Consider the following 72,089-nt stretch of genomic DNA (forward strand, 5'->3'; position numbering starts at 1 on the left):
TTTTCTTTTCTTCCAATTGCTGCCCTAGGAGCTCTGGGCCCATCTCTTCACTTTGGCCTCTATCAGGTTGGGACCACAAGGTGGCCTCCACTCCACTTGTGCTGCTGGTGGGATGTGGTCCACTGGCAGCCCAAAGCCTCTTCTCTAATTAGGCCATCAACGACTGGACGGGGTCCACCAGGTGGACTGTGGCCTCATTACCTCAGCTCTTTCTTTCACTTCTCACCTCCTTAGTTCACCACTCAGCTCTTCCTTCTCTCCCTCATTATCTTTCCTCTTTCCCCCACTTTTTACCCCCTTCTCTCCCTCCAGAGTCTCTTCCCTCCCTATCTCCCTCCCCTTCTCACACTACCTCTGTTCTTTCCCTATTTCTGTCCCTCTAGAGATTCTTCTCCTTCTTACCCCTTACTATCTGATTATTCCTCTTTCTCACCTTATTTCCTCATTACTTCAGCTTTTTCCTCCTTTTCCCCTCTCCCTCCCTCCATTCCTTGCTCTTTCCTCCCATTTCTATGCTTTCATCACTTTCTTTCCCTTACCTATGCTGTTCTCCCACCTTCTCACCCAGTCACTCCCAGGCTCTTCCTGGGAGTGACTGGGTGAGAAGGTGACGCTCAATTTTTCTAGCATCGGTTCTCGAACCCGCTGACAGCTATGGGTTTGGAAAATGGACTCTGGCATAATTGAGTGTTCGTCTTCCGACCCGTGGATCACAGGCAGATTTTTAATTTTTTTTTTACATTTTTACATTTTTACTTTTTTTTTACTTTTGGGGCCTCCGACTTAATATCGCTATGATATTAAGTCGGAGGGTGTACAGAAAAGCAGTTTTTTCTGCTTTTCTGTACACTTCCCCGATGCCGGCCGAAATTAATGCCCGCCTTTGGTAGGCATTAATTTCTGAAAGTAAAATGTGCGGCTTGGCTGCACATTTTACTTTCTGTATCGCGCGGGAATAACTAATAGGGCCATCAACCTGCATTTGCATGTTGTGGGCACTATTAGTTTCGGGGGGTTGGCCGTGCGCTTTCGACGCGCTATTACCCCTTACTATATAAGGGGTAAAGCTAGCGCATCAAAAACGCGCGTCCAAACCCGGACTAACAGTGCACTCCGCCGGAGTGCATTGTACTGTATCGGCCTGACAGTGTATTAGTATCAGGCTTTTCCTTCATCCCGCACAAGCCGGCAGCAGGAACAGCATTTGAGCGACAGCATCTCCTACTGTTGCAGAGTCAGTCTCGCAGTTGGAACTGTGAAATCTCACTGCTCCTCTTGCGAGAATGCCCCCGCAGCAGCAGGAGATGACGTCACTCAAATGCTGGCACTGCTCCTGCTGCCAGCTAGCACAGAGGATGTGTCCCCCCCCCCCCCCCTACATCTTATCAGGCGGACTTTTGGTAAGCAGCCTATGCATCCCACAGCTTTTTTTTTTTTTTTTACTTTGGCTGCCCATGTGGTGGAGTCCTCTGGGTGGCCCTGTAGCCTCCGCTCAATTTGGCCACTGGTGGACCCAGGCTGCCACCTCCTCGGAGCCGCCGCTCTGTGCAAGTGCACGGCTTGCACAGATCATTGCGCCGGCCCTGGAGGTGGCATGGGACAAGACATCTCACAAGATCCCTTGCCTTTTTTCACTACTTTGGGAGGGGGTGGGGGAGGCATTTTGGGGCCTCTCAAGCCCTTTAAATGATAGCAGCCCTGGGTCTTGCAGCAGCCATACACGTGGTCCACAATTGGGGTACCTAAGCCATGGTATTCTTCCTGATTATATTATATCTCTAGGAAACATAATGCAGGATTCACTAAAGAAAAATATCTTGGCTTAATAAATTGATCCCTTAGGCCTGGATTTTCTAAGGTCATAGACCTTAGAGAAACCAGTGATAACGGGGGGAGCAAAGCGGGGGGCGGGCCTGCGAAAGCTAGCAGCGATCGCACCTCCGCGTCTGTCCCGATGACGTCCCAACTCCTCCTCTTCCGGGGCCGACTCCACCGCGATCTAGCTATCGCATGCGAAAAGTCCTTTTTCGCGTGCAATACACTACGAAAATGACCCCTTTAGTCGGGTAGTTTTGGTTATTTAAAACTACCCTTGTAATTGCATGTTTAATGCTTTAAGACTTGTTTGGTGCATGATTAGTTTAGTGTACAATTAAAGTCAAAACTGTCTACTCAAATACCAGTTGATTGACTATATCACACCTGATTTATGGTACCATTTATGAAGTTCATTTTCTGGTGTATTTGGGCTCTCATGATATTCTTGTATATAATTTGTTGTGACATCTGTTTAGCAAAACTGTAATCACAAAGGAAAAACAAATACAAGCTGTACATTCTCAACTGACACAAAATGTTTTCAAAGCATTTTAATGTGAAAATAATGACATCTAATCAAATATGGCATAAATTTCAAAGTTCTAATTATTTTGATTCTTTCATCTATCTCTGTGTATGCCACAATTTATTAACATGATATGCTGTTATGTTCTTTCTAGATAAAGTCTCTCAGTGACTACTGCACATGCACGATGGTGGCACAGCTTAACAAACATCATGAATCATTCATTAATCAAAATGTGTATTCATACAAACATTAAAAACAAATCATGAGTGTAATAGTAGTGCATATACCATGAGAATGCCATTTCATCCTCAGGAACAAACTTAGGCCTGGATTTATCAAAATGCACTAAATATTGCCTGTGATAGGAAAAGGGGTGTGTTTTATGGTAATAGGCAGTTTATGCTAATACCTATGCAAAGTGTGATAACTTTTTCATGATAAGTCCCAGAATTGTTGTATATCCTACATACAACCACTAGGGACCATTTTTATGCTCCTGGAGAGGCAGCCTGGGGGGGGGGGGGGAGGGAGAGAGAGAGAGAGAAGAGAGAAGCCATGGTACCCTCACACTAGATAGGTATTTATATCTCTATGGGAGGCCCACCTAGGAACTCGAGGTGAGGTTTAAGTATTAGTATAGGGGTTAGAGGCCACGTTGATATTCAAAGTGAGATGTATGAACAGAACAGTGCTCTCTTGTGAAGATTTGATGACCTTCAGAGTGAGGAAACTCACCCAAAGATAAGATTTCTGCAATGTTCTCTCAACCTAGCTTGATGGACTCTCTACCTGGGTAACATCAAGCTAGGTTGAGAGAACATTGCACAAATCTCATGCGAAGGTCATCAAATCTTCACAAGAGAGTAGTTCGTACGTCTCACTTTGAATGTCAAAGTGGCCCTTAACCCTTACACTAATACCTAAACCTCACCTCGAGTTACTAGGTGGGCCTCCCATAGAGATATAAATATCTATCTAGTGGGAGGGCACTATGGCTAGTCTCTCTCTCTCTCTCTGTAATACAGCTTCACAAAACTGTGAGCTTGACCCAATATCCTCTCTTTTTTGTCATCGCAAAAGGCATTTTTTGCATGCGAAAATGCCATATAGCACTTTGATAAATGACCCCCTTAGCTTTTGTAGGTTTCAAGCACCCATTGTACTTGAAAAGCTATTAATGGAGCTTGATTTAAGAGGTCAAAATGTCATTGAACAATTCCACATATTCAAAAGATGCGAAGTGTTGGGTGAGAAATGTAATTATAATGGCTATGCATTCTTATCTTTTTCATTTAATTTACTTACAATGATTCATAGGTTCTTTGCAGGCCTTGTTACCTTTATTAGTCCCACAAAAGAATTGTCCAAAGATGTCATTTTATATGAGCTTTTGAAGATCACATCTGTCCCTACTTTGGATTCTGAAGAAAGGAACTATATGGGCTTCTCAGATCATGCACAACATCATCTAAGTAATTTTGTTCCCAGAAAAGGAAAAACTTGTTCAGATTCTAGTTTTTTTCCTGGGGCAATATAGGTACAAGAACATTACCTAACAATGATACAAACTGAAACCTTATAAAGGGTTACATATCACAGTAACATAATGACATGATGAATAACTGGAGATAATGACCAAAATGGTCCATCTAGTCTGCCCATTTGATTTTTCTGCACTTGGAAAAATGTGCATATGAATTCCCACATGCAACTCAAATTCCCTTTTCCCACAACTTTTCCTCAGGGCTGGCTCTAGAGCAAATGTCACCCCCCACCTGATGGCCCCCCCCTACACATAAAGTAGTCTAGTGGCCCCCTCCTCCCTCCTCCCACCTCCCCAGATCCCCTCACCACTAGACTATCAGGGAGTCTTCTTTTAGGTAAGAGGGAATTTGGTAGGCAAGAGGGGTCTGCCACAACCATGCCAGGATTCTCTTTGACCGCGTCAGGATGGGATCTCCCACAGCCATGCTGGGACTCTCTTAACCCACCGCGGGTTGGCCATCGTAGGATTTTCCGCAGCCATACCTGGACTTTCTTATTCTGACACGGCCATGCCTGACTCTCTTATTCTGCCACAGGAATACTGGGACTCTCTTCATCTGTGGCAGGATGGGTAATGCTGGCAGTGCCCAGTGTACCCCCAGCTCATCTTCCAAATGCATGCTCTGCATTTCCTACCACTCCATATCCTTCCAAGCACACCCAAAATTTAATTACCATCTCTGCTAGTGGGTCCATTTCAAGTTAAAACCTGACCTGAGTTTGGGTTTATCCATGATCTCTCCATGCAGATCCCACAGCCTTCCTAGAGACTCAATTCAATTATACCACTGCTGTTTAGGACCGTAACCGCCATACCATGCAAGTTACTTGAATGTGTCCTAGGAAGCACAAGGCATTGCCAATTCTGCTTTTTGGGCTGTAAATGCTGCTCTCTACTAGTTACTCCCAGTGCCTTCTTGGTGGCACAATGTTGTTGTGGGCTGTACCCACCTCTTCATGCTGGTTACCCAATGTGCTTCATTCCCAATGTCTTGCCACTAGGAATCCTATGCCTATACCCATGATTTTAAAAATTCTGTTACCATTTTACTCTCAACAACTTCCTCCAGTAGGGCATTGCAAACATCCACCACCCTTTCTGTGAAAAAATATTTTCTGATGTTGCTCCTGAGCCTATTCCTTTGGAGCTTCATTTCATGGCCCCTAGTTCTACAACTTCTTTTCCACTGAACATAGTTTGCTTCTCGTGCATGAAAACCTTTCAGATATTTAAATGTCTGTATCAGGGAGTGAGCGAAGGAGAAGGGAGGAGGTTTTCGCCCTCCCTGTGTGCCAGGAACCGGTAACTCCGAGAAAGAACTGAGCGGCAAGAGAGGCTTGAGTCGCAGCTGTGTGACATCAGCCAACGACGCCCCTACTGACTATAAAATCTGCAAACGGGCGCTGTTATCCAGGGAGTGAGCGAAGGAGAAGGGAGGAGGTTTTCGCCCTCCCTGTGTGCCAGGAATCGGTAACTCTGAGAAAAAACTGAGCGGCAAGAGAGACTTGAGTCGCAGCTGTGTGACATCAGCCAACGACGCCCCTACTGACTATAAAGTCTGGGGACGGGCGGCGCCCCGCCGTCACCAGCACGTCACCTAAGCTGCGCGCTGAAGGGGCGTGCAGCTTGGGTCAGCTTAGGCCAGATAAGGCCGGAAACTGGCTGGAAATTATCTTCTAAATTTATTCAATGGGCATGAAATGGAAGGCGAAAATCACCACCTCTTCCCCCGTGTAGCAACAACTCACTGGGCCAATGGACCAACACGTTGTAAGAGTGTTGGAAACGCCGAAAGAGGACAGTTTGGGAAGTATGTCTTTAATCTCCCTTAGTCCTGGTGAAGGACCAACGTCCCACCACAGCTGACAGTATTAACATCTACTGAAACAACTTGTGAACTGGTAGGAGCAGCTCAAGGGGGCATAGGTTTAATTCAACAAACCATGCCTCATTGGACTGAAAATTTGAATTTACCCTGTATAAGTGAAGTACAATTAAAGCCCCCAGTTGACTTAGAATGTAGCATTAGCCCAGTGGGAATGCTCTCCCACCAGATCTTCGGCGCGAACAATGCCCGATTACCTTCAAAAAAGACTCAAAACCTGGCTATTTGAGCAAGCTTTCCCTTAATTCATTCGTTCCTTCCACATCCACCCTTCAGAAGATTAGGTCCGTATACAGGTACCCTGTGTACAAGACACTGTCAGTTTCTCAGGTTCCCTAGACATGTCTCTTTTCACCTTTTAGGTACCCTTAGGTACAGTCAATATTTTTAGCTCTTTATCCTCCGGCGGAAGAGCCCATCTTCTATTGCCCAGTTGATCCCAGTTAATGTATCCCTTGTTGTGATGTAATGCATTCTTACTTGCCAGTTCACGTTTTAATGTAAACCGAAGTGATGTGTAATTTTTTACATGAATATCGGTATATAAAAATGCTAAATAAATAAATAAATACCGGACAATGTTACATTGGCTGATCATGGTAGAATGATATCAAAACTTGACAATAATATAATTAGAATGAATGAATCATTGTTGACTGCTATTAATGTTAATAGAAGTTTAATTGATGAGCAAGTGAAGAAAGTGGCTAAACATGAGAAAGATATGTTGGCTTTAACTAATAAGATGCAATTAATTCAAAACTCGGAGAATGTGTTTATACGTGATAGTATAACGATGCATAAGGAAATTGAACATATAGAAAACTTGTTAAGATCTAGGAATATGGAGGCAAGGAGATTATTACCTTTATTTGTGCAAACAGCTTTATTTCCTTAACATGCTTGAATTGCCTCTGCCTTAATTCCGTGATATTAATTCAAGACTGAACTTCTGGGGGTAGGCAGGAGCCTGCCCCAACGGCATTCACTTGCAACCAATCAGAGTGGACTTTGACATCTGGGAGGGGTCGGAGGAGATCTTTAAATCGGCCCTCCTACGGCGTTTCAATTTGAGGCAAGGCGATTATTATCGTTATTTGTGGCGAACAGCTTTATTTCCTTAACTTGCTTGAATTGCCTCTGCCTTAATTCCGTGATATTAATTCAAGACTGAACTTTCGGGGGTAGGCAGGAGCCTGCCCCAACGGTGTTCACTTGCTACCAATCAGAGTGGACTTTGACATCTGGGAGGGGTCAGAGGAGATCTTTAAATCGGCCCTCCTACGGCGCGCAGTCGCCGAGGCGCGCTGCCGAAGCTGCGCGCCAAAGGGGCGTGTGACTCTGACTAGCTCCGACTGGGTCCAACTGGGTTCAACTGGGTTTTTCAGTAACTACTGGATTATTTAAATCATATATTGGTTTATTTTTCTGCTTTACTTCGTTCAGGTAGGAAATATTAGCTATACAGTCTTTATTCCCTGAAACACTCCTTAATCCTCCATTAGGGAAGCATTATAGATAATTAGAAGGGACAATTCAGTCACCTCTGTTCATAGCTCTCTTGTTTCATATTGTTTTAACGCGAATGCCTCATACCAAGCGGAAGGCAAAATTAAGGCCTTCCGCAAGCACTCCGACATTAGAGCAGGGACAGAGAAAAGTGGCGGATTGGTTGAGTTCCCCACAAATAACTCCTGTAGAGGGGGCCGTTATAGGGACCGAAATGGAGCTAAATCTGTCCCTATTGGCCGATAATATCTCTTTAAGTCCAGGAGCTCCAGATATTCCAATTCCTCCTGGCAAGGAAGGGGGTTTACCCCTTAACCTACCAGAAAGCCCCCAAGATATATCTCATAAACTAGAAGGAATCAGTGAAGCTATACAAGGGAAGGCTAAAGTTTTAGAAGAAAACCTTCTGCCTCCAATTACTATTATACAAGAAGCTGAAGTGAGCGGATCTGATGTATTTTTAAGTATACCTAAGGAAAATCATAAACAGATAGAAGGGAAAAATATTCAAGAAATAATAGTAAAACCTACATCTATAACAATGGATAATTTGTGTAATGTTCTGACAAAATTAGACCTATCTATTAAAAATTTAACTATAGCAGTAAATGAAACGAATAAAACTGTTAAGAGTAATTCAGAAACTTTGCTTAATTTGCAAAAACAGACTAATTCTTTAGATCAATGCCTACCTCAGGTGGAGAAGATACAAGTCCAACAAATTAAGGCAGAAGTTGAAATACAAAGGAAGATTGAGAATATTGAGAACTATTCACGGGTTTTAAATTTGAGAATTATCAATTTTCCTTTTATTAGTAAGATTTCCCCAATAGAATTGTTTAGGATGTATGTGATAAAAATCTTGAATATACCAGAACAAAGTATGCCGACAATTGTTAGGGCATTTTACATTAATAATACAGTTAAAATCAAGAGATAGTCTGAATATGAAAAGGATAATAAGACAGTAGAAAAAAATTATGGAGAGAATGCTGAATTGTCAATAGATTTGTCAGACTTATTGGAAAAATCACAAGATGAGTTAGATGTTGGGAAAACAGGTACAATGCTAGTAACATTCGCATTTATTTCAGACAGTGATACAGTTTTAAAATACTTCTTTCGAAATAGGTTAAAAACCTTTTATGGGAATAAAATATGGATCTACCCCGATTTAGTTAAAGTTACACAAACTAAGAGGAAACAGTTTCTTGAGGTTAGAGCTAAAGTAATTGAGAGGGGTGGTCAATTTATTCTTCGTTACCCATGTAAATGTGTAATCAAACTGAATGGACAAAATTATCAATTCACTGAACCAGAACATCTTAGAGCACTTCTGGGAGACTGATGGAATACGAGAGAAATAAAAAAGAAGGGGGAAAGAATGATACCTACTTTTTCCTTATATCATATTTAATGAAACAATGCTCAAAGTTTAAGATGCTTCTCTAAGTTTGCTTTATGGTAACAGATGGATGTATAAAGAATACATTTTTACTCTTAATCTCTGTTCCTTTTAATATTTCTTGGATAATGCATCTATCTTGAAAAGTCTTAGACATTGTAATTTTTGTATTACAAGCTAAAATTATAAATAAAGAATTAAAAAAAAAAAAGATCTAGGAATATGAGAATTATAAATTTTCCTATGACCTGGCTGTTATCTCCTTGGGAGATGTTTAAAAAATTCTTAAATGTCTGTATCATGTCTTATTTATTTATTTATTTATTTATTTATTTAAAATTTTTATATACCGACATTCATCCAGGATATCATATCGGTTCACATTGTAACGCAAAAACAAACGCACGGCATGGCGCTTTACATTGAACAGTAAAAACATGATAACAAGGCATTAACGAGAGGGGGAACAATAACATGGGAAGTTTTGCAATAAAATTATAAACAAAGTTTGCAATTATATACATATGTACAAAAGAAAGAAAACTATGAGGTTAATTTTAATCAGGCTAGGAGATAAGATGGGGAAGAGAAGGGAGGAGAGCGAGGAAAGAGGGGGGGGCAGAGAGAAAGAAAAGAAGGTGGCGGAGAAAAGGGGAGGGGAGAGAGGGGCGGTAGAATGGGAAACAGGGGAGGAATGGGGAGAGAGGGGACAGTGGTGAGGTATAGTGAAAAATTAAGTGTATGCTTTTGCAAAGAGCCAGGTCTTGAGCTTCCGCTTGAAGGATTTGAGGCATTCTTCTTGCCGTAGTTCAACAGGCATTTTGTTCCAGAGGGTCGGCCCGGCTATCGATAGTGCACGGGCTCTTGTGGAAGTGAGTTTATAGAGTTTAGGAGAGGGGATAGGCATGGTTGCGAGATGTGCTAGTCTGGTGGGCTTATTAGACTGGTGAAAACGGAAGGATTCATTGAACCAGTTCATTTCGGGATTGTATAGGGCTTTGTGGATGAGAGAGAGAGCCTTATATTGTATGCGGGAGGCTAATGGAAGCCAATGTAGGTCTTTTAGAACAGGTGTAATATGGTCATGTCTATGTAAATTGGTCAAGATCCGGGCTGTGGTGTTTTGTAAGATTTGAATGGGATGGATGGCATTGTTAGGTAGGCCGAGGAGTAGGGAATTGCAGTAGTCGGTTTTGGCGAAGATTGTGGTTTGGAGAACTGTACGGAAATCGGGGGGATGTAATAAGGGTTTGAGTTTTTTTAGTGTGTGGAGTTTAAAGAAGCCGTCTTTTAGAATGTTATTTATGAATTTCTTTAGTGTGACGTGACCATCAAGAATGATACCCAAATCACGGACTTGTTGAGCAAATTAGAACTGTTGAGCAAATTGGAACTTCTAGATGAATATACAGAATGTAGGTGGTTAAGTCTAGCTTTTGGTGCAGGATTTTGGTTGGCCTCTAGCTTATCTCTAGACTTTCTTAGATATGGTATCCAGAACTGATCATAGAATTCTAGGTAAGAAATCACTAATGACATCAGCTCTGACCATATTCTGTGATCTCTCCACTGAACTGGGGCCTTCAGACCCGATAAGGTAGGTTCTCTTTTCTTCTGTATAACTCAGGTGTAATGGTCAGTTGACCGTGGCACCCACACTGTGGCCAACTGGTTCTTATTCACCCCACATATCACCAATGCCTTCAGCCTCAGCTAGCTGCCATCACACAGCTTCCCCCTAGGCGTGCATATGTATTTACACCATACTTTACATGGCTTCATGGCAGGACATTTCCTGAAGCACCATGGGAGATGTCACAGTGACAAAGACATTTAAACACCAGCTGATTTTCAAGCTGATGCCTCAGCAACAGGTCCTCTTGCTACTGCAGTGCTCATTGCTTCCAATCCTGCTTCTGCTTTGCCTTGCCTTTTTCCAGCCCTTGCCTTGTTTCAACTTCTGCTTTGTTCCAGCCTTTACCTTGTTCCATTCCTGCCTTGTTCTGGTCCTTGACTTTATCTTGCCTTGCTCCAATCCTTACCTGTACCTTGCTGCATTCCAGACCTTCCCTGGTCCTGCCTTGATTTCCTCCTTGACCTTGTCTTGCCTTGGTCCTGGTCCTGCTCCTCTTCTCCTTACTGTCTGTGCTCTTGACCTGTTCGCTAATTGCCTGATCTCTAGCCTGATGGCCAACACTGTCCAATTGCCACCTGTCCTGACCTTTGCTTGGCTACCATCTCTGCCTGCTATATCTATTCACCTCAGCCCTTGCTTGGCTATTGACACAGTCTGACTACTGCCCACCCTGATTTTGAACCAGTCTTTCTGCTGTGGACCTCTGCCTAAGTCCTGCCAGCTTCGAAACCCAAGGGTTCATCTTTTGGAGGACAAGGCTGCTGTCCTAGCTGTTAGCGTCTCTACCTGCTGTTGGCCTATATCCAGTCCATCCCTATGTTCTGGATAGTATCAACTATACCACAGCCCAAGGATTCACATTTCATGACACCAGGGAGCCAGTAGCTGAGGGAATGTTGGCTTCTTAGAAGGAAGGGGAAGAAACAATTCATGCCTAGGACATCAGATGGCAGTGTACTGGATGGCTTGCTGTTGCATGATAGGATAAATGGTGGGAAAGTGGCAGGTCATACCCATCCCATAACATGAGACATAGAGCTGTCTGATCAAACACCATTCCATCTTCGTTCCAGGTACCTAGCTCTGTTAAGAACCCCACCCCTTGAGCTGAGGAGGGATAGAGGAATGGTAGAGATTTACAGACTCAGTCAAATCCAGTTGGAGAAAGGGGGTGCTGAAGAGTCCTGGTGCTGTACACACCAGCAGCCAGGTTGGGAAGGAGAACTTCCCTTTTTCACCACCACCAAGGGCTGGTTGATTAGAGACAGGTCAGACTTGTACCCCTCCATGTATGGACCTCCTGTGCTATAGTCAGTGGTTTCCTGCCACCATGCACATGAGGTGTCCCAGACAAGAATGTAGTCCTACTAGTTGCCTCCCCTCCCCCCCCCCCCCCCAATGTGTTGGGGGTTTATTCTCCATATAGAACTACATTGATCCATTATATTGGCTGATTTAACCTCTTGCAACAAATAAGGTACTCATATGCAGCTGTGCATATGGTATGATTGTGTCTAAAAGGTATAGGACCATGCAATGGTAATATTCTGATTAAACTCATTGGGCAACATCTTCTCTTTCTAATCAGAACAGTACTCTTTGCTCTTTCTATCATAAGGTAGATAACCACAGCTCTACCCTGGTGCCTGTGACCTATCTCTTGTCAGAATTCGATAGATGTTCCCTATTTCCTTCTGTGACCCACAGCACCTGTGGTCCCCCATCCAGATATTAGCCAGGCCTTATGCTGCTTATCATTTGAAAGATAGTTTAGGTTCTCTCAGACTAATGCTCCTTCTAAGTTTACATTGCTGTTGAAGGTTAGCGCAAATAGATAGATACATAGATACAAAAAGACTTCATTAGGATTAGCTTGCATATACCTTGGGTTGATAAAATTGTGACAGAGAAAAAAAACAACAAGATTTGACTTTGAACCAGTTCATATGAATTGCATTTTATTGCCTTTAAATGTTGTTTGTAAACATCACTGTCATTACCATTTAAGCACGTAACCACTTACTTTAATTGCAAGTGGAATTTAAAGTGCTTCTCTCATGTTTTGGAAACATTTTTGCATATTGTTTTTCACAGAGTTTATTTAAATAACAAAATGTGCAAGTATGAAAAATGAGTCTTCTCTCATGGCATACTGACTCCAGTGTGCTTAGTATTACATATCAAATGTCCTACTTCAATGCCATTTTATTCATGACACCCGGAGATGAGCAATACAAGATGCTTTCTTTAAAGTTTATGCTAACCCAATCACAAGCATCATGTAGTCAATACTGTATTTGGTTGAGGAGGGCAAAAAGTCAGTTTTTTTCTTTCTTTTAATCTGGGGGTTCCACACCATTGTGATTCACCAGTACAATAAAATAAATTGCAAACGAGAGAGATTTAAATCTGCTTTAGGTGGTGTAAATAATGAATTGCAATGCTCATCTATGCCATCTGATAACTTAACACATTTAAAACTGACTCCCTTTTGATAGATGTATCCAAAACGTTTTCAAATCCAGGACGAAAGCCATATTTGGAAGAACTCCCTAAAGCTGTAATATTTGTTTCTTGGAAGATAGTTGAAAAATACTCATGTTCTATACAGTAATATACAAACATTGCTATAAAAGACCCCCACCTCTAACTGCAAATGTTAGTTTTCATAAATATTTTGTATAATAATTTTAATTTTTTAATCCTCTAAATAATGTTCGAAAACAAAAAATATAAAAAGACTGCTAAAATGTAAACAGCGAATGATATAAAAAAAAAACCAAAACAGGTAAGTTAAGCTATTTCCCTTTTACATTGCCATCACTGTTTTAACCTTGCTTGGGTACAAAGTGGTGTTTGACTTGGCACTTGACTGGTGAAAGGCACCAAGTTGGCTTAGCAGACAGATATAGCCTTGTGTGTATTTAGCTATAATTAGCCATCATGGAAATGAAGAGGCATGTGGCAGTTTTTCAGGGTCCATGTGGCATTCTATATCCCAAATGATCAAGGCATGCTGTAATAAATGGGCAAAAAATATGATAAATATGACAGAGTTGAATTCAAATGTGCTACAGTATAAACTGTTACAAATACTACAAATGTGCCTGAAGGCCTTTGAAGCATATTGTAAGTATATGTAATATATAGTGTATATCAAATTCTTAGCGATCATATTTTATGAAGTGTATACTGAAATACATTAGCAAATGAACACTAGGGAATTATTGAGATTTAAGCTATCAGTTGACTTATTGCTTACCAAAATCTGATGAATGGAATCTTAAAGACAGAGAATCTGAAAGGAAGAAATATTATAAACCTTATTAAAAGTGGCACATGAGCAACATTTTTGTTGAAAACTTTGATAAAGCAGAAACTATTTCACTTGCTTTCCATGCTTCAACAGCAGTTTTATTACTTTTCATTTCTAGTTTCAGCAATACCATTTTAAAAGTTCTTTTTAGTTGATAAAAGGAGAGCCTACAACCAGAGCATGCAACATAAAAATAAAGCATGGTTATGCATATCACAGTATATTTGAAAATATAAGATATGAGCAATATTTCACAAGATGATGCATTCCGCTCCCTTATACATTACTCCTCTCCTCAAACTATGCAGGAATTGCTCCCAAGCATCTGAAGTAATATTATTTGATAATCTGTACTGAACAATAAACCCCCCAACTTCCTTGTACCTCTCCCTTCCTACCTGACAGAAACCAGGGACTCTGATTTGTGAAATGCCTAAAACACAACATTGTGCATTTTTTTTTACTTTTTGCCTCCCCTCCCCAAGTTGTACACTTTTCTGCCTCTTCTCTCCCCCCCCACCCCATGCCTTCTTCTCTTTTGCTGCTGCCAGCGATGCAGAGGGGTGAGGCAGTAGGCGTGGGTGGTATTCGATCTGTTGGGAGGGGAGGAAATTGGGGGTTGATTTTGTTCTGTTGGAGTTCAAATTTTGAGGCAATCTCGTCCCCCTTCCCTCCACAAATCTAGGGGTTGACCCACTGTCTCTGCATAACTCGCGAGAGGTAAAATTGTAAGTGTGGAGACCAACGATGAAGGAATGTCTGAATTGCCTCCTGCTCCTCCCCTGCCCTCGCCCCATTAAGACAATGATTAGACAGTGTCTAATCAATAAACCATTTGGAGCTTCAATACTCTTGGCAGATAGTTATGTTTTTGTTTACGATATCGGATATATCACAAATTTTGAACAATCCATGGGATGCACATAATAAATATACTCATAATTCAGGCATCTAAAGACACTTCTTTCAAACATATTTGTAACTATTAACCCGAAGAATAAAGAAATCTTTCAGGGCAGTACATCATCATCATCATCATCGTTTATTTATCTCACCATTTTCCAGCAAAAGGATTCAAAGAGTGATACAATAGTGCTTGGGTTTACAGTACAATAGTTACAGGGTATAGCAATAATAATATTACAAAAACAGGACTGGGTGTATCTGAGTATAGGGTACTTTAGTAAATTATAAAGCAAATCTGAATGCAATAGTGGCAGGGCTTCCCAAACCTGTCCTGGGGATCCCGCTGCCAGTCGGGTTTTCAGGATATCCACAATGAATATGCATGAGATAATTTTGCATAGAACAAGTCTCCAATGTATGCAAATGTATCTCATGCACATTCATTGTGTGTATCCTGAAAACCCGACTGGCTGTGGGGTCCCCAGGACAGGGTTGGGAAGCCCTGGGCTAAGGCTAAGTGTGAGGTACATTGAAACTATTGCTGTGTTAGTTCTGCTCGTGAAGTTCAGTTCAGGGTTTCAGTAGTGCAGTGGTATTCACTCCCAGCTTTCAAGGGCCACAAATATTTCAGGCTTTCAGGATATTCCTAATGAATATGCATTTGCATAAGCGTTCTGATGCTTTGAGGAAAGTTAACTACACCCCCTGAGTTGTAGCTATCTTTCTTTAAAATAATGTAGCTTGCAATTTTTCAGGCATTGTATTATTTTATTTATATGAAAGTGCCTAATAATGAGCTGTTTCGCATGCATTTGCATGTGAAGCAGTTCATTCGCATGCTACCATTAATGGGGGGAGGGGTAAACTAGCACAGTGTTTAAAATACCACACATTATTACATTTACCACAGCTTTTTCAATGGCCTCCTAAGGTGCTTATTTTTGATGATTAGGTATATTTGGCAGGTACTGAAAATAGGGGGTTGTCAGTGATTTTACTGTGTGAACTAAATTTTTGGTACATTTTAAGTACAATTTTGGTACATTTTTGGTACAATTTAATAAGGTATAAATCAAATTATCTTCAATTTTTTAGATGCCTTTAATATTTAAAAGATAAAATTGCAAAATACTACTTCATAATGCTGTGTTACAGGGTGGGTGTATGTGATTAGAGGGGGTGGTAAGGTGTGTGTGTGTCTGGTAGTACTGGCAATGGGGGAGGGAGTGGGTTTGTGTGGCTGGGGTGGGGGGGGGGGTGGCTAGTGTGTGTATGTGAGGGTGGCTGTAAGGCTGAGAGGCATGGTTGGGGATGTGTGATTGTTGGGGCATCTCTCACCCCATTGCACCATCCTTCCTTCTTCCCCATTGTTTCTTCATCCTACCACTTACCCTCCTCATTGCATTAATTCTCCCCCTCCTCTTCACTGCACCACCCCTCCTTATTCCTATTTAACTCCTCCCCTCCCTCTTTCCTATTACACTATTCCTCCTGCTTCTCCTCATCTCTCTCCCTTTCCCTTCTTCACTCTCTTCGTGGGCTGGTAAGACTTAGGCTCCCCTCCAGCCCACACCAATGATATCATTCGGTTGCTGCTCGCGTGCCTCTTCTTGACTTGCAGTAGCTGGATGACATAATTGGAGCTCCACATAGTAGGCCTATTTTTGTTGTTATACAGTTAGGACTTAAAAAGCCCAGTTTCCCCATTGGGGGTGTTTTATTGGGCTGTTTAGGATCTAAATGAAAATAGAAAGCCATAATAATAATAATTTATCATTCCAATATCAATGAGAAGCTAGACATGTGGAGGTCAATATTCAGTCACAGTCCGGATAGCAAAGTTAGCTAGATAAACGTATCCAGTTAACTTTGGAGGTTTACTCAATTGTGCAGCTGTAATATTGAATATAGCCAGCTAACTATAGCCGTCTGATTTTAGGGAATTAGTCTTTGGGATGACCAGACTTAGCCAGCTAAGTCATCCAGCTTGCTCTTGATATCGGAGTTAGCCTGTTAACTTAGCTGGGTAACTCATCTCCTCCCAGTTCCGTCCTTGGAACACCCCTAACTTAGGACCTGATTCACTAAGGGGTTTTGCCATAGACTCAAAATGGGAGAAAAGCCTTCATGAATCTGGCCTTTAGCGGGATAAGTGCCCAAATATTTATTTAGCCAGCTAATTTCTGAGTTAGCCTGCTAAATGCTTTTGAGTACGGACCTCAGGTTTTTCTCTTTGCGAATGGGAGAACATTATTGGTAAAGAAAGCTGAGGGCGTTTGAAAACATGTGGACCACTGGCTCAGTACTTGGCATTTGCTAGACACTTGGTTTCAATTTCCATTTCAGCATGTGCTGTCTAATCTGATCAGAATTGGGCATGCTAGATAAAACAGATCCTGGGAAAAGGAGGAATTACAGTATATGTAATTCATGAGGCATCATCCAATGCCTGCATGAATAGCAATCCAGCAGCTCCCCTAATGGGAAGAGTGGAAATAATGTTCTGACATAAGACAGTGAATATTCAGTAGAGTAACTTTGGATAATTCTTCTGTTTGTCCCATTCTTGTCTTGATTTCTGAACCAGCGGCTCTACTGGTCCTCCTGATTCTGCTCTTCTCCTCTGTCTTTTGCAATTTGCATTCCTTTCTGTTGTTCTCATGTCACCCAACTGCTCTCATCTCTGCGTGGCTCTTGGTAAAGCACAGCACTATTTTCAAGCAACATTTCCTTACCTACAAATGCATCCAATGCTCTGTCCCTCACTATCACGCTTCTTAGTTTCTTTTTGTGTTCCATCGAGCCACCTTCTTTCTGTTTCAAACTCTCCTCTGCTCTCCAAGTACTAAATGTGCAATTGTTCATTCGCTTGAAATGACAAAAGAAAAAACAACAACGCCATTTAATTTCTAAAAGGAAACAAAACAAACTGATTCCCCCCATCTGAGAATTTGGGGTTTTTTTTTTTCATTTTGCTTTGTTTTTTAAAAGAGCTTATTCTATTTGTAAACAGCACACACTGAAACATTTTAACTAATGCTATTTAACAACAAACCAAAACAAAATTAAAACAAAAGCCCAAAGGGAAACAAAACAGAATGAATATAAACAAGAACCCAAACAAAAGTAAAACTTTCAGCATGAACAACCCTCTTAAAGGGGCTTCCTCTCAATCTCATATCTTCCCTCTTCTTGTACATTTTCTTTGGAACAGCCTCCCACTTGATATGCAATTAGTTCTCTCCCTAGTTATTGTTAGCAGGATGCTAAACATGCACTAACATAGGTAAGCAAGACTATTCGGTTCCTCTGCACTTACTACTCCCCTCACAATCACATAATAAACAGCAGGACAAGCATTTTGGCTAAACAAGGCTGCAGCTTTATTGTGTCAGACATGTCCTGAGCCATAACAACAAGGAACTCCTGTTCCCCACTACCCCATCGCCTGGGTAGCCCCACTGCCATGTCCCAACAGGGTTCCACTGTCACCCCCCCCCCCCCCCCAGGGCTTCAGGCATCTTCCAGTGGATCACTGCCATGATTTGGAGCCCTCCCCATGCCTCAAACCAACCAAAAATGCCCTTTTGGTGGAATGACTGCCAATGGCTATTCTCAGCCATCTAGCTGCCATGCAGCCCCCAGCCCTCCCGTGAAATCTCCCAGCCCAAGAATGAACAGGATTAAATTCCACATTACACAACAATCGCCAACAGAAAAATTGTGCTAAGTATCCCCCAACCCCGCTGCAACAGAATCACAATATTGAACCTTCTGCAAACAACATACCATGGAAATGAAAAGAGAGGGAAGGAGGGTTGTTTTGTGTCTGGCAAACAGATAAAAAGAGGAGTAGGCCTAATGACCACTTCCTTTTATACCATGGTAACTCCTCCCCTATTATCCCAACTCCCTGAGACTTCTAGCCAGGTCACCAACCACCAACCACCTATGGCTGTGAGCCAATCCCCAGAGAGCCAATGGACAATTTCTCCCATCTCCGCTAAACCTCCTCCCACCTAGTCCTGGGTTATGGTGAGTGAAGGAGGGGCCCAAGCTTGGCACCATATTAACTACAGCAGCTGAGACTGGGCTTACCAGCTTCTTACTTGCTTTCACTGGCCACCACAAGTGACTAATCCCTCACTATTTATCTTTTCATTAAGGGCCATTGACGGTATCTATGAGGAAAATGCATTGTTTATCTTGCCCTGTTTTATTATGTACCACTGTTATTTTGTTTGTTCCCTTTTCTGATTGGCAAGGTGTCATATAAATAATGTGGGGTAGATGTTTAAAACCAAAATGGCTAAGTAACTTACGGGCCGATACAGTAAGGACGCGTAAGAAACAGTGCGGCAGTGCCGGGCACACCCTCGTTTGCCGCATGCACATCTTGGTTCACATACCGCTCGATTCAGTATTCAAATTAGACGCAAATCCAAGTGGCGTCCAAAGCACGTCAATGAAGCGGTAGGCGCTCGCAATCCATTTTACTGTATAGAGCAGTATGCAGCGCCTATCAGTATCCAGGGTGCGCTGGTACCTGTCCTTTGAAATGTCATTACAAATGTCATTTGAAATATCATTCCACCAGGTAAGTGGATGGTTCTTTTCTACAGACCCTGCTGCCTTGAGCGCCTGGCCGGATGTCCAAGCCATGACCTTGGACGTCTGGCTGGGCACTCAAGGCAGTGGTGCCTCTGATCATGGATGCCTGGATACAGGCTGGAAAGTCCATGAACGGACACCGCGACCTTGGACGTCCGAGGTCGCGGCTTCCATTCATGGACCTTCCCACCTGTAGGCACCGTTGCCTTGAGCGCCCGGCCGGACATCCAAGCCGTGACCTTGGACGTTCAGCTGGGTGCTCAAGGCAGCGGTGCCTCTGAACATGGATGCCGTGACCTTGGACGTCCGAGGTCACGGTTTGGACGTCCTCCAGGTGCTCAAGGCAGCGGGAAGGTCCATGAATGGACACCGCGACCTCGGATGTCCGAGGTCGTGGCATCCATTCATGGACCTTCCCGCTGCCTTGAGCACCCGGCTGGACATCCAAGCCGGACATATGAGGTCACGGCTTGGACATCCAGACGGGCGCTCAAGGCTCTAGAATGGAAGTAACAGCTGTTTTTCAGTGTCAGTCTTAGTCCTCTTCACCCCATTTATCACCTCAGTCAGCTGAGTCACGTCATGGCTGGCGAAAGAGATCGATGTTATTCCACTCTCCACCGCTCCATTTGCAGCCGTGGAGAAGGGATTGCTGCGCCTCCAACTCTGATTCTATGCCTGCAGTGCCAGGGCAAGTGGGCCCAGATCGGGCCTTCCCAGCTGACCTGGCCCGCCCGGCACTAGAGTGAAAGGAACATGTTTTAAATGACTTTTGTGCAGAGAAGGTTGAAGGATGGAGATCCAGAAGGGGCGAAGATACAGCTCAAGGCAGCGGGAAGGTCCATGAACGCCTGGCCGGATGTCTGAGGTCGCAGCTTGGACATCCAGCCAGGTGCTCAAGGCAGCAGGAAGCTGACTGAACACCATACTACGCCAGGGTCAGGGTAGGCGGTAAATATGCAGATTAAAGATGCGGCAAATAAACTGGTTAAAAAGGCGATAATCTGGGCGCACGTTACTGTATCGGAGGGAATAGCTAAATTGCTCATTAACATATCATATACATGCAGCGGGCGGAGATGGATACGCGTCCATTTCGGCAAGCGGTAAAGATGCGTAAAACCGGATACTGAATCGCGGGTTCGCCTTACGCGCCCAAATTGTGCATCCAAAGCGGGTTAGAAACAGGGTAACTGCGGCCGCGCTTTACTGTATTGGCCTGTTAGACAGTTAACAGTTATCTAGCTAAGTTACAAGGATATTCAGTGGCATGGCTATGTCACCGAATATCTGCGCCAAAATGCTGCTTAGCCGGATAAGTGTTATTCTGCTAAATTTAGACATGCTCAATAGCAAGTCTAGATTTAGCTGGTTAACTTATCCAGCTAAGTATCAATATCGCTACTTAGCTGGATAAATTATCTGGCTAAGTAATGCTGCCTTGAGCCATCCCTTGCCTGCCCACTTTTTCTGTGGCTAAAACAAAGCTGGATAAGTGACTTCTCTGGCTATCTAGAGACTTCTGAGTTTACCTGTATATTCAGCAACCTCTAGATAGACAGATAAGTACTACTTATCCAGCTATCTGCCATTTGAATATTGGGCCCCCCTGACGAGGAGGGTCATCTAGCAACTCTAGGTGAGGTTTTGGTGGTGGTCTAGGGTTTTGGGGTCAGTTTTACATGCACAATCAGACAAACGAACAGTACAGTACACGTCAATGAAGATTTGATGTGATTTGGAATAAGGAAAGGTACACAAAGATGAGTTCTACAATGCATGCTCTCCCTAGCTTGATGTGGCCCCAAAACCCTAGACCACCACCAAAACCTCACCTTGAGTTACTAGATGACCCTCCTACAGTTGACTTATATGAGAACCTTAAGAGATTCTTTCTCTCTCTCTCTCATTTGCAATAAAAATTACCCTAACCTTGCCCCTTTTCCTTATCTCAGGCATTATTCATGCAAAATTTATAGCATTTTGATGAAGCTAGGGGATATTTTGAAAGCAGCAGAAGAAATTATGACATAGTATCCTAGAGTAGATAAAAAATACATATTATCATCTTTTTAACAGTTATAAATAATATATTTTTTCATATATATGTGACCTTTAGAAGATTTCCTTAACAAGAGTTGATTATTCCCCACCTGCTTGTAAACATAGTCCAGTGACATTTTTTCTTCTATTCTACACATTTCTAAATTTCTTATATCAAGAGATCAATCCACCCCACGGGTGAGCAGCTGCTTGCTATTATGCACCTTTGTTTTTTCAGCTTTGCATGGGATTGAGCTGTCTAATGTCTTTCAAGTAAACCCTTTTAATATAATTAGAGCATAATAAAGAAACAAATAAGTGAAACAATTCAGGCTGAAAAATCTTTTTCAGATGGCAATAGGATACTTTAGACATGCAAACATTTATGAATGAGCAAATGGTAATGTGCTTACTGGACTTTATTTTGTATTGATTTGTAACCTTAAATTGTGGGCACCCTGTGGTTTATGTTTAATAATATCCTCTAGCTTTACATTAGAGCCATTATGGGGCTGTTATGTGCAGACTAATCTGCTGGAAAAGCAGCAGAAACTCTAGATTTGTAGTTTTCATTGATATTAGATTTCTACTCACAAACGTTTTCTGCTTAGATTAAGGATTTCCTTTGCTTTGTGCAATATATGTGGCAAATACAACATTGAAAAGCACGCCTGATATCAACAAACAAACAAAAAAGGATTAGGCAAATGGCCAAGATGATAGTCTAAATGAAAAAATAGTTGAGTATGTATTTGTTTTTGGAAAGGAAAAATAAATTGTTTTATTTTGAAAGAGTTTTAGCCTACTCAGAAAATGGAAAGGCTGAATTTTTAATTATAGCAATTAAAAAATTTACAAACATATGGCCGAATGTACTACAGGGCTTTTCCATTTTGTTTTGATGCAAAAAAAGCTTGGTACATAGGCCCCTTAATGAGAAATGTTAGGAGATTCTCATTTACCAATTTTATAGAGTTTTATATTTTTAAATATTTACTTTCATGATAGCCATCAATGCTTACTGCATTATCAACTGATTAGATTCATCAATAGAGAAAACGAGTTCTGATGAGCGTGGTCTTTTATGTACTCTTCATCCTGACCTCTTTAGCCTTTCCCAGTTATTTACGCTTTCAAAAAATACAAAAATTAGGGGACACTGCATGAAGTTAGTAAGTAGCATATTTAAAACAAATTGGAGAAAATTGGTTTCACGTAATACACAATTAAGCTCTGGAATTTATTGCCAAAGGATGTGGTAAAGGCAGCTACTGTAGATAGGTTTAAAAAAGGTTTATACATGTTCTTGGAGAAGACGTTTATAAACTGTTATTAACCAGATATGCTTGGGAAAAGCCACTTCTTGTCCCTGGGCATTAGCAACTTGGGATCTATCTACTGTTTGGGATCCTGCCAGGTGCTTGTGACCTGGATTGGCTACTGTTGGAAACAGAATGCTGGGCTTTATGACTCAATATGGCAATTCTCATATGTTCTTATAAATAAGATGGCAAAGACATGAGTGGAAGAAAAGATAGCTAAAGAGGCAAGTGAGATGAAAAGATTTTTTTTCAGGTGAAAAGGAGAAATAATGTGAAGAGGGACAAAGAAAAAGCAAAAAGGCTAAACAAATATTTCCATTCATTATTCACCATGAAAGGGACTGAAGAAAGACTGATGGTTTTTGGCAAAGCTACATAATATGGTAGTGGGATAGATGCACACCATTTATGGAAGAGAATATTTGTTTAGAACTAGAAAAATTGAAAGTGGACAAAGCATGCCAGACAGGACACTGTATATTCTAGGATATTAAGAAACCTTAGAAAGATTCTGGTAGGTCCACTGAGAAACTTGTTCAATGATCTTTCAGGATAACAGTTGATTTGCAGGACTGGAGAAGTGTTTCTCTTAATGTAAAGTGGATTTAGTCCCTTCTGGTAAATAGTGGTAATAGGAAGGAGGTTGGAAATTATATATTGGATAATCTGACTTTAGACTTGGATTTCAGTCAAACCTTTAATACTGCCCTGCATTGGAGACTCATAAATAAACTAAACTGTGTAAGGGTGGGACTTAAGGTGGTGGACTGGATTAGAAATTGGTTGAGGGATAGACAATAGAGGCTGGTGAACTTTTCAATGCTTCTTTAGAGTCACGAGTAATTCCAAAGGACTGGAGAAGGGTGGATGTGGTTCCTGTTCATAAAAGAGAAAGTAAGGAGAAGACTGGGAATCTCTGAGCAAACTAATGTAATCGCTGCTAAAACAGAGGATAGTGCAGTTTCTGGAATCCAGTGGATTGCAAGATCCAAGGCAGCATGTTTTTTTACCAGAGGTAGATCTTGTCAGATATATCTGATCAATTCCTTTAATTGGGTAACCAAAGGGTTGGAACAAGGTAGAGAGCAGGAGAAAGGAGGGAAGAGGATCTTAATGTCCAAAATTCTGCCACAAGATTAAATGAACTGAGACCATTTTACTCCCCATTAATGGGGCTACCCATGGAATACCATGCTGAATTTAAATTAGTTGTTATTATTCATAAACCATTGCATGCTGATAATACTTGAATGTACTATGACTGCCTGGTGTAATCTGTGCTGGCCTATATCTATTAGGAAACTGCAGAATATAAGTCGGTCTAAATAAATAAATAGATGCTGCTGATGACTTTTTTAAATTTACGCAAGCTTTCATTGATTTTAATTCTTAACCTCAGATCATGACTGTGGTTCTGTTTGCTGACACTGGATTTCTATGTCTTAGGGGGTCATTTATCAAATTGCGTTAAAGGGGTTTTTGCATGCATTAAGTGCCTTTAACGCATGCGAAAACCCCTTTAACATATACGATAGCACCATAAATCATGGTGCTATGCAAATCTGAAAAAGATGAGGAGTGGACTCATAGTTTTGTGAGGCTCTATTGCATGGCTTTAACTACACCTTTTTCATTAGTGTTAGGCTGTGTGATAGGGCTTTATTGTGATGTTTTTGTCCATACCAGTTTTAGTAGTTTTGAAGCAGCCTAGCTATGAGAGAGAGAGAGAGAGAGACAGAATAGCCATAATGCCCTCACACTAGATAGGTATTTATATCTCTATGGGACGCCCACCTACTAACGTGAGGTGAAGTTTAGGTATTAGTGTAGGGGTTAGGAGCCACTTTGATATTCAAAGTGAGACGAACGAACAGCACAGTGCTCTCTTGTGAAGATATGAGGACCTTCGGAGTGAGGAAACTCACCCAAAGATGAGATTTGTGCAATGTTCTCTCAACCTAGCTTGATGGACTCTCTACTTGGGTAACATCAAGCTAGGTGAGAGAACATTGCACAAATCTCATCTTTGGCTGAGTTTCCTCACTCCGAAGGTCTTCAAATCTTCACAAGAGAGCACTGTGCTGTTCGTACATCTCACTTTGAATGTCAAAGTGGCCCCTAAGCCCTACACTAATACCTAAACCTCACCTTAATTCTCTCTCTCTCTCTCTCTCTCGCACAGGCCCTGATGGCTAGGCTGGGTCTCCAGGAGCTTCAAAACTACTAAAAATGGTCCACCCAGTGGTTGTATGCAGGAAATGCAACAATTCTGAAATGTATTGCAAAATGTGAAAACGTTAGCATTTTGCATAGGTATTAGTGCACACCCCTTTTCCTATCGCATGCGATATTTTACGCATTTTGATAAATCCAGGCTTTATATTGTTAATGGTTACTTAAGATGATATCAAGATCTTTATCAGGCTCATGATAGATGTGACTTTTTTTTTTTTTTTTACAAATATCAGGTCATGTTTTTAACACTCTACTGATTTTACTGTTAAGTTTTTTTTACTGTTAAGTTTTTTTTCCCCATAGACACAGAATGGGGAAAAGGCCTTAGTAAATCAAACCCTAAATTAGTTGGCAGATGGGCAGACTAGATAGACTATACGGTCTTTTTCTTCTGTCATGTTTCTATGGGATAAGGTAACTTTTTGAGGGAGAGGAGCTTATGGGGAAGCTCTGGGAGAGCTAATTTTTTTTTTAATTTTCTTTTTTTCTGAAATTTACAATTAACATAAGTATCTTGTTACAGAATTTACAGAAGTATGAAGGAATTACAACATAGGATATAGGCGTATTAATTTACAAAGAAAAAATTATTTCTCCCAAACCCCTGATCATTAAAAGGAATTAAGGGGAGTCAAGAAAGAAGTCAGCAATCAATTATACATGAAAATTAAATTAAGGAAAATAAGAGGAAGCTGAATGCCTGTTAATAAACATGTGGATAAAGGTGAACCAATAGATGTAGTGTATTTGGATTTTCAGAAAGCGTTTGACAAAGTTCCTCATGAGAGGCTTCTAAGAAAACTAAAAAGTCAGGGGATAGGAGGCAATGTCGTTTTGTGGATTACAAACTGGTTAAAAGACAGGAAACAGAGAGTAGGATTAAATGGTCAATTTTCTCAGTGGAAAAGGGTAAACAGTAGGGATGTGAATCGTTTTAGGACGATTAAAATTATCGTCCGATAATTTTAATATCGTCTTAAACCGTTATGGAACACAATACAATAGAGATTCTAACGATTTATCGTTATAAATCGTTAGAATCGTGAGCCGGCACACTAAAACCCCCTAAAACCCACCCCCGACCCTTTAAATTAAATCCCCCACCCTCCCGAACCCCCCCCCAAATAACTTAAATAACCTGCGGGTCCAGCGGCGGTCCAGAACGGCAGCGGTCCGGAACGGGCTCCTGCTACTGAATCTTGTTGTCTTCAGCCGACGCCATTTTCCAAAATGGCGCCGAAAAATGGCGGCGGCCATAGACGAACACGATTGGACGGCAGGAGGTCCTTCCGGACCCCCGCTGGACTTTTGGCAAGTCTTGTGGGGGTCAGGAGGCCCCCCCCAAGCTGGCCAAAAGTTCCTGGAGGTCCAGCGGGGGTCAGGGAGCGATTTCCCGCCGCGAATCGTTTTCGTACGGAAAATGGCGCCGGCAGGAGATCGACTGCAGGAGGTCATTCAGCGAGGGTTCCGGCGCCTCGCTGAATGACCTCCTGCAGTCGATCTCCTGCCGGCGCCATTTTCCGTACGAAAACGATTCGCGGCGGGAAATCGCTCCCTGACCCCCGCTGGACCTCCAGGAACTTTTGGCCAGCTTGGGGGGGGCCTCCTGACCCCCACAAGACTTGCCAAAAGTCCAGCGGGGGTCCGGAAGGACCTCCTGCCGTCCAATCGTGTTCGTCTATGGCCGCCGCCATTTTTCGGCGCCATTTTGGAAAATGGCGCCGGCTGAAGACAACAAGATTCAGTAGCAGGAGCCCGTTCCGGACCGCTGCCGTTCCGGACCGCCGCTGGACCCGCAGGTTATTTAAGTCATTTGGGGGGGGGGGTTCGGGAGGGTGGGGGATTTAATTTAAAGGGTCGGGGGTGGGTTTTAGGGGGTTTTAATGTGCCGGTTTTGCGATTTTACGTTTTTTTCGATTTTTTTACGATTTTTCACGATTTTTCACGATATTTTACCCCCCCAAACGGCAACAATACGATTCCCTCCCCCTCCCAGCCGAAATCGATCGTTAAGACGATCGAGGACACGATTCACATCTCTAGTAAACAGTGGAGTGCTTCAGGGATCTGTACTTGGACCAGTGCTTTTCAATATATTTATAAATTATCTGGAAAGGAATATGACGAGTGAGGTTATCAAATTTGCAGATGATACAAAATTATTCAGAGTAATTAAATCACAAATGGATTGTGATACATTGCAGGAGGAACTTGCAAAACTGGAAGAATAGGCATCCAAATTGCAGATGAAATTTAATGTGGACAAGTGCAAGGTGTTGCATATAGGGAAAAATAACCCTTGCTGTAGTTATACGATGTTAGGTTACATATTAGGAATTACCACCCAGGAAAAAGATCTAGGCATCATAGTGGATAATATTTTGAAATCATCGGCTCAGTGTGCTGCAGCAGTCGAAAAAGCAAACACAATATTAGGAATTATTAAGAAGGAAAGTTAAAATGGAAAATGTCATATTTCTCTGTATCGCTCCATGGTGAGACTGCACCTTGAATACTGTGTACAATTCTGGTCGCCGCATCTCAAAAAAGATATAGTTGTGATGGAGAAGGTGTAGAGAAGGGCGACCAAAATGATAAAGGGGATGCAACAGCTCCCATATGAGGAAAAGCTGAAGAAGTTAGGGCTGTTCAGCTTGGAGAAGAGATGGCCGAGGGGGGATATGATAGAGGTCTTTAAAATAATGAGAGGTCTTGAACTAGTAGTAGTTATCTTGTTTTGTAAATTGCCTTTACCTTCCTTTTAACAGCTAAATCATCTATTAATGTCCTTTTAAAATTTTAGCTGTTATTACTATTTTATTGAATGTTTTATTGTATTTCTTAAATGTATTTAAAGTGTAAACCGTTGTGAAGACTACAGCTAATGTGACGGTATATAAAACAATAAACCATAAACCATAAATCAAATCATACTGAACCAGTCCAGTTTGTACTTTTTCCACAGCAGTAATATGAGTTTCCATAGCTTCCAGATTTCCCTTCTGAGATTGAATTTGTTTTCCATGGCCAAACTCCGGTGGTTTGTATCTAAGGAAATTTTAGTTAAAGATGAAATTGCTGATTCAAGAGAGACCAAGGAGTTCCATAAGGTGTCCATGGTAATAATTGAAGGCTTAGGTCTCACAGCCAGAGATCCCTGGGCATTTGCCTCTAGTTTTCCTGCATTAACCTGCCCCAATATCTCAACAGGGGCAAGAGTAGAGGCTCCTGATGGCAGGCCCAACAAATTGATCAGGCCCACTGAGGGAAGGCTCCTCTCAGCAACAGAGGCAACTTCAGTTACAGTCACAAAGGAATTAGTGCCTCCATCTACCACCTCTGCTATCTGCTCTAGTGTCGACTTAGGTTGACTCACCTCTGATGACACCGGCAAGGACTCCCAATGTTCCAAAAGCCCCAGTTGGGGAGGGGATGGTATATTCATCGCGCCGGGACTTAGCGAGGTCTCTTCAGCCAGCAGGGTTGGTGTTCGCTCCATGACCCCTCCCAGGAGCAAGTGCAGTGGCACTTGCTCCCGGCAGAGAATCTGGTATCAGCATGAAGAAGCTCTCGATCTGAGGTTGTTGAACAGCCGGCAAGGGAGAATCTAAAGAAGTCTCCCTTACCCTTGCCTTCCTCTTCATGTGGGGCATGATACTCAGGAAAAATGGCAAATGGTAAATTCAAGGCGCGGGAGCGTTCCTCTGCACAGCTTCCTCAAGCTGTGACCATCTTGACTCCACCCTGGGAGAGCTTATTTTAAATTTGTGTCACAAGGGAAGAGAAATTTCTTTTTGTTTTCTTTCTTTCAGGATTTTTTAAATTTAGAGATGAATATTCAAAGACTTGTGCAGGGGTTGTATGTGTAAAATCAGCTTATACATGCTCAAGTAGCCTCTGTGTGCGGTAAGCACATTTTCCGAAGGGTAGGGGTATGTGCATACTGTTGCTGCCTTGTGGAAACATATGCACATCCAAAGAGGACATTCTTGGGTGGAATTTTGAGGTATATGCACATTTAGGCATTTTATAAATGGATTATTCATACATGTTATCAAACATATCTTCATACCATTACTCATGCTAATCAAGATGCAGAAATTAAATCTGACTTCTCTTTTGTCTTCAGGTTTTGGGTGGATGGGGGGGGGGCAGTCATCTGGAGCAGGTGGTGGGAAGTGTGGGCAAACCGTTGGATGGTGTAGGTGAACTTTTGAAGATCTGGGTCAACTGGTGTAGGTGATGGTAAAGTGGTGCTTAGAAGCATGCGCACAAGTATTTCATAAGTGAGATAAGCACAAGCATCAGTCAACTTTATAAAATACCTGTTTTCAAGCATAATACATGTTGCAATTATTTAACTCATAAAACATACGCACATACGTCAATAAATTAAGTGTATAAACTATATAGATGCCTATGTTTTAAAAAGTACATGTATTGAAACATATGCATGGACTTTTGGGGCAGTGATATGAGGAATTTTCTAAACTGTGACTCCCACTGCACAGTTTATAAAATAAAGATGTAACCTTATGTGCACCTACTTATGTGTATATGTTCTGAGTTATGCACACTATTGAAAACTACCTTCAGAATGTTTATTTCTGTTCAAGTAAAAGAAACAAACTGAAATCCGAATAAATACTTTTCACTAGCTTTATTGGTAAAGGTTTGTCTTTTTGTGTATGATACCAAAATATGCAACAGGGTAGACAGTCTGGAAAGGGTGGAAAACATGAGGAGGGACCTAGTAAAGCCTGAGGAATGGTCTAGTCTCTGGCAGCTAAGATTTAATAGCAAAAAATGCAGGGTCATGCATTTGGGTTGCAAAACCCCAAGGGAGCAGTATAGTATAGGAGTGAAGTTCTATGCACAAAACAAGAGTGGGATCTAGGGGTGCTCATCTGATGATCTTAAGGTTGCCAAACAGATAAGGCAATGGCAAAAGCCAGGAGGATGCTTGGGTACATGGGGAGGGGACTAGCTAACAGGAAAAAGGAGGTGATATTGCCTCTGTCTAAGTCTCTGAACATTTGGAGTATTGTATACAATTCTGGAAACTGCACCTTCAGAAAGAAGTAAACTGAATGGAGTTGGTCCAGAGGGCAACTATTAAAAAGATCAGTGGTATATAGGGACAGACTTAAAGAGCTAAATATGTAAACCTTAGAGAAAAGGAGGGAAAGAGGAGATATGATAGAGACATTTATATACCTCCTGCACAGGAGATGGGCCTCTTTCAATGGAAAGAAGGCTCTGGAACAAGGGTCATAGGATGAGTGTGAAAGGAGGTAGACTCCAGAGTAATCTAAGGAAACATTTCTTTACAGAGAGGGTAGTAGATGCAGCCATTGAATAACCTCCCTGTAGAGGTGGTGGGCAGTGCCAGCATTCAAGAAAGTGTAGGATAAGTGAGAAGATTTCTGAAGAAGAGAAAGACTATAAAACTGAGAAGGAGATGTGGATGGGCAGACGGATGGACCATATGGTCTTTATCTGGTATCATGTTCTAGCAAAAATGAATGCGTTGTGAATGTTCTCAGCTTCACTGCCTATTGAATACATTAAGGAGCAAACCTTAACTTCTAGTGATTCTGTATTCAGTTTTATGGCAGTCTTGAAGAATGTAAAGCGTGGTTTCCAGTCAGGCCAATCCACTGGCCTGTCAAAACAAAAGTTCTCTAGAGATTTACATTTTGGCTTCTTTACTAGGGATGTGCAGAGAAAAAAAATTTGTTTCAGTTCATTCATTTGTTTCATAAAGCATCTCCATTTTTTTCATTAGTTTCAAATAAAAAAAATGTCTTTTCATTTTATACATTTATTTGTTTCCCATTATAGACAATAGGGGAAGCAATAAAGCCTATTTTGGGCTCCAAAATTTGGATTTTTTAAATAATTTCTAAAGAAACCTCTGTGTAGACCTCATCAGAAGGGCAAAAGGATGCCAATGAAACAAGACTATGTCGATGTCGCATTAAAAAAGGCATGAAGTGCACAAGGACCCACAATGGGGAAAACAGGTATCAGCAGTGGAAGAAGTTCTCCAAGGCACAGTCAGTGGAGCAAAACAGCAGCAGGACTTGCCATATCACCCAAGCTGCAAAAGGAGGCAGCTTGGGTGATATGGCAAGTCCTGCTGCTGTTTTGAGAAACCCCAAAGGCTGTACGAGAAGGGCAAAACAGCACCAAGTGTGGCTTGAATAGTTCAAGGCACCACTCTCTTTTTCAGTGTGGAAAACCCAGGGTATAACTCGATTTGAAAACATCTGGGAGGGGGACCAATTCCAATCTTTTGATTCCCTGTGCCGGACACATGATTTGCCCATATCTGAATACGTTGCATACCAACAGATACATCATTTTTGTAAAGATAAGCTTATGAAAGAGAATTTATGCCAGGGGAAAACGCTGTTTGAAGGATATTGTTCTTCCCCATTTCACTTTAAGGGCCTCATTTCTAAGGTCTATAGATTGTTAAATGTGAGGCTTACTTTTACTCCAGCTCATATCAAGGCGTGGAATAAGGACTTACCAAAAGAATACTCCATGGTCGAATGGTCTATAATATTTGCATCTATAAGCAGGATATCGATCTCATCCTCTCTAATTGAAAATGGGTATAAGCAATTATACCGGTGGTATATAACTCCGGAGAGTTTAGCAAATATTTCTTCCTGCAATGATGGGATCTGTTGAAGGGGGTGTAAATCCCTGGGCACCTATGAGCATATATGGTGGTCTGGGGGCTGTATCACTCCCTTATGGAAGCAGGTAGAAGTCCTGATCTCTTCCATACCACAGGATACAATTCATTTGAATTTGAACTCAGCACTACTGCATAATGAAGCTCTGTGCACACGGTCATCTCAGCAACCCTTTATTGCACAGATATGTCTGGCCACTAGAATGGAGATCGCTAAAGCTTGGAAACTGTCAAAATGCCTTTCCTTAAAGACGGTGTTAATATGACTTGATCATGTCTGCACTATGAATCTGCTGACAGTGATGAAACATCACACTCTGAAAAGGTATCACCACACCTGGGATCAGTATCTCCAGTGGTGCTCCACAAATGCACCCAAGGACTCAGTAAACACATGATGATACCAACGAACACTTCTCAGAAAAGCACCTGATATGATATAAGAACATTGTGTGTGGGGGAGGGGGGAGGGAAGGGATGGGATGGATCGAGGGAGAAACCCCCCCCCCCCAAATTACCATGGTGTTTATCCAGTTGTTAAATTCTTTATTTCGCATGTATGTTTATGTACAACACCAATAAAACTGTTTATAAAAAAAAAAAATTCTAACACCAATCTTCAACTTAATCCATAATCCATCTTCCATTTGGTTATGTACTTCATTATGTCTTTACTAGCCTCGGCATCACTTAAGATCAATCAATAAATATCTCCTTGAGGTCCCGATGGTCAAAATTGCCAGATTAGAAATTACCAGAAAATGCAGCTTTTCCATGGTGGGTCCCCTGCTCTGGACTCCATTCTGACCACATTAAGACTCACAAACAATCCAAAAAAATTTAAGAAAAAATAAAAAACGTATTTATGCTCTATTGCCTTTCAGCTTAATAACCCAGAATGTTTTTACAACCACTCTTCTCATTGATATTGCTGCCCACTTGATCAATTTAATATTTAGTCAATGTTTTTATTTTATATTTAATTTGATTGTATCCTTTGTCCTATATTATTTTCAATTTTAACTGCTATTTTTTTGTTTTTAATGTTTTGTTATTTTATTTATTATATTATATATGTTTTATACTTGTAAACTGCTTAGACCTCTACCTGTGTATAAGAGGTATACAAAAGTTTTTAAATAAAAAATAAAAATAAATAAATTGGGGCTGATGCTGGTACTGGAGTTGAGGGTGGACTTTGAGGAAAACTACCAGGGATATCACTCTCACTCTCTACCTGTACTACCTGTACTACCTGCTCTTGCTGGGGTTGCTTTCATCATCAGTATCATCATCTATCCCATTACTGAACTGAAGGATTAGATATTACTGACTAATCCTCCTAGATTTTCTTCAGCTACTAGCTCCTCATGTTCTGATTCAGGGAATTCCAGACAAGATTATAACTCAGAGCTGTTGAAAATACTGCCTCCATTGCCTCAGAAGGAGTAACCAATATAGAGGAGCATGCAGCTAATTTTTACTGTTGCACTTTTGCTACCCCAGTCCATGCCTCTACCTTGTTACCATCTCCATGGATTGCTTTCCCACCATCTTCCTCTGCTCTAGAACAAGAGGGAGAGGAATAGGTGGTGGTGGTATATGCTCTCCAAATTTCAAGTGCTTCTGCCTTGAGCTGCCAGTGCTTTTCACTTCTGCCATTCTATGACTAAAAAAGTCTCTCTTCAGGTTTGGGGCAGGACTAATGTTTTTTTTATCATTGCTACTAGACATAGACTTGTCTGATCTGCACCACTCCCTCTGCCTCTGCCAAAGTTGCCAAGCCAGCCGTTGTTTCCTCTTCCTTTTCCTGTCATGATAACATTTGTTGACATGTACTGCTACTAGGGTTTGGGTATTACAAATGAATATATTTATTGATACTGTACTGTACCCCCATTCATAGTACCACTTGCTGTAGGGTAAACTGTCTGTCACACACACACACACACACACACACACTCATAGTATATGTGTCCTGTGCTGTTTACACGGCTGTTGACTCTTCACAGAAAAAAAAGTTTTAGTTAAACACTAAACAAACTAAAAAGACTGGCAGCCTGATAAGACTTCTCCTCTTCAGTCTGTCAGTATGCTGTGCTCATCTCACTGTCCAGAGAAAAAGATCACTAGCACTGCTTCAATCTCCACACTATCTCCTACTCTGACCCTCTCCCAGTGAAGAGAAAAATCAAAATCATCAGCAGTGCATCTGCACCAGAAAGATCAGGCATAGACCTTTACCAGTGCCAAATCCAAAAGTTTCTTAGCTGTTTTTAAAACTCTGTGAGATCTTCTACAAACACATCTTTCTCTGCCAACAGCTAGACAGGAAATACAGATTGCTTCTTGCACATGCTCAGACTTTATTGTGGGAGTAAGTCAGTGTCACGTAATCATAAGAACATAGTAACATAAGGACATATTATCCAGATAGCAGCTATAGGCTATTTAACAATATGCTGCACTGTGATTTGTCCTCTCTAGTTTCCTTGCCACTTGTCCTGCCTCAGCTCTGACAAGGTTGTGAGGTCACACAGGCAAGGGATGGTTGCTATAGTTCCAATTTGTTTTTGCTCAGCTTTCAATGGGCCATAGACTTTAATGGGAAACATAAACAAATGAGACAAATATTATTTGTTTCATTTCTGGGACCCCTCCATTTGTTTCGGGGGTCCACAAAAGAAACAAATATGGACTCATTTGTTGTATTTTACCCATTCATTTCAAACAAATGCACATCTCTAGTCTTCACTAGTTGAGACTTCACTTCTAACACTATATCATATATATCGGTTGTTATGTTTGGCGGTCTGAGGGGCAAGGTTATGGACTGCTGCACTTATCTCCAGCTCTGAGCCAGCCACTGACACTGCCTCCCTGCATGCTAAGATGCTGCCAACGCTCTCATGCTGCATCATTCCTTAGGCATGCACGTGCAACTTCTTGCCGGATTTAAAGGGACCGCAGTGAGAAAGTCTCCACAGCCCCTGTTGTTGACATCAGCAAGCTGTCCTATAAAAGGGCAATCCTCCAGCAGCAAGATACCTCTGCAATAGGTCCACTACTTTTACTAGAGCAAGTTGCCTCAGTGTTCCTGGTCTTCACTTTTCAGTTCTTGGTCTTCATCTCTTCAGTTTCTGATCTCTTGTGTCCTGTGTTCCAGTGGTTCTTGTCTTCATCTGTGGTCAGTCTTCAATTCTTCAGTTCTTTGGTATCTTCAGTGTCCTTGCCTGCCTGCCTATGTTGTCCTTGCCTATGTTGTCCTGCCTATGTTGTCCTTGCTTCCCTGCCTATCTATCCCATCTTTCCCTGGATTGGACTATGCTTGTACTGCGCCTGCCACCAACCACTGCCTGACTCTTGAGTATGTCTGAACTCTGGCTGCCTTGACCATCACATGCCCTTCGACCTCACCTATACCTCCTGCCCTGAATCTTGGCCTGTGACCAACCTTACTCCACAGATCTCCAGCTCAGCAGAGACCCCCACCTGCCGGCCCCAACACCTGAGAGCTCAACCTAAGGGGAACGAGGGTTGGTATAGGTGAAACTCCAGTTGGGCCTCTGCTTCTACCAGCTCCACCAGACTACAGTTGGGACCTGCAGAGCTCCACCCTACAGGCTGCACCAACTCCATCTCAGTCCAAGGGTCCACGTCCACAACATTGGTCATTCACTCACAGAAGAGCGTGGAAATGGTTTAGTAAAAGTGGAACTTTACTGTTAATACCAGTATTCAACAAGAATCTGGCACTGCAAGATTTCCCAGTAATACCCATTTTTACTTCTATGTTCATTTCCAATGTGCCACATAGTAGGAACCCTAGAGTACATATTGAGCTGCTATGTGGCTCGGCAAGTTAGCTGATGGATACACTTATCTGGCTTACTTAGCCAGAATATTCAACTGTGAAGCAGCACTGCTGAATATACCCGGCTATCTTAAAGTTAGCTGGATATGTTTATCCATGTGGCCTGATCAGCGTTAGTCTAAACTTCAGTGTAAAACAATGAATAAATGAAACGCATGAATAAATATTTTTGTTTCATTCCAAAAGTATTAAAACAAAAAGAAGTACCCCAAAATGAACCAACAAACCAAAACACATTTTTTGAAGCTTCATATTCCTATTAGGAAGCAGTTAAAAAAACATGGCTGTTTCCTTAAAGACATTTGGATGGATGCTTAGATATTGCTGAGTAAGGTTTCATGGCTGGAGTTTGAGATATTATAGGCTCACAGTGGCATCTGGTATTTTATTTGTTTTAATTTGTTACATTTGTATTGTTGGATATTTATTTTTTTGCTTTACTCTGCTTTGGTGGCCTGCATTGGTCAGGTAGGTGGTTTATGAATGATTTCAATAAATAAATAAATACCACATTATTTACCAAACACATGTTAAAGTATCATTTATATATCTGATGTTCTATCTGCCTAATTTTAGCATGCATATAAGGGCTTTAACAAGCACAATAAGCTTTAGTGCATAGCCCCTATATCTCAAATCAGTGATTGCTGTTAATTTTAACTCAGAGCCAACTAGCATTCACACAGGATTACAACTTTGAAGGGAAGTCTGAGGTTTGCTATAATTAAGTGTTAGTGTGTGAAATAAAGCAGTGATTTTAGCTTTTAACATCAGTATTCCCTGTCTTATTGTCTGGAAGCAATGTTCAGTACACAACAGAGTAAGAGAAATAGTTTTAACCCTAAATTCAGTTGGGGAATTATGGTAATGAAATGACTTGGATGGAGCAATGTGTAGATTTACAGGCCAATAGATAAATTTAATGCAGATGTGCTTAATCAAAGACAAATCCCTTTTTGAAAAAAAAAATCTCTATAATTATACAGAAAATATGTATCCATCTAGAACAGTGCTTCTTAATCCAGTCCTTCAGGCACACTTAGCCAGTGAGATTTTCAGGATACCCACAATGAATAAGCATGAGATAGATTTGAGTTCAATGGAAACAGTGTTGCATCGGAGGTGGACCCTTGGGCTGAGGTGGGGTTGACGCAACCCGTAGGCGAGGACCTACGGGTCCCCACCACCATCAGCAGGTGGAGTGGGCTGAAGCTAGAGGCCACTGGAGCTTCACCTATACCAGCCCTCGTTCCCCTCAGGCTGAGCCTTTGGGTGCCGGGGCCGGCAGGACTTAGATGGGCCTTGAGGTTAGCTAGAGGTGAGTAGCTGTTCAGCCCAGAGACAGCAGTCGGTAGATGGCGTAGTTCTATCCTGGACTGGATTTGGTACTAGGGCTCAGGTGCCAAAGGAAAAATAGGGAACTGGAGGCACCTGAGCAAAGGAGGCCTAAGCCTTGAAAGTCCACGTCCAGAGGTTAGGCGAGGAGAGGCGTCACTGACAGGCTGGATTCTGAGCCAGCGGTGAATGGAAGTTGTGTTAAGCAATGAAGAACTCTGGATGAAGGAGAGTCTGTAGCGTCGTCATGCAAAGCAAGGGTCAGGGCACAGAGAATGCAGGTATAGTCAATCCAGGCAATAGTCACAGTATGGAGCAGTAGAGATGTGCTTCGTTTTTTTCTGCCGGGTCGTTTTTTGACTCGGATACTTCGTGGTAAATTTCGGGTTTCCTCGTTTCGTTTTTTTGAAAAACGAAACGAGGAAACCCGAAACCGGGCCAAAAAACGAAACGGCAAAGGAAGCTTAAAAAAAACCCACCCCAAGCATTTAAAATCATTTTTTTACATACATACACTACCCCCCCCCCCCATCCCGATCCCTCCCCAAGACTTACGAAGTACATCCCTGGTGGTCTCCTGACCCCCCCAAGGCTTGCCAATAATCCCTGGGGGTCCAGCGGGGGTCCGGGAGCGATTTCGTTGTCGGCTGCCAGTAATCAAAATGGCGCCGATAGCCTATGCCCATACTATGTCACAGAGGCTTTCGGCGCCATTGGTCAGCTCCAGTCACATGACAGGAGCACAAGATGGCGCCGATGGCCATGTGACAGGGGCTGACCAATGGCGCCGGTAGCCCCTGTGACATGGTAGTTCAGAGGCTATGCGGCACCATTTTAAAGAGCACGGCTTGCAGTAGCACGGGCACGGAGGGAAATGGAACCCGGGACCCCGCTGGACCACCAGGGATGTACTTCGTAAGTCTTGGGGAGGGATCGGGATCAGGGGGGGCTGTTGTATTATAGTTAATGGGGTGGTTTGGGGTGGTTTTTAATTAAAAAAAAAAATTTTGTGCCCCTCTCCCCAGGCAAACCCGAAAAATGAAATTTCCACGAAATTCGGGGAAAATTCTTTTCAGGTTTCGGGGCCTCCGAAACAAAAACGAAGTAGGAAATTTCGGGTAATTTCCTATTTTGGGCGAAAAACGAACCACATCTCTATGGAGCAGGCAGACGTGGTCAGGCAAGGCAGTGGTCAGGGCGTGAAGAAGGCAGGCGTGGTCAGGCAAGGCAGAAGTCAGAGTGCGGAGAAGGCAGAGATGGTCAGATGTAGCAGAGGTCCGGGGCTGGAGAGAGGCTGAAGAATAGTCGGACGTAGCGGAGGTCCGGGGCTGGAGAGAAGCTGAAGAGTAGTCAGGTGTAGCGAAGGTCAAGTCCAGAGAGTCAATCCAACACATAGATGAACAGGAACTAGGAGAAGAGGAACCGGGAACCACAGGAAGACAGGAACACATGATGAGACGATTCAAGGAATAGCATCGAGTAAGAGGAGTACGAAGAGACCTGTTGCAAAGGCCACATTATGGTGCGAGGCCTGAGCTTTTATATGCTGAAGAGTCTGATGTCAGCATCCGGGTCCACGGCCAGGTTCCCGCCGCGGGCCCTTTAAAGGAATCACTGATGCGCGTGTGCCTAGGAAGGGGCGCGGCACTGGTGGTGGCGTCTCTCTGCGGGCCACATGGAGAGGCTCGACAAACAGGAACATCCTGGCCGGCAACACTGGGCAGTGTGGCAGGGCTGGAGGCACCGGAGGGAACCCGAGGTTGGAGCTGGCAGCCCACCGCCGCCAGAGAAGAGGAGCCAGCAGCTGGAGTCCGTCTGAAGAGATGAGAGGGCCATGCCGCAGGGCTGCCATGGGCGGCACGCATAACAAACAGTGCATGAAAAATTATCTCATGCATATTCATTATGGATATCCTGAAAACTTGACTGGCTAGGTGTGCCCCAAGGACTGGGTTAAGAAGCACTGATCTAGAATAACAGGTAATAATTGATTGCATAAAACATAAAATGTGATGGCAGATAAAGATCCTAAGGTGAATCTGATCTGCCCAATTTACTTCCTGGAACAATGCCATAGATCCTAATTGATTTTTGTTTTTTTCTTTGCTTGATCGCAATTAGGAATCCTCTGTGCTTATCACTTGTTTTCTTGAATTCTGTTATAGTTTCTGTCTCCATTACCTCCACCAGCAGGCATCTGTCTCCATTTCCGTGAAGAAAGATTTCATTATTTACTCTTGAGTCTACCCTTTTGAGTTTCCTATCATGAGCCTTTCTACTGGAAGAATGCTTATTTTGAGCACATTATTTATTCCTTTGAGGTATTTGAGTGGAGTAGAGGAGTAGCCTAGTGATTAGAGCAGCAGGCTATGACCCACGGAAACCAGCATTCAAATCCTGTTGTTCCTTGTGACCTTGGGCAAGTCAATTTATCCTCCATTGCCTCAGGCACAAAATTAGATTGTAAGCTCTGTGGAGATGAAGAAATACCTATAGTACCTAAATGTAATTCACTTTGAAGTGCCGAAGAGCAGAATGTATAAATAAATAAATTTGAATGCAGGGTTTGAGAGTAGGTGAGGGAGACCCTGGAGATCAGATAGTTGGTGAAGTCCGTCTTCCTGCTATTATTTGCAAAGCCCAACATTTTTGCAAAGTCTGCTTTGAAAACCTCAGGACTGGCCTGTTCAATATCTTTGTGAGAAATAGTGCAGAGGGGTTGAAAGAAAAAAATTAGTTTTTTTTGTCAATGCTACTAAGGGCTGCAACAGAGTGGACACTCCTGAAGGAATAGACAGAATGAGAATTGTTCTAATAACACGAGGAGTGGTCAAATTCTTGGCCATTAAGATTCAATGTCAAAAAGTGCAGTATAACACATCTGGAGTGCTGCTGAAATCCCAAGGATCTGTAAGTGATGGGGGTGGGAGAGGGGGGTGAATATCTAATGTGCATGGACTGGAAGAGTGACCTTGCATCTTGCGATGATAGTGTCTGATGATCAAAAGACAGTGAAGCACTGGGGCCCGAGGGCTGCATAGAGAGAGGCATAACCATAACCAGCAAGAAAAAAGAAGTGATCATGCCCCTGTATAGGTCAGTGGTGAGGCCTCATCTGGAATGGTGTACACACATACTTTTCCTTTGAAAATTATCCCAACAAAACTACCACACACAATTACATCTGCTAATTTATGTGCAGACTTTTTGGGGAAAAATGAAAAGGTATGCACGTTAAGTGCAAACACCTCCTCAGTCCTTCTGCCAGGAACACCTCTGCTCATTTGAGGGCAAATTTACACACATAACAAGCCATATGCACACTAGTTTATCTGCGTTATCAGGTGGGAAATTTTGTGAAAGGCCATTTCTGTGGGTAAAGCACTATTTTTACTGACAGAAAAGCCTTTCCTGAAATGAGAAGCCTCTCCTTTCTGCCCTGGAAGTGGTATTGATCTGGATTGTGATCTTTAATTTAAAAAAATATTTTTGCCAGGAGTATGAATCAAATTTGGATTAATCAAGCTGGCAGTAAATCAGGATTTTTTATTTAAAAAAATCACAAAAATTTAGAAACAACCCAACTTTCATAGTAATAAAAGTTCAAGAAGCAAATTTCAAAAACTACAAAACAATATTCCTCAGTATTAATTAGGAGTTTTACTATTAAGCATGTTTTGTTTTGTTTTTTCGTTGTTTTTGGTTTCTTTTACTTACATGGGAACATAGTAACATAGTAATAACGGCAGAAAAAGACCAAACTTCTTTTGGCAGTAACTGCCACTCAGTGCAGATTACCCACATGTTTCTGTTAAGGGTAGTAACTGCTGCTCTGCGCCAATAATCCCTAAGCCTTATGTTAAGGGTAGCAATATTTACAATCAAAACCAAGCAACTGTCAAACACATTACAAAATTACTACTAGCAACATTTTTACATGATGAGCAGCCTTCCTGATAATTCAGACAATGCTGCCTGAATGTGCATTGTTTTTGGACTTGGCCATAGAAGCAGTCCTGTGCTTTATCCCTAATGCTTGCATATCAGTACCCAGACTGTAAAACGGGCCGATGCAGTAAAGTGCGTTCAGGCCAAGCGCACTGTTAGCCCCCAGTTGGACTCGCGCTTGACGCGCTATTTTTACCCTTTATACAGTAAGGGGTAATAGCGCGTGGAAAACGCGCGGTCAACCCCCCCGAATTAATAGTGCCCACAACATGTAAATGCATGTTGATGGCCCTATTAGTTATTCCCGCGCGATACAGAAAGTAAAATGTGCAGCCAAGCCGCACATTTTAATTTCGGCTGGCACTGGGAAAGTGTACAGAAAAGCAGAAAAAACTGCTTTTCTGTACACTTTCCCAGTGCCTCCGACTTAATATCATAGCGATATTAAGTCGGAGGCCCCCCCCCCAAAAAAAAAAGTAAAATAAAAAAAAAAAATGTAAATCTGCCCACGGCCCGCGGGTTGGAAATACGGACGCTCAATTTTGCCAGCGCCCGTTTTCCGAACCAGTGGCTGTCAGCAGGTTCGAGAAACGATGCCAGTAAAAATGAGCGTTGGCTGTCAAAGCTGCTGACAACCGCCGCTTCTGTCAAAAAGGAGGCGCTAGGGACGCGCTAGTGTCCCTAGAGCCTCCTTTTACCATGGGCCCTCATTTGCATATTTTTTCTTTCTGAATCGTGCGCCCAGGAGAGTGACCTGGATGCGCGCCAGGAGAACGGGTGCTCGCCGGCTCTCCTGAGGGTTTTTCTGTATCGGCCCGATGTAAAAGTTAAGGCCCAGTTATGGCTGTCATCTGAATCCAATTCCCTCTTTTTCTCCCCACCATAGAAGTGGAGAGCGATGCTGCAGTTGTGTCAAAATCATGTAAGCTAATTGGTTAAGGGTAGTAATCCCCATGCCTTCTATTATGGTTAGTAGCTGCCTCTCCATTTTAGTTACCCCCTATGCAACCTTTTCTTAATTTCCAATTCTAGTCTTTAGGGATCCACAGTGTTTATCCCATGCCCTTTGTAATTTGTTTAATGTTTTTGTTGTTACCACCTTCTCCAGAAGGGCATTCCAGGCATCCACCTCCCTCTTTGTGAAGATATTTCCTATCGCCTTTCACATTGCTTCACTGCCTTCACCGCCTTCAGATCACCAATTACCTTCAGATAATTGGTGATCTGAAGGATTGCAGTGGCTATTAGGGAATAGCCACTGCAATTAATAGCAGTGGCTATTCCCTAAGTAAACTTGATTAATAGCCGTTAATGGACTTCTCCAAGAACTTATCCAAACTTTTTTTGAACCCAGCTACACTAACTGCACTAACCACATCCTCTGGCAACAGATTCCAGAGCTTTATTGTGCTTTGAGTGAAAAAGAATGTTCTCTGATTAGTCTTAAATGTGCTACTTGCTAACTTCATGGAAGGCCCCTAGTCCTTCTATTATTCGAAAGTGTAAATAACCGATTCACATCTACTCAATCAAGACCTCTCAAGGTCTTAAAGACCTCTATCATATCCCTCCTCAGCCGTCTCTTCTCCAAGCTGAACAGCCCTAACCTCTTCAGCCTTTCCTCATAAGGGAGCTGTTCCATCCCCTTTATCATTTTGGATCACACTTGACTTTGGCCAGCATAATTCTATAACATAACATCAAACATAACATTATAACCAATATTACATGGTAGAAAGGAAAATAAAGTTCATTGTATTTCATACAGATGTATACATGGATAACTACACAGCCAATTTCATAGGCAACTATCTTGTCAAATTTAACTTTCTCCATGCAACAGATGGGCAAAGATCAAATTGCCCCCTCTGCTTATTTTCATTCAAGGAACATCTCAGTGATTACTGGCAAATGCAAAACAAATAAAAAGCTATTTGCTTTCAGGGGACTTGGTTCCCAGTAGTACTAGTAACTAGATCAAGCCATGGCAGGGGTCATTCTCCTTCTCCTCCTCCAAAATTCATTCCTTGGTCCTGCACACAGGGAAGTTTGAGCAAGAAGCACATCCAACATTAATTGCAATCACTAGGAATAGTCACCGCTCAGGAATCTGCAGATTTTAATTTCCATATGAGATGCAATTTAATCATTAAGGGAACCTTTGTACAGGCAACTTAGCATGCCTTCCTTGAAGGAAGTTGACCCCAATTTTGTAAACGGGAGTTTATGAAGCCAAAGGTGCACTCTTAAACAGACTAACAAGCTGGGCCAACAGCAGACTGCTCAATTTTGCACACACAGGAAAAATTATCCACGATTAAAGAATTTCTGATTAATATGGCTTATGTGCCAAAACTGCACATGCAATGAATGATCTCAATTAGAGTGAAACCTAATTCTTTAAGGCTGAGCTCTAACATCCATCTGTAATTTCTTCCTTGTTTAGGTTGGAAATTTTTTTGACAACAGCATTAAAAAAAACCCCCCCAAGTGTTATAAATTGCCGGCCTATCCAAAAATTCCTTTGTGTGGCACAATCCAGGATGCATTTGACTATTTAAATGTTGGTGTTTGTTCATTCAACTAGCGTTATTGGCATTTAGGGTTGCTGATGGAGCTATAACAGTTTTTGGGGAAAGTCTGAGAGCTCATGTCAGGGTGTGAGCAAGAAAAAGTAAACCCTGCCAAAGTAAACTGCTTGAAGGTGGAAAGGAATGAGTATATAATCACGCCATTGCCATAACCTCTGATATTAAGAAAGTAGGAAGTGTCAAAGGCCTGCAAGAAAAATAAGAGCAGATTTAATGAGTCTCCTGGAGAGGAATTATTAACATTAATCATTTAGGCCAATGGGCTAACAAGACTGGCTTCAATACAAATACGTTTTTATACCCTACTTTAATATTCAAAAGATTTGCTGCTTGTTTTGGACATATTCATTGCTAACCCAAAATCATCCTGAAATAATAGTCAAAAGATTTGTATCATTGGCATTATTTTATTTTATTTTTCATGGTAGGCAGTTTCCTCTTCTTCCTTTTGGCTACCAAATCAATCAGAACTAGCCTCTATAAGGCTTTCGGGCCATGAGCCTTCATTTGCCAGTACTGGGGAAGGGGCAGGGTGCCTCTATTTTATAAAACCCCATCTAGCCATTCATTGCAGTGACAATCCTTGGGCAGGGACCCCAGAGCAAGCCATGGTCTGAGGCCTAGTATTCATTTTTTTGCTTACCTAATCAGAACTAGGACCTCATTTACATCTCTCGTGGCCCTAGGCATCTCTTCCCCTGCCCGAAGGATGGAGGGAAGAGATTGCACTGACATGACACTGAAGCACAGGTCCGTAGGGATGTGCTTTTATTTGAGATAAAAAAAAGACATTTCATCAAAATATCCTTTTTCATTTCATTTTTTTATAGGGGAATATTCAAATTAATAAAAAAAGAAAATAAACAGAAATCAAGGACTGATCTCACAAAGACAAATTTTAACAATCATATCAAAAACTTTAAAATAGAGATATGTTCTACCCAAGCTCTCAAACAGAAGTGTATGTGTGTGGGGGGAGAGCAAACAATGAAAATTTAAAATGAAACCAGTATAACAATTGTCAACCGCCGCAGCTATTTTTGAATGCATTCCTAATCACCATTAATCTCAATTGTCCCACAAAAGCCTGTTCTCAATGGAGAGTACTTTGCACCACCCACTGGAGGTTTCCCTTGGAGAAATAAATGTAAATAAATGTAACTGACCTGGGTCCACCAATGTATATATGTATTTCCTGCTTAATTAAGAATAAATTTTGAAGGAAATTTAACAAACAGCAAAGCCCTAACAGAAAGCACCAAAAGGCACAAATCAAAAAATTTATTAATAAAGTAATCCTTTAACATCTCTTCTGGAGCAATCAGCTTGATCTGGGTGAAAGTCAGTAAATGAAGATTCAGATACCGGATTGTATCCCCATCAGATGCCTCAAAACGATGTTATCTTTTTTTTCTATTTATTTATTGGAATTTTATAAATCAAAGCACATATACAATAGGGATGTGCATCGGATGCCCGATCGTTTGTGCTTTCGGGTTCGTGTGGCCATGGGAAAATCTCATTTTCCCGTGGATCGGCATTTTTTTTTTTTAGCAAAAAAAATCATTTTTGGCTTAGCGCACACTATCAAAAACTAACAAAAAGTAACAAAAATTAACGTTTTTTTGTTAGTGCGCGCTAATGTGAGTTTCTGTTAGTGCGCGCTAACAAATAACAGTGCGCGCTACAAATAACATATATTATTCCTTCACTTTTAGCCACAGCTAGAGGCCAATGTACTAAACTGAGAAAAAATTGTCAAAAGCCTCTTCGCACACTATAGGGGTAATTTTCAAAGGAACTTTGGTACATAAAACACTATTTTATGTGCAGAGGCAGTCTTCCTTAAACTTGCTTGCCAGATATAAGGGAAACATATGTGCATATCTCACATTCACGTGGAAATTTAACCAGAGTAAAGGTAGAGTTGAGGAGAAGGGGTTTTGATTTCGATGCATACATTATAAAATCTGGCAGAATGCATGTAAGTTTTTTAGGAAACATTTATGTGCACCAAATAGTAGGTATAACTTGTGCAGGGAAGGTTTGGTGGGATAATTTTCAAACTTGATTTATGTGTGCAAGTCCACTGAAAATTCTTGTAGCTTAGGAACAATTTTGCTGAATTTCCTATACGGGCTAAATGAAAATTACATTCCAAAATGGCAAATATTGTAATTTAAATAGGTTAATATGCATTATTTACCCTGTTAGAATATTAAATTTAACACTTTAGTTTGTATGTGTTATTTTTTGTAAACTTTAGTTTTTCACAAATACATTGTTAAAAAGTGTCTGTGATGCAAAATCATGCATAGCTGCTCATTAGCTATCAACACATGTTGAATAATGCTCTGAAATAACTATGCAAATGTTTTGTTTGTTTTTTTTTTTTTTGCAAAAGTATTAAGTATATCCACAGCCCCCATTATCCTGCAGTAGCTCAGGGGTAAATTCTGAGGCAAAAGGTAACGAATTCTGCAGTAACAAGGGGGAGGAGATGAAGAGGAGGGAGGAGAAAGAAGAGGGGAGGAGAGGAAGAGATGATTTCAGGGAAGGGTAGTAAGGATGTGCAGGAGATAAATTTTCATTTTGGTTCCTTTTCTGTTTGCTTTGCAGTTTTCTTCAGGTTTCAGTTCATAGGGATGGTAACTTTTAAACAGGTGCACAGGCGCACATATGCATGCACCCAGAGACGTGGCCATTTTATAACTGTGCACATATATGTATGCATGTAATAAAATAGCCTGACTGCATGCACACGCAATTTTAAATGGACGTGCGCCTATGCGCGCAAATGCCGCTTTTACCACATAAGTGGGGGGATTTTAATAGACACACGTGCCAATTCCATTACCAGTTTTCCCAGTTCATTCCCAGTTCGCCCAGGTAAGGGGTGGAACTTCCAAACCTCCCTAGTTTAATAGCCTCCCTTTTCAGCCCTGACCCTTAAAACCCCTTTATTTTCTTATTTACATGTTCTCCATAGCAGAAGTAAAATTACGCGGCAGGGGACCCTGGCGCAAGCCTGTGCACATAAGTATTTATGCACACATTTGAATTTGAAATCCAGGAACATCCATGCCCTGCCCAGACCACACCAATGCTTCGCCCCTTTTTTTGACACTTTTTATTTGTAGGCACAGCGGGAGATACGCACATAGGTGGGTGCCTTTTAAAATCTGCTTGGCGCTTGTCAGACCAACACATTTGCGTATCTCCTGGTTTTTAGCGCATGCCCGCCTTTTAAATTTCACCTTTTATTTTGGAATGGTTTATTTGCTAAAATCAATAAACCCTAAGAGGGTGATATTTGGTGCCACTTAGGATTTAGCCAGCTAAGTGGCAGCAGATGAATATCCGGACCCTCTGAATGGCAACCACTTAGGGCCTCATTTTCTAAAGTATCGCAGGCCTGTGATACTTTAGAAGATGAGGGGCGGGGGGCCGAAATGTGGGGTGGGCCTGCGCTAGCCGGCAGTGATCGCACCGTCGCGGTGCGATCGCTGCCGGTTTCGCACCCAATAGCGCCACCATAGGAGGTGTAGCTATTGGGAGCGAAATATGCAGCGAAAAGGCCCTTACCTTTTCACTGTGCGCGCCGTCGTTGTCGCAGAGTTGGCCCCGGTGACGCCCCGACTCCTCCTCTTCCGGGGCCGACTCCGCCCCCATTTTGGTATCGCATGCAAAAAGGGACATTTCGCATGCGAAACGTCCCTTACCGCGTGCAATATGTTTGGAAAATAAGGCCCTTAGATGGCTAACGTTAGGATAGGCAGTTATATTCAGCATAGGGACCTTCATTTTCAGTTTTTATTTTTTTTATTTTTTCCTGGGAATTTATTGGGGTTTATTATAACAAGAACAAAAACAAGAGAAAATATGTGGAAAAATGTGACTCTGTTTTTTTGGGTAAATATTGGACTTTATTTTGATGGATAGAAACCAGGACAATAAAACAAGTAGATTCTCCCAGCATTCCTATGTCTACCCCTATGCCCTGTCTAGCATGCCCCTTTCTCTCCCCACATCCGCATTGAGAATCTCTGGAAATAACTACACCTTTTTTCCTGGAGTTAAGCTGTGCGATATGCCTGAAATGGCCATGACACAATTCACGATAAATTTTTGGAATTTCATTTCTGGGCTTGGGTGGGTGGGGCAGGAGAGAGAGAGAGAGAGAGAGACTGGGGAGGCCCTTACACTGTGCAACTATTTATATGCCTGTAGGAGGGGCATCAAATAGCTCGAGGTGAGGTGTGGGTGGTGGTTTAGGGGCCAGTTTTTCATGTAGAGTGGGACGTATGAACAGCACAGTACACCTTGGTGAAGATTTGACATCATTTGGAATGAGGAAAGTCACAAAGAAGAAATTTTTTACTATGTTATCTCAGCCTAGCTTGATGGTTCCCTCTTATAAAGTCCATCAAGCTAAGCTATACCTTGAACTATTTGATGCCCTTCCTATAAAGATATAAATACTTGCCTACTATGAGAGCCTTATAGATAGCCTCTCTCTCTCTCTCTCTCTGTGTCATGGTGCAATAATTCTAAAATTTCTATAAACACACCCCTTTTTCTTAGCACATGTGTTATTATCACATTTTGATGAATCTAGGGGTAAGATAGCCAGATAAGTTTATCCAGCTAACTAGCCAAACTGCACAGCAACTCAATTTCTACCTCTAAATAAAAAAAACCCAACGAAAAACAGATTCACCCACTACTTCCCTATAGCTCCCTTCCAATTTGATAAAGAAAAAGACAGGAGCAATCCGCAATCCATCCTCCCCTGCTGGCTCTGGTTGAAAAATGGCACCAGCTGGCCCTGAGTCCTGCACCGTGGTTTTTTGGCTTTATAGAAATATGACCATAAAGCAACTTAATGTTTATCTCGGTGCTATCTGGTACCATTTTTCATCCACAGTCAATGGGGCAGGAGTCACTCAGAATCACTCCTGCCCCTTATTTCATTGGCAATCCTATGAACAGGGTAAGTGGGATGACAGGGGGCAGCTTGCAGCCATGGGGCATTTTTTTTTATTTGCATGCATATAATCAATTCTATTTGTTAATAGTGTGCACTATTTGCTGAATCCAAAAAAATCCCAAAATGTTTTGGATATTTTCAGGTAAATCAATATTTCTGTTTGGTTGCAATGAACCAATTCATTTATTGTGTTTTACCTATTTGGGGAAAAAAATGCACATCTGCAATGGGGAGAAGAGAAGGGATGGAAAAAGTGAAGAAGGAAATTTGGGGATGGGGAGAGAAGGAGGGAAGATCGGGGACAGACAGGGAAAGGAGAAAGGGGTTGAGGAGGAGGGAAGATGAGGGCTGGGCAGACAGGGAAGAGAGGGAGAAGTGAGCGAGGAAGGAGGGAATTTCAGAGTGCAGAAAACAAGAGAAGGGAAGGAATCTTCTGGGATCTTGGCTGGGAGGGGGGATACAGAGAGGGAAAGGAGGTGGTTCTGGGATCTTGGAGGGCAATCCATAGATAGGAGAATGATGTTCCCTTGCCTGGCTCTAGCCCTGCTCCCCCTCACATCCCGTCTCCCCACCACATGTTCTTATTCCCTTTTCGTTCCCCTTCCCACTGTATCCCTGTTTTTCTCCCTTCCTTTTTCTACCATCAGTCGTTTTTCTGTCTCCTTCTCAGGTACCCATACACACCCACGCACCTACACACCCCAATCTACTCTCTCCCATATCGTTTCAGACACACACTATGACCTCTCACACAACCCCACAACTGCTTCCCTCAAACCCCCCCCCCACCCTACCCCCCTTAGACCCTCTATCACATTTTCTGAACTCCCAGTCCCTCTATTTTCACAACCCCTTACCCCTCTTTTACATTCCCCGAATTCCCAGCCCCTAGCTCCTCTTTTAGATAACTCCCAGCTTGCTGGCCTGCCACGCTGAATGGGCAGCAGGGAGAGGAGGAGGAGAGCGGCAGCAGGTTGGGCCCCATCTTCATTCTCTGCTGCCTGGGTTCGCCTTCAGTTCAGATCAGCGATCAATGCTTCCAGTGGCAGAGGACACAGCCAAACATTCTGCCACTCTCTCTCCCTCTTCCTGCCAGCGGCTCATGGGACGCAGAGCATTGGCTGGAGAAAGGAGAAGTTTAACGTGCCATCAGACAGCTGACCCTCAGCCTCCACATCTTGGTTAGGACCCCGGGCCTCCCACAGCAAGAAGGAAGATTTGCAACCCTTCCCATTGGCCGCAGAATCATAGGAGGCCAAGGGGCTTGACTGTATGGCACTAAAATGTAGTTAAAGTTTCTGAGATAAAGTCCATAGCAAAATAACTGAAATACTGTGCAAAATCTTTCTCATTTTAGTACATCAGCCTCACAGAAGGCAAATTATGTTCACTACCAGCAAGATTTCATTTGTAAATGTTAAGCGGTATCAAGTAAACCAATGCACGAGCCTCCAAAATAAGGTGAAAAGGGTCGAAACAGCATGTCTTAATTGAAAACAAATTATTTATGAAAGCTGTCGAGTTGATCAAAGGAAAAAGGCAATAGGATACATATCATTTGCCATGGCTTTTTTTTTTTGTTTTGTTTTGCATTGGTGTTTTTAGAAAGAAGTACAAGCACAGAGAATATCGCTACTTAATCCCTTTTATGAAAGGCACACACAGACAAACTTATTAAGGCATAAGTATTGTAATGGCCGGTGGAGTCCTGTCCTGAACATGCAAACTGTCAAGGCACTGAACCTAAATATGCAGGAGGCTGCGTGGGATGAACAGAACTCACGTATATGAAAATAGCATCAATGTAGATTTCTGAATCTAGGAGCTGGTAAGGATGACTCTGTAGGTTGATGTTTTTAATTACAGTGTTAAATGTTCAAGGGTGCAATGTTGTGCTTCTAAGTGTGATATTATGAGCCGAATGTTGGATATGTGCACAACAGAATCAATCCTGGATCTCTAGCCTTCATGTGAAAAAAAGAAATTGATTTTTGAAGCATTAGACATCTAGGCATAAGTTTTCAGCTGTGTGCACAATTTCAGAGTGATACATGTATGTTGTTCAACCATATACAAAGCTCCTTGATTTTTAAGTACAAAGTAGTAAATACAAAAGTTGACTTTGAAAATTGCTTTGATGTGCATCTAAATTACACACTCTTAAAAGCTATTTTAATACGTGAAACAAAGTTAAATGTTGCCATTTAAAAATGTTTCTTTTGCACAGGTATATCTATTTATTTATTTTGAAAAATGTATAGCTTGCTTGCATCCCCTGTTTGCAGCAGGGTACAAGTCAAAGTCCTTTCCACAGGTAAAAGAGCATTATACCCTTGGAAACGGGTTATTTGAAAATTGCCCTTCCCTCCTCACGATAGGTCACAGAGTGGGCACATTTGCCTGCTGTAAAAAGTGAGCAGGGCAGGATCAGGGCTGGGAGAGCTCTCTCGGGAATTTCAGTTTGAATGCCCCACACATACTTTCCTGTGGGCAATTGCACTTGCTGTAAGAATCTGCTTTCCTGCTGCTGTCAAGATTTTCAAAGAGAGACTCTACAGGAAATGTATTATTGCCCCCATACTAGGGATGTGAATGAAATAAAATTTGTTTTGTGTCATTATGTCATTTGGGTTTTGTGTTGTTTTTATCATCTCATTATTAGACATGTATGTAGTTTGTCTTGTTTCCATGGGGGAAGCAATGAAAATGCTGTTTTTCCCATAAGATGTGTTTTGTCATCCAATTTTTATGAAACTTGCAGGCACTGACATCTCTCCCTCCAGATCACTGTGGATACTGAGCAAGGGGGCAGAAACTATAGCAGAGACAACTTGGAGCATGCTGGCATAGACTACCTATGGGGCAAAGCAACAGCAGCAGGGGCATGAACACCCCAAGACATCGAAAGAGGGGCAGAGCAGCAATAGCAGAGACAACAGCACCCCGAGGTACCACAAGAAGAGCAGTGCAGCAGCAGAAGAGGTAACATCACTGCAACGCATCAAGAGAGGGGCAGGGCAGCAGCTGTTTCAACACTCCAAGGCACCAAGTTAGGGGCAGAGCAAGCAGCAGAGGCATTAACATCCCAAGGCACTGAGGGCAAAAAGTGTGGGCACTGGTGTTCTGGGGGCGTGAAACCTAAAGATCTGCAATCTGTGTTTGTGCACAGTACTCTGCCATCAGCTTAATGAATAGGAATTTTGGCACTAATGTGTCACGACAAACAACTTGACATGCAAAGATTGGGGCAACAAAATAAACAAAATGTCCATTTAATAAGTAGGGAAAAATAAGAAGCCAAAATATTTGAAAGAGAAAGCTTTTACATCAAAGAGTTCAACCAAGAAGAGAGGAAAGGACAAGGAGGGGAGATGGAATGAAGTGAGTGGGGAATAAGCACAGACACACACACACACACACACACAGAAACACACACACACACACACACACAGAAACACACACACACACAGACACACACACTCTCTCTCTCTCTCCCTCTTTCAAAAGAGTAACTATGAAAAAATGATAAAACTACAGTGAAAGAAAGGGAAAAGGGAGAGTAATGTCCTAAGATAAATAATACTCATACCCACAGGTGATCACTTTCTCATTACTATAAAAAGTCTCCCTCTCTCTGAGTCTGCATTTTCCAAAGCTTTACCAGCAATGGGGAAGCCTTGCATCCTCTGTGTCTCAGGTCAGAAAAGCAAGCAAGGATGGCAGGCTCAAATTGTGTCCCCTTCCCCCCTTGACTGGTAACATACCACTCCCCCCCCCCACCACCCGAACAGCTCCGAAACTTAAAAGTGAAGCAAATCTGAAACTAAACAACATAATGCCATAAGGAAGTATCATTAAAATGACATAGCATGTCATTGATGTTTTCATGTCAACTGCACAGTACCCACTTAGAATTGAGCTCTTTGGGGCAAAGACTTTGCGAACCTTGAACGAAAAGTAATTGGAAAGCATTTCTTGAATTGAAAAAAAAAATATATAATATCACCAGTATACAATGAAATTACAAGCATATGTAAGGCTGTTGCTAATCCACATTGTGCACATATTTTTTTCATTTATGGTAATGGTAATACTAATATTTATTTTACTATGCCATTTTCGTAAGAACAACTTCAAAATGATTTATAATAAAATAATATATAAGATCCAATTCTAATAACATAAAAAAATCAGTTTAAAAACCATCTTAAAACAGAAACAGAAGAAAAGAAAACACAGGCTGACAATGGGTTCGATAGTACTCATTAAAATCAAACACCTGGATATACAGGCAAGACATTATCAATTTTATGAACTTCCTAGAATTAGTCTATGACCAAAGATCAAGTGGCATGGAGTTCCAGACCAAGGGAGCCTGATATTGAAAGATGCAGTCTCTTGCGCTTGCCAGTCTCATTTCCCTTGGTGTCGGTATTCTCAATAACTCCATTTACGGTGAGCTTAAAGTTCTTGCTGGTTGATGTACTGAAAAACATTTTTTACTGCCTCCCCAGACCTGATCAAAGTGCACAAGTTGGTTTACAAAAATGCATCTAAGCATCACACGCCATATAGAATGAAATGACAAAACAAAAACAACACAAAACTCTTCTCAGGCGAGATGTAAATATCACTACTCCCTGTACATAATAAAGGACCCTGATGCATCTCAGTGCCCAATATTTCTACACTGTTTATGATTACCTGCGTTAGCTGCCCTGCCCCCCCTCCCCCCCCCCCCAACCTCAAGCAGCCACAAAAAAGCAAACAGTCAAATACTGGGAATAAGAAGGCCTTGACCTTTTTCTGAATGCCAGAATGTCCAGTTCCTCCCTTCCTTCCAGTGGGATGCCTTTCCACAGTTCTACCACACAGAAGGCTCTCACTCTAAAGTAGGCCAAGCTGATAACCCAAACTGTGGGAACTTCCCAAAAAATACCTCTGGTTCTGCCAAGCATATACCACTTCAATCGATTTTGCAAATATGATGGTCCTCTTCCTCTCGAAACCTTAAAGGCAACTGTCAAAACCTTAAATGTTGCCCATTCCACCACCAACAACCAGTATAATGCGTGCAGTGGTGGAAGGGCATTCACTTGCCTGCTGCTACCAACTACTGCCCTGCCTGCAACATTCTGTAAAATTTGAAGCTTTTTCTCTTAACTTCCAGGCCAACCCAGCATAGAGAGTGTTACAACAATCAATTACAACTGGGTGAATCAAGCCTTTTATGATTTACATTAAATGGCAGTTCATGCTTCTTAAAACTGAAAGTCCTTTTCCAAGCTGCTAAGAACCAGGCAGCTTGCCTGTAAAGCAGGGATGTCAAACTCCAGTTTCCAATGGTCACAAATGGAGTTGTTTTCTGGAAATAGCCATCATGATTAATTCAAGAGTTATATCTGAATATGGCACATCCAGAGTACATGCTGCATTTCTGTATTTTAATTATCCTGAAAAGCTGATTTATTTGCAGTGCTTGAGGACCAAAGCTGGTTTTTCCTGTTCTAAAGCATTAGTGTACTTAGGCAATAATGACCAGTGAGGGGCCATTTCCTGATTGAAAGAGTTGAGGGCTGAAAGAAAAGTCAAGGACCCTTAACCTAGTCAATCAATAATAAGCAGTACTTGCCCCATCTGGAAATCATTACAAATACCACACACTGTAAAACAATTTTGATAGCATTTAAAATAAAATGTAATGGTATTTTACATACTATCTTTCATGCAAATGTATCCAAATCTGCATTATAGTCATCTGAGAGTACGCAATCAAATATTACAGCCAATGTAAGAACGTGCGTGAACAGAATAAGAGGAGACACAATGAAGTTGGCCCAGAGGTTAAGATCCAGACTGTGGCAAGACAGAAATGATTTTGATTCTTCTTCATTACTGTAATCCAATGCTGGAAAGAAAACTGAGTTTTGAAAGGGGACTTGGAAACAGAGAGAGAAAAGTAGGGAAGCTTTTCAAATTTTAGGGGCAGAGAAGTCAATAGCTTTACTGCCATTATGGATGGATGACAATTTAGGCAGAGAAGGATCAAGAAGGATGAAGATAATGTTGTGCAGATGATAGCTGGCAGAGCTACCAAATGACCCAATCTCTAGAGGGAAGGTTTCGACCAGTCATGCTTTTTGAACTTCCATCCCTCTTCATTATGGAATTTGTAGTCCTGCTTCTTTCATTTAAAATTAGTATTACAGGCAGCGAGAGTATAAGGAAGAGTTTGTCCCTAGAAACGGAGTCACTTGACAGCTCTCTAATTGACAGGTTTAAAGTATTTATGTATCCATAAGTCAGGAGCACATCTCCCACCATCCCCTAAACTCCCAAAAGCCTCCCAGTACTCTGGTGGGAAGAGAAGATGCTCTTACCTCCTCCTGCTGGGTGAATATCTAAGTTCCTGTAGTACAGCTGACAGGTACAGGAACTTAGATATTCATTATTTACTGCACCCCAGCCAGCACTGTTAGATTCAGTGACAGCTGACCAATTCCCATTCAGAACTCAGTTCTGAATGGGGATTTGCCCTTTCACTGACTGCCAATGGATTTGTCAGCTGTCACTGAAGCAACCAATGGCTGAAGTGCAGTACATAAATTAACAGAAGTGTCGGGTCCTGTCAGCTACACCAGTATGTAAGTATTCACCCTGCAGGAGAAAATAAACGCTTCTTCTCCTCCCTTCACTGGGGTACTGGGAGGCTCATGGGGGTTTGGGGGAGGTGGAGGTGGTGCCTCACTTTTTTTAAGAACGGGAAGGGGTTGGTAGACCACAATGGCAGCAACTTTTTTTGATAAACTTGGGGGGGGGGGGGGAGGTTGGGGAGGATCAGTTCATTACAGTCCCCAATATGTTTTTAAAACTTGGCATATGTGTGTGTGTGTGTGTGAGGGAGATCTGTCCACTATAGCCCACAAATTTTATTTCAAATATTCAGTATGCCAGTGAGCTGCAAAGTTACTGAGATAACTGTATGGATAGCTTTAGCTGAGTATATTCTGTGGAAGAAAAGTTCCATTGAATATTTGACTAAACTTTACTGCTCTCCAGCTTGCTGAATATTACCATCTAGATGATTAATCTTATGCATACAAAAAACAGGACAGATTTTCAGTGAATATTGAGGGGTAGATTTTAAAAGGTTGCGCGCGGGCGTACATGTGCATGCGCTACCTGGCGCACGCACATGTACACCCGATTTTATAACATGCGCACGCAGGCGTGCACATGTTATAAAATCCAGGTTCAGCGCGCACAAGGGGGTGCACAATTGTGCACCCCCTTGTGCATGCCAAGCTGCGCTGCCTTCCCCCGTTCCCTCTGAGGCCGCTCCAAAATCGGAGAGGCCTCGGAGGGAACTTCCCTTACCCCCCCCCCACCCCACCTTCCCTTCCCTTTCCCTACCTCCCCCGCCCTTTCCCCCTACCTTTTTTGATTTGTTGTTTTTGTTTCCAAACTTACTTCCGCCCTGGGGCGGAAGTAAGTTGTGCACGCCGGCCGACTGCCGGCGCACAGACCCTGGCACAGCGGCAAATGGCCACTATGCCTGGAGCCTCTGACCCTGCTCCTGCCCTGTCCTGCCCCCTTCCTCCGGATTTATGCGCGTAACCTTTTTAAAATCCGGCCCTAAATGTCTAAAATTCCCTCTGAAGGATGAGATGCCTAAATGGGTCTCCTGGTTAGATGTTTAAATACCTGGTGCAGTAAGGTAATGCTAATTTACAGGTCTAATATATTGAGAATTAGATGACTGCATCTAATTACAAGACAGCGCCACTTTTTTGGGTATCTACATTTAGCAATTTATTTCCATTTAGACACCCAATTTGTTGCTTGCAAATTTATTATCCACTTCACTGGGGTAGATTGTTAAGGAAGGGGGTCACTGAAAGTATCAAAGGAATTTATAAATGCTGTTGTCAGTATAAAAGTAGCAATGGAGGTTGAGTTTGGAGATCAATTTTTTTTAATAAATATCTTCAACTTAAGTGTGTGCCAGTTGCTGGTAAATAATAGTCTTACAAGATCAATGAAACAATTTTCTAATTGCACACCTGAGTTTAATGTATACACTATAAATTCACCATATAGCAATAAATCTTTTCTAATTTTTCCAAATCACTTTAGAACTACTTAGTCATTTGTAATGATAATTAAGTTCATAGGCAGCAAAAGTATAATGCAGCAATGATTTCATTATCATAAGAAAGATGCTGAACTGCCCAGCATAAAATGTCAAATATAGTATTTAGAAAACAGGTCCAGACACCTTTCTGCTGGCAGGTAAGATATCTTAGTACTTTCACAGTTAATTAAATGTGATCATGAATAAAATCTGGGTGTTTACTAAGTAAATGATTATCAAAGATAATTAATTTTAAAAATGCATTTAAATTGCTGTGTGGCAGTGCCTGGCACACTGTATCTTAAAGTAATAATGTTCTATATGAATGAAAACATTGAAAGATGAATTTTCAAGAGTCACATGTATAAAAATCAGCATATATGTGTGTAAATAGCATATTCTTGTATAGATGCTATTTTATAAACTTCAAACATACATGCCTAAGTAAGTGTTCATGAGTAAATTTGTGCGTGTAAGAAAAGGGGTTGGCCGGAAGTGTTCCAGGGCAGGGCCAACATTTACAGGAGTAAGTTGCTATTTTGTAACCAATTTCCGTACATAGAATTGGTAGCTTCCTTGCATATGTTTACACCTGCTCTGTATCTGGAGTTAGTGATAGTAAGCATCTTAAAAGTGAAATACTGACTGGGCAGGAGCAATTGGGTGAAATGGGAGGGGGGGGGGGGAGCATTGAGGCTGAACAGCCAGGAGGGTCTCGATGACCTGCAGTTGGATGGGGAGACCTGGTAGACTAATTGATAAAACTGATAATTTCATTGCTGCATGCATGGTAGAAAATCTCCCAACTTACATACGTAAAACTCAACTTATGGGAGTAAATGCATGTAAATTACGCAGGTAAACCTCCTCCATGCATATATTTTTAAAGTTGGACATAAAAATGCATGTTTTTGGAATTGTGCCACTTATCTGGATAAGTCTTAAAAGCGCTACTTATCCAGCTAAGTAGCTCTATTTGAGACTTATCCATTTATTTGACTTACTGGGTCATTTATCAATTTGTGTTAGGGCCCTAACATGCGATAAATAATGCAATGCAAATGTATATGCAAATTCAACATTGAGTACTCCAGTGGGAGGAGTTTGGGCAGAGTTAATGGTAATGAGGATTATTAGCACCCAATGCGATACAGCAATGCAGAAAATATTTTTGGGGAGGGGGAAGGGGAAAGACAGAAAGAGAGAGTGAGCAATCCTCTGTAAAGAGGTAGTCGGGCACTCTCTATATAGTATATATGTACCACTGTAGAGGAGCACTTTGAATCAAGGTGGGTTTCAGAAGGTGGGGGTGGAATTTAGGAGGGTGATGTTACAGAAACATTCTGAGGTATTGATAGTAAAATTGACATCACTAAAGATTTGTAGTCATTATCTATATAAATAAAAATGTTAAATAGTTTGGACAAAATCGCTAATCTCAGAAACAACTGAACCGATTGCTTTCAAATTTGGACATAACCTTCATTTCGCATACAGGAAGGTTCTTCTGTACTTACATTACATATATGTCACACCTGTGACAGGTAAAATAGGTTTAAAATTTTTTTCCAGAAAACAGCGACATCTGCTGGACATAAGCGCCATCGGTTACACCTTACACTAACACACGCTACACTATTCATTTCGCCAGTCCAGGTCCACGCTTCACTTCCATTTTAATACATTCGTGCACTTTTTTCGCCGGAAGACAACTATTTCCTTTACAGATAAATTACACCCACCACCCTCCTCACACCCCCCACACACATGCCAAATTGATTTACTTCCCAGGCCCTCACAACACACACAAAACCTGACAGAAGTCCGGGAGGCTCCAGCGGGGGGCCAGGACCTGTCCGGGACACATCTCCTGCACTCGGCCGTCGGCTGCCAGCAATCAACATGGCGCCGATGGCCCTTTCCCTTACTATGCCACTCGGGGAAACCAATGGCGGCAGTAGCCCATGTGACATAGTAAGGGCAAGGGCCCCTCGGCGCCATTTTCAGGACTGGCAGCCAGTGGACCTTTGCCCTTACTATGTCAGACGACCTTCCTCTGCCATTGCTCCACCCCACTGACATAGTAAGGGCAAAGGGCCGTCGGAACCCATTTCAGTGCTCGCAGCCAACGGACCAATGCCAATACATCGCTCCCGGACCGCTCCTGAACGCCCGCTCCACCGACTGACATTTTTATCAGGTCTCGGGGGGTCTGGAGGGTGGGGGGTGGTAATGAATTTATTGTGAACATCTTGGGGAGGGGTCACAAGGGGGGGGCAGGTTTCATTCATTCAGCAACTCTGGGGGGGCAGGGGGGTGGGCTACTGTTTTTCGCGGGGCTAGGGGAGGGGGGGCAGGAGAGTGTGGGGTGGTTAGTTTAAGAGAACTTTTCTCATAGGGTTGTTTTTTGGGGGGAGGTTCACACAAAAATAAATACACTAAACTTGCACGATCTCGGGAACGCACCAAAATAGCCCTCCCCAGACCACAAAACAAATTTGGAAGTGCAAATTTGGTTAGGCACTCCCCTATTTGGCTACATAACGCGCACAGACACCCAGGGACAGACCACATGTAACACCAACAATTTGAATTTCCCAGGTCTTGGGAGGGGGCAGGAGGGTGGGGGGTTATTATTTGATTTAAAGGGTTGGGATTGGGGGTTGTTTTTTTTGGGGTGGGGGGGGGTTTCCCACAGAAATAGAAAGACAAAGGTTTTCTGATCTGAAGGGTAGGCAGTAGGCGGGGGGAGGTGACAGTGAGGGGAGGGAGAATGAGGGGGGAGGTGAGTGTCAGGGGAGGGAGAATGAGGGGAGAGGTGAGTGTGAGGGGAGAGAGTTGGAGTGGGGACAGGGGAGGGAAGGGGGGGTGAGTGACCAAGGGGGAGGAGGATGAGTGACTGAGGTAAATGAGCAAGGGGAAGGGGGAGGGAGGGTAAAGAACCTGACTCTGCCACTGCAACACGTGGCCGGGTACCGCTAGTAATGAATGAAAAGTATTACTAGAGGAGTTGATTTGCATGTACTAATGCACATTTAATGTGATGTTAATCTAATGCCCATAAATACGTGGGCCCATAGGGTCCAGAAGTCTTTTTTGGAAATTTTGGTGGTGCTTTTTAGTGATGGTGGTGGGGTGGGAGCCTGGGTTTTTAAACATTTAAATGAACTCTATTGTAAAATAGCACATTCTAAAAGATATCAAAATGAAAACTATTTTAAAAACTGAAATGAAAAGAAACCCCCAACCAATGAAATTACATTTAAAGAAATGGAAAAAAAAAAAACTTGCATACCCCTAATTTTAAATTAGGCCTAAAGATTATCTGTAGGCAGAGTAAAAGGGGAAAACAAATCATCTGATTCAGTTTAAGGTATTTACTTTGTACTGGTGGGCTATGCATAAAGCAGCAAATCATTCCTATGATCAGAAGGAGCACGCATTCTTTTTTTCAGTGCACTCTATAGTAAAACAACAGAGAATCAGATATTGCTTATTCTAAAATTAAAAAAAGCAGTTTAATTTCCTTTGGGGTATACAAGCGCTCTCCTGAAAGTCACAGATCACAGAAGGGTAACATGCAAGCTGTTTTTAAATGCTCTACTTACCTAAAGACAGGAGATGAAATCCATGTGGCAAGCCTTGCTTGCACAATTTCGGTGGGTGTGTACATGAGAGGGGGAGCGCGTACATATCTGGAGAAGCCAGGCCTAAAAAAAATACTCTCTAAAAGCCTTTAGCTCACTTAAATCATTAATCCTGCATTGAAGACATTTCCACATTTTAATGGACTGCAATTAAACCCAATATTTCTTAATACCAGTGTCAGGTGTTTTTAGCAGGGGTGCAAATGACTGTTCAGCGCCATAATTCTGATGGAGAAGGCATTTAGTCGGGGCTCATTTGAACAGCTACATATAAACAAGAGCATATAATTCCATCTGCTTTTTGGCAATTTCTTGTTTCTTTTAGGTTCATTTTCCCCCGTTTGTCTTGTGGACACAGTTTGCAGGAAACGTCAGCCCCTGTGATTGATAGTATGAGATTGGATGCACTGCACTAACTTCATGCTTTCATAAAGCAAGACAGCTGTGGGGAGAAACTTTACTTCGGGAGCTGGAAAGGTTTAAATTTTCCATCTCTTTCACTGTTTGGTCTGATGAAGGATTGGGCTTTCCCAGACAAGTAAATAAAAAGATAGCTAAGATGTACTCGAAGGTCATTCAAAGTGATCTTTAAATAGTGATTACAAAAAAAAACAAAACAACATAACATTTGGAATCTACTTTGGCAAAAGCTAAAATATTATGCTTGAGTTCACTCAAATATACTTTGTCCTTGATGGTCTAATTTAAACTGTTTAATAAAAAGCAGACTGCCTGCAATAACTTGATCTTATACAATAAGTTTGTCATATGCCAGGAGTTAATAATGATTCATTTGTCATTTAACTGCTCTCTATTGGATATTATTGGTCCCAATGGTTTTTGCCTGTCTACTAAATTTACAGATAATAGGCTAGCATCAGCATGCAATTTGCCAGTTAAAGAAAAGGAAGGTAGTGACTCCATTCTGATTATATTCTGTTTTTTTTTGGAAACATTTATGTTCTGGCTTGGACTGCTGCTCCAGGTCACTCTGAAATGTCCCACTGGCAAGGCAACTGAGGACTGGTTATCTGAGAAGGGCTGTGAGAAGCCCAAGGAGAGGTCAGTCTGTCTGCTTTCTGTGTTGTTCAACCCATTTCACCACATGGTCTATTGGCTGGCCCAAGGAAGTCTGACCAGTAGGTGGTAGGAGGAGGTGGGGAGCAGCAGCACATGGGAGAGAAGCACGTCCTGCTTTCCAGTTGCCCCCATGAACATTTGCTTCTCCCATCATGCTGTGTCACCACTATCAATAAGTACTTTGGTACAGCCCATGGATCCAACCCCCAAGGTCCAGGAAGTTCCTTCCTTGTCAGCCACCTCCATTCTTATTGGCTGTGGCCTAGAGCTAGCCCCTTCCAATCATTACCATCAGCCATATGGTAAAAGGGGAGGGGCTGCAGGGATATTGGAAGAGATAGGGGAGGGATGGTAGAAAGACACGGCAGGTTGAGGAGGTTGGGGATGGGGAGGAGGAAATAGAACGTGATGAGTGAGAGAGAGAGTAGGAGGATATAAGGAGGGGTTAAAGAGAGGTAAGGAAAGAGCATGGGCAAAGAGAGAGGAGATTGAAAGGACAAGAGGGAGAGAGAGAGGAGGGAGCAGCATGAAGAGAAAAGGATAAGATGGGAGCAGGAAATGGGAAGAGAGAGGAGTAGCGAAGGCAGTAGCACAGGAAATAGCACCACCTTTTAGCGTGGCACTATGGGGGCGATAGTGTGCGGCACAGTGGTACCATCGCAGGTGAAACCGCACCGCCTTGATGTAGCCAGCTGCACACTAGTGTCCTCCCACCCCTGTTTTCGCTACCCTGCCCCTTTATCGCAGCAGATCATCATTCCACATGGAATGATGAATCTAGCCCTAAATTTTCTTTAGGGGGATGCAATGTATGCTTGGAAAATTGACACTCATACTGTATCTTGCTAACAATATACAGCAGTTATGAGGTAAAAGTTCCATAGATAAAACCTACTATAGTAGAGTGTTGAAAAAAATGACAAAGACTAAAGAGGTTAGGACTTTTCAGCTTGGAGAAGAGACGGCTGAGGGGGGATATGATAGAGATATTTAAAATTATGAGAGGTCTAGAACAGGTAGATGTGAATCGGTTATTTAGTCTTTCGGATAGTAGAAAGACTAGGGGGCACTCCATGAAGTTAGCATGGGGCACATTTAAAACTAATCGGAGAAAGTTCTTTTTTACTCAACGCACAATTAAACTCTGGAATTTGTTGCCAGAGGATGTGGTTAGTGCAGTTAGTATAGCGGTGTTTAAAAAAGGATTGGATAAGTTCTTGGAGGAGAAGTCCATTACCTGCTATTAAGTTCACTTAGAGAATAGCCACTGCCATTAGCAATGGTAACATGGAATAGACTTAGTTTTTGGGTACTTGCCAGGTTCTTATGGCCTGGATTGGCAACTGTTGGAAACAGGATGCTGGGCTTGATGGACCCTTGGTCTGACCCAGTATGGCATTTTCTTATGTTCTTATGTAGTCTAGGACAGTGATGGTGAACTCCAGTCCTCGAGTGCCACAAACAGGCCAGGTTTTCAGAATATCTACAATGAATATGCATATGAGAGATTTGCATGCACTACCTCCATTGTATGCAAAACTATCTCATGCATATTCATTGTGGATATCCTGAAAACCTGGCCTGTTTGTGGCACTCGAGGACTGGAGTTCACCATCACTGGCCTTGTACCAGTAGTAAAAAGGCTGAATTTCGATTTGCTTTAATTATCTATTTAATAGGTATATCAAGACATTAGTAATCCATAAACCGTAGCCCTGTCTCAGTTACCTTTGTCCAGAGATACAATTAATTTCTAACCTAATTGATTATTTTATAGCTTGCAGTGTCCAGATTGTTTTGTTTTTGTCTTTTGTTTGTGCTTTGTTTTATTTATGAATGTTTTATTGTAACCAGCCCCAAACATTGGAGGGCACAGATAACAAGTTCTTTTAACTAAATAAATAAATAAAGGTTGAAGTAGCTTAAGAAGGTGATATTGAGAAGATTGCAGAGCTCTTAGTGGAGAATACAGGGTGAATAAATTTGTCAAGTGGTGTGGTTGACCACCTGTGCTGACACAAGATCTTAAACTTTATTCTTGCTAAAACCGGAAATCAACAAAGTTTTTCCAAAATTCCTTAAACCATAAATCAATTTGACAGCTGTTTTCTGTAACAGCCGAAGATATCCAAGAGTGGACGACAAATTCTTATATAGGATGTTGCAATAGTCAAGTCTTGACAGAATGACACTGTGCACTAGTGTCCAGACATCATGGAGTTTAAGAAAGGGCTTAATCCAATGAATAAATTGTAAATGAAAATAAAAATATGAAGACTGAATCACAGATGATATCTGAGTACAGAAGGTAAGATTGCCATCAATTTTTAAAGCAATTACTGAGAATGACACATGGCAAAGACTATTGACTTTTCTGAAGTACTACCTGTTCATAGAAATGGAGAGAAGGCTATGCCATATAAATAATTTAAATTCCTGGCTCAAATCCTGAAAGGAAAGTGGTTTTGGGTACGTTGGAGACTGGGGCCATGTATAGAGCAATAAAAGGTTATATGGTAAGCATGGCCTACATTTGTCTGTGGCAAGAAAGAGGATGCTAAGTGAAAATTTCAGATCATACATTATCGGGCATTTAAATTACAAAGCAGGGGTGGCAGGAGGTGGCCAGTGAAATTGGCATGTCACCCCCAAGCAATACAGGAAGTGTGAAGAGAAAGTAACAAAATCAGTTAAAAAAAACAGTAACTAGGAAGAACAGTTGGAAAGCTATGACCTCAAATGCTCATAGTCTGAGCTATAAAATCCCAAACCTGCAAGCCCTAATGGTGGAGACAGACTTGGACATTGTTGTTGTTATGGAGACATGGTTCACTGATTCTCATGATTAGGATACTGCCATCCTGTTCTATAACTTGTTAAGGAAGGACAGAAAAGGGGGAGGAGATATTTAGGGAACAAGATGGCTGCATAAAGTGGGATACTGAAAGCTGCTGTGCACACCCCCTGGTTTCTTCTTTGAACTTGTTCAAGATTTATGGTTCCCAAATGCAAGAGGAAGGGGAGGGATTACCCCCCCCCCCCCCCCGAAATACCTTACCTAGTTGGACAGCATGTGATCACCTCTTACATATCCTAAACACCTGAACTTTCAGGCGGTGAAGTCCCTGTTGTGAATTCCGGTGGAGGAGCACTGGTTTCTTCTGGGGAGAAGGTTTCCCTCAGCCTCCATGATCAAGCTTCTCCTCCAGTGCTGAGACACTATCTCTCTCAGTTGGTTGCAGCGGTGCAAGAAGATGATGCATTTATGCAGTCCATGCAGGGGGCGGGGTTTAATCTGCATCTGTTTTGCCATCTCCTCGGCTGTTGAATATGACCTCGCCAATGATGGATACTTTGCGGCAGCCTATTCAATCTTCATTTGTTCCAGAGGCAGGAAAGATTATGGCTAATTCTGATTCTGGAACTTCAGCCCAGCCGCCCTAGGGTGAGTTTCTGCAGTCCTTTAAAAAAACCAGTGGAGGTAACGTTTTATTCATTATGGGAGCTTATGGCTCAGTTTGGCCAAGTCTTAACTGCTTCTACTAATAAATTGGACTCCTTTGTTTCTAAATTGGATCCAACATTTCTCAACATGATTTAAAACTAACTGAGCATGAAAATAAGATTGTTGCCTTTAAACAGGAATTGGAAAAAAATCGTAACAGTTCAGACCACTTTAATTCAAGAATGGGGCGTGCTTTCCAGGAGGGTTTAATATTTAGAAAATGTCTCAAGATCTTTGTTTTTTCAATTTCCCTAAGATTAAGTGAGGAATTCTGATTATGACTCTCAGAAGATACTTAATGTACATTTTACAACTGACCATAGAGACAATACCTTCTATTAACAAGGCTATTTTCCTATCATTTTCTTCTTGCTCTAATGTTCAAACGAATCAGGTTAATCCGCCTACTTTGTTTAATGTGTCTCCGTTTTTGGAAACGTCTTGATATGAAATCACTGAATGTGCTACTTTACTTGTTTCATTTGTAACTGATATGGATTTAAGCAAAGTTATGTCCTTATATTTTCAGAATTTAAATGCTAATTTTCATGGCCAGGCTGTGAGAATATATCCAGATTTGTCAAGGATCACTCAGGAGAAGAAAAGATTTCTTATTCTTAGGCAGCAAGTTTTGGATCTAGGAACCTCTTTCATCTTACGTTATCCCTGCAAATGATTTATTAAATACTGTTCTGATAGTTATTTCTTCTTCTCTCCTGAGCAACTTAGGTTCATTATTGACACAAGAAAAGCCTTAACATCTTCACCAGTTCCCATTTTGGATCAGCAAGCTTGATTATATTATATTTTCAGGAGTTGTTATATTCTTATTAAGGCCTTATTATTTTATTATATTTCCTGATGTTCTCCTTTTTTTTTTTGGTTTATTGTAATTTAGAATGGGATAAGAACTGTTTGATATTTGGAAGTTATATTATTTTGTAAATTTTTGTTTCTATTTTTTTTTCATTGTTTCCCATTCACATTGCTGTGCAAAGTTATTTTTATATACTTTGTTACATATAAATGCTTAGGGACGGATTTTAAGAGCCCTGCTCGCCGGTGAGCCTATTTTACATAGGCCTACCGGCGCGCAGAGCCCCGGGACTCACGTAAGTCCCGGGGTTTTCGGAGGGGGGTGTGTCGGGGGCGTGTCGGGGCGGGGCCGAGCGCCGCACCGTTTTCGGGGCGTGTCGGCAGCGTTTTGGGGGCGGGCCCAGGGGGCGTGGCCACGCCCTCCGTACCCGCCCCCAGGTCGCGTCCCGGCGCGCTAGGGGCCCGCTGGCACGCGGGGATTTACGTCTCCCTCCGGGAGGCGTAAATCCCCCGACAAAGGTAAGGGGGGGTTTAGACAGGGCCAGGGGGGGTGGGTTAGGTAGAGGAAGGGAGGGGAAGGGAGGGGAAGGTGAGGGGAGGGCGTTAGAGGATTCCCTCCAAGGCCGCTCCGATTTCGGAGCGGCCTTGGAGGGAATGGGGGTAGGCTGCGCGGCTCGGTGCGCGCCGGCTATACGTAATCGATAGCCTTGCGTGCGCCGATCCAGGATTTTAGCGGATACGCGCGACTACGCGCGTATCTACTAAAATCCCGCGTACTTTTGCTTGCGCCTGATGCGCCAGCAAAAGTACACGAATGCGCCGTGTTTGAAAATCTACCCCTTAATAAAAATAAAGTTAAAAAAAGAAAAGGGGGAGGAGTAGCCCTTTATGTCTAAAACAATATAAAGCAACTGAATTGCAAGGGAGTGGGGTAAAGAAGAAGCATTATGGACCATCTGAAAAAAAGAAGATGGTGCTTCCATTTTTACAGGTGTGATCTTCAGGCCTTCGACTCAGACAGAAGAAATGGACAGAGATCTGATTGAGGACATCCACAAAGGAAGAAATGTTGCTTGTTGGAGATTTTAATCTGCTGGATATGGGTTGGATGGAGCATTTCTTCTGTGGAATCTACAAAAAGTAGAGAAAGAGTGGATGCCCTTCAAGGGGCTTTGCTCAAACAAATGGTAATGGAATCCACGAGGGAGGGTGTGATACTCGACCTACTGTCACTAACAGGGATAATGTCTCTAATGTTTGGGTAAGGGCTCACCTGAGTACCACTTATCATCAGATGGTATGGTTCAACATCACAAATAGGATCCAGAGAAGTCACACAAAGGCCTGATTTTTGAATTTCACAAATACGGACTTTGTCAAAATGGGGACACACCTGGAGGAAGAACTGGAAGACTGGGAGAAAATGGGTGAGGTAGAACAACAGTGGGCCAAATTAAAAGGAGCTATTACAAAGACAGCAAATCTATATACTAGGAAAGTTAACAAGAGTAAGAGGAAAAAGAAACCAATCTGATTCTCTAAGGAGGTGGCTGAAAAAATTAAAGCAAAAAGAATAATGTTCAAGAATTAAAAAGGATCCTAAAAGAGGAACACAGGGAAGCATATCTGTTAAAACTGAGGGAGATGAAGAAAGAAATAAGGAAAGCAAAAGGTCAAGCATAATAAAAGATGGCGAAAGAGGTAAAGCAAGGAGACAAAACATTTTTCAGATATATCAGTGAAATAAGGGAGGTCAGAAGTGGTATAATGAAATTGAAAGGTGACGAGGAAAACTGTGTGGAGAGAGATGAAGAAATGGTGGAAATATTAAACAAATACTTCAGTTCAGTGTTCATTAAAAGTGACCCTGGAGAAGGACCATTGCTGGTAGACAAGACTGTAGATAGGGGGGGGGGGGGGAGGGGGTTAGACAAAACTCCATTTATAGAATAGAATGTATGGGAAGAGCTACTTAAACTGAAAGTAGACAAGGCCATGGGACCTGATGATGTCATTCCAGGATACTGAGGGAGCTCGAGATGTACTGGTGGGTCTGCTGAATGACCTGTTCAATAGACCCCCTGGAAGTGGGAGTGGTACAACAGGATTTGTTGTGAAGTGGTAACAGTGAGGAGGCTGGAAACTAGATGCTGGCTAGCCTCACTTCAGTGGTGTGAAAATTATTGGAGACACTGCTGAAGGAAAGGATAGTGAATTATCTACAATCAGGAGGGTTGCTGGACCCAAGGTAGCATGGATTCACCAAGGGAAAGTCCTGTCAGACAAATCTAATAGATTTTTTTGAATAGGTGCTAGAGAATTGGATCAAGGAAGAGCACTCGATGTGATCTACTTGGATTTCAGCAAAGCTTTTGATATGGTCCTGCATAGGAGGCTTGTGAATAAAATGAGAAACTTTGGAATGAGTGTCAAAGTGGTGGTGTGGATTACAAACTGGTTGACTGATAGGAGACAGCATGTAATGGTAAATGGAACATACTGTGATGAGAAAGCCAGGTTGAGTGAAGCCCCACAGAGATCAGTGTTGGGACCAGTTCTGTTCAATATCTTTGGCAGCTGGGATTCAATGCCAAGAAGTGCAGAATCCTGCATCTGGGATGCGGTAATGCAAAAGAGCTTTATATGATGGGGGGTGAAAGACTGATGTGTACAGATCAAGAGAGAGAACTTGGGGTAATAGTGTCTGACAATCTGAAGATGGCAAAGCAATGTGATAAGGGAATAGCTAACCCAGAAGAATACTAGGCTGCAAAGAAAGAGGAATAACCAGTAACAAAAAGTAGGCGATAATGCCCATGTACAGGTGCTTGGTGAAGTCTTACCTGGAGTACTGTGATCAGTTCTGGAGACCATATCTCAAAAAGGATAGACAGGATGGAGGCGGTCCAAAGAGGGCAACAAAATAGTGTGAGGTCAGTCTCAGAAGACTAATGCGGAAAAGCTGAAGGATCTAAATATATATACCCTGGAAGAGAGGAGATGTGGGGAAGATATGATACAGACCTTCAGATACCTGAAAGTTTTTAATGATGCATGAATGGCAAACCTTTTCCACTGGAAACAAATCAGTAGAACTAGAGATCATGAAATGAAACTCCAGGGGAGACTACTCAGAACTAAGTCAGGAAATATTTCTTCATGGAGAGGGTGGTAGATACCTGGAATGCCCTTCCAGATGAGGAGGTGAAGACAAAAACAGTCAAAGAATTCAAAAGGACATGGGATAAAGACTGTGGACCCCTTAAAGGCTAGAGGATAGAATTGAAGAAAAGGGTGCATGGGGGTAACTTGCTGATGTGGCAGTTACTACCCTTATCAGAAGGCATGGAGATTACCACCCTTAACCAGTAAGCCATGATGCTTTTGATGCAACTGCAACATTGATCTCCAACAGCAGAGTAAAAGAGGAATTGGATTCAGACAGCAACCAATGAGGGCCCTGTCATATATGGTCTGGGGTACTGATAAGCATGGGAGTAACCTGCTCAGAGCGATACTTACTACCCTTAATAGAAAGCATGGGATTACTTCTCTTAACCTATAAGCCTTGATGCTTTTCATGCAACTGCAACATTGCTCTCTGCTTTGATGGTGGGGGTAAGGGGAATTAAATTCAGACGATAACCAACATGTGCCCTGACTTTTACAGTCAGGGGTACTGATATGCAGACATAAGGGAAAAAAAGCACAGGACTGCTTCTACGGGCAAGTCCATAAGCAAAGCATGTCAAGCAGCATTGTCGAGATTTTCAAAAAGGCTCATCATCCATTAAAAATGTTGCTAGCAGAATTTTTGTATGGGTTATCATAAGGCTTGGGGATAAGTGCATTGAACGGCAGGTACTATCCTTAAAAGTGACATGGGGTAACCTGCATGACATAGCAAATACTACTACTACTACCATAAGAAACTTGCTGGGCAGACTGGATTGACCATTTGGTCCTTTTCTGCTGTCATTACTATGATATTATGTTACTATGTTACCAGCCATTCAAGGATTACAGATCAGAGACTTGGCTTTCCTAGTAATCCACAGAGCTTCAGATTTTTCTGGATTTTCTTTGAGTTTCTGGTCCTTGAACCACAGGGCTACAGCATTGACACAAGAGTTGAATTCATCCAGTTCTTCCACAGAATTGCAATGGAGATAAGCAATAACTTGGATATCATCAGCAAAGAAAAAATGGCTAAAGTCCTTACTCTGAATAAGAGTGACTAAAGGGGATAGATAAAGATTAAAAAGTAGAAGAGTTAAAATAGTACCCCAAGGTATACCACATTTGAGCAATCTAGACTCAGGGAATTTATTAGCTCAGCTGACCAGGTAAGAATAATCAGATAGGTAAGAAACAAACCATGACAGAGCTCCACCAACAATTCCTAGGTCAATCAACTGCTGTACTAAAAGATGATAGACCACCAAGTCAAATGCTGCTCACATATCAATTGAAACAAAAAGGGCATCTAAGCCCCTATCAATCTTAGTTCTAACCTCATTTATAAGGGCAGCTAACACTTTCCATGCTATGACTGGCAAAGAATCCGACTGTCTAGGGTAAAAAGTGTTTGTTTATTGAAAGAATACATTTATTTGTCTTCTTACAACCTTTTTTTTAATAATCTTCCAAAAAAAAAAGGACACAGGACTATAATGTTTAAATGGATTAGGATCAAGAGAGACTTCTTTAAGAAGAGGGCAAATTCTATCCTCTTTTAATACAGATGGAAAGTAACCATGCTCTAAACTCTTATTAACAATTGAAAAAAGATATTGCTCTAGGCCCAGTTCAGCATTTTTAACTAGCTTGGAGGGGAGTGGATCAAGAACAAAAGTTGGGCCATTCATAACAGCAAATTTTAAAAGCCTTAAACACGCCAAAGCCGGGAGTATCTGGAGCCAGTGTGCACCATGCAGATTTTAAGCACCTGAGTACGTGCATGTCTCCCGATATGTGCACAAATGGGAAAAGAAAAAAAAAAAAGGGGGGGGGGGGGGGATGAGTGGTCCAGGTATGTTACATGAAATGTGTGCATAAGTATTTATGTGCACAAGTGCGTGCCAGGGTCCCCTACCGCATAACTTTACTTCTGCTATGGATGGCATGTAAGAGATGAAACAAAAAAATGAGACTAGTTAATGGGCTTTTAAGGGTTGGGGCTAAAAGAGTAAAAAGGAGGCATTTTAACTAGGGGGGGTTAGGAAGTCCTATCCTTTACCTGGGTAAAAATGGAATGGGGAAACTGTGTCGGTGCGCGTATCTAATAGGGATGTGAATCAGGCTTCGGACGATTGAAAATATCGTCGATATTTTCAAAATCGTCAGAAATCGGGGTCTCCCCCGAAACGATAGGAAAACCCTACGATATTGATCGTGGGGGTTCTCTTATTGTTTTGGGGGAGGGCGGGAAAAACAGCACACAAAAATAACACCCCGACCCTTTAAAACTAATCCCTTTGCTTCCCCCACCCTCCCGACCCCCCAAAAAACATTTTACAGGTACCTGGTGGTCCAGTGGGGGTCCCGGGAGCAATCTCCCACTCCCGGGCCGTCGGCTGCCACTAATCAAAATGGCGCTGATTAGGGATGTGAATCGTGTCCTCGATCGTCTTAACGATCGATTTTGGCTGGGAGGGGGAGGGAATCGTATTGTTGCCGTTTGGGGGGGTAAAATATCGTGAAAAATCGTGAAAAATCGTTAAAAATCGAAAAATCGAAAAATCGAAAAACCGGCACATTAAAACCCCCTAAAACCCACCCCCGACCCTTTAAATTAAATCCCCCACCCTCCCGAACCCCCCCCAAATAACTTAAATAACCTGCGGGTCCAGCGGCGGTCCGGAACGGCAGCGGTCCGGAACGGGCTCCTGCTCTGAATCTTGTCGTCTTCAGCCGGCGCCATTTTCCAAAATGGCGCCGAAAAATGGCGGCGGCCATAGACGAAAAAGATTGGACGGCAGGAGGGTCCTTCCGGCCCCCCGCTGGACTTTTGGCAAGTCTCGTGGGGGTCAGGAGGCCCCCCACAAGCTGGCCAAAAGTTCCTGGAGGTCCAGCGGGGGTCAGGGAGCGATTTCCCGCCGCGAATCGTTTTCGTACGGAAAATGGCGCCGGCCATACGCGTATGGCCGGCGCCATTTTCCGTACGGAAAATGGCGCCGGCAGGAGATCGACTGCAGGAGGTCGTTCAGCGAGGCGCCGGAACCCTCGCTGAACGACCTCCTGCAGTCGATCTCCTGCCGGCGCCATTTTCCGTACGAAAACGATTCGCGGCGGGAAATCGCTCCCTGACCCCCGCTGGACCTCCAGGAACTTTTGGCCAGCTTGTGGGGGGCCTCCTGACCCCCACGAGACTTGCCAAAAGTCCAGCGGGGGTCCGGAAGGACCTCCTGCCGTCCAATCTTTTTCGTCTATGGCCGCCGCCATTTTTCGGCGCCATTTTGGAAAATGGCGCCGGCTGAAGACGACAAGATTCAGAGCAGGAGCCCGTTCCGGACCGCTGCCGTTCCGGACCGCCGCTGGACCCGCAGGTTATTTAAGTTATTTGGGGGGGGGTTCGGGAGGGTGGGGGATTTAATTTAAAGGGTCGGGGGTGGGTTTTAGGGGGTTTTAGTGTGCCGGCTCACGATTCTAACGATTTATAACGATAAATCGTTAGAATCTGTATTGTATTGTGTTCCA

The 72,089-nt window shown here is 42.3% G+C and overlaps 1 long non-coding RNA gene across 1 annotated transcript; it reads right to left on the minus strand.

Moving 5' to 3' along the window:
* Positions 1-12,316: 12,316 nt before the first annotated feature.
* LOC115089537 lies at positions 12,317-60,035 on the minus strand. The gene is made up of 3 exons (XR_003856148.1): positions 59,951-60,035; positions 13,591-13,626; positions 12,317-13,344 (listed from the first exon to the last, which is right to left on the minus strand). It is a non-coding gene; the product is annotated as an uncharacterized LOC115089537 (long non-coding RNA).
* Between the last annotated feature and the right edge of the window lie 12,054 nt (positions 60,036-72,089).

Source organism: Rhinatrema bivittatum, chromosome 4 (assembly GCF_901001135.1).
Source record: "Rhinatrema bivittatum chromosome 4, aRhiBiv1.1, whole genome shotgun sequence".
Taxonomy (NCBI): Eukaryota; Metazoa; Chordata; class Amphibia; order Gymnophiona; family Rhinatrematidae; genus Rhinatrema; species Rhinatrema bivittatum.